The sequence below is a fragment of the Cervus elaphus genome, chromosome 16 (genome assembly GCF_910594005.1).
Source record: "Cervus elaphus chromosome 16, mCerEla1.1, whole genome shotgun sequence".
NCBI classification, from domain to species: domain Eukaryota; kingdom Metazoa; phylum Chordata; class Mammalia; order Artiodactyla; family Cervidae; genus Cervus; species Cervus elaphus.
The window spans coordinates 25,804,891-25,856,317 of record NC_057830.1 but is presented as its reverse complement, the minus strand read 5'-3'; the positions used below and the strand labels follow the sequence as shown (position 1 = coordinate 25,856,317).

The 51,427-nt window shown below is 40.9% G+C and overlaps 1 protein-coding gene across 1 annotated transcript; it reads left to right on the top strand.

Annotated features, from left to right (window-relative positions):
- The first annotated feature begins 24,089 nt into the window (after window positions 1–24,089).
- On the top strand, window positions 24,090–50,939 carry LOC122710033 (tripartite motif-containing protein 54-like). The gene is made up of 6 exons (XM_043927484.1): window positions 24,090–24,484; window positions 27,825–27,832; window positions 28,627–28,850; window positions 32,093–32,251; window positions 34,190–34,360; window positions 50,292–50,939. Exons 1-6 carry the CDS (start codon window positions 24,090–24,092, stop codon window positions 50,937–50,939), a joined length of 1,605 nt encoding a protein of 534 aa, XP_043783419.1.
- The last annotated feature ends 488 nt before the right edge of the window (window positions 50,940–51,427 follow it).

Genomic DNA, 51,427 nt, shown 5'->3' with positions numbered 1-51,427 from the left:
AGCTGGAATGAGGAGCTATCTGAAACTGAGCCGAACCCACACTGACCGCAACAGCTCCTAGAAACTCCTAGATATAATTTTACTTTTTTCTCTTTTTTTTTTTCCTTTTTTTATTTTTTCTCTTTTATTTTCCTTTAAAATCCCCTATTACTCCCCCATTACTCCTTAACTTTCATTTCCATAGATTTTTATGATTTTTTTTAATTAGGGGAAAAAAAAGAATTTTTTTTTCTTTCTTTCTTTTTTTTTTTTCTCTTTTTCTTTTTTTTTCTTTTTTCTTCTTTTTTTTTCTTTTTCTTTCCTTTTTCTCTTCTATTTTCTATTTTTCTTTTCCTCTTATTTCTTTTAAAGTCCTCTAGTACTCCTCTACTACTCCTTAATTTTCATTTTCAACACACTATAACCTTACAAAAAAAAAAAGAAGAGAAGCCCTATTTTTAAACCGAAGATTATTCTCTCCCAATCTTGACTCTCTGTTTTCTACCCCCAGAACACCTCTATTTCCTCCCTTCCCCTTCCCTTGCCAATCCAATTCTGTGAATCTTTGTAGGTGACTGGGCTACAGAGAACACTCTGGGAACAGACAGCTGCGTAGATCTGTCTCTCTCCTCTTGAGTCCCCCTTTTTCTCCTCCTGCTCATCTCTATCTCCCTCCTCCCTCTCCTCTTCTTCATGTAACTCTGTGAACCTCTCTGGGTATGCCTAACGGGGGAGAATCTTTTCGCCATTAACCTAGAAGTTTTCTTATCAGTGCTGTATAGTTGGAGAAGTCCTGAGACTACAGGAAGAATAAAACTGAAATCCAGAGGCAGGAGACTTAAGCCCCAAACCTGAGAACACCAGAAAACTCCTGACTACATGGAACTTTAAGTAATAAGTGACCGTCCAAAAGCCTCCATACCTACACTGAAACCAACCACCACCCAAGAGCCAATAAGTTATAGAGCAAGACATACCACGCAAATTCTCCAGCAACGCAGGAACATAGCCCTGCACATCAACATACAGGCTGCCCAAGGTCACACCTAACACATAGACCCATCTCAAAACTCATTACTGGACACTCCATTGCTCTCCAAAGAGAAGAAATCAAGTTCCACGCACCAGAACACTAACGCAAGCTTCCCTAACCAGGAAACCTTGACAAGCCAATCGTCTAACCCCACCCACTGGGTAAATCTTCCACAATAAAAAGGAACCACAGACCTCCAGAATACAGAAAGCCCACTCCAGACACAGCAATCTAAACAAGATGAAAAGGCAAAGAAATACCCAACAGGTAAAGGAACATGAAAAATGCCCACCAAGTCAAACAAAAGAGGAGGAGATAGGGAATCTACCTGAAAAAGAATTTAGAATAATGATAATAAAAATGATCCAAAATCTTGAAAACAAAATGGAGTAACAGATAAATAGCCTGGAAACAAAAATTGAAAAGATACAAGAAATGTTTAATAAAGACCTAGAAGAAATAAAAAATAATCAATTAAAAATGAACAATGCAATGAATGAGATCAAAAACACTTTGGAGGGAACCAAGAGTAGAATAATGGAGGCAGAAGATAGGATAAGTGAGGTAGAAGATAAAATGGTGGAAATAAATGAAGCAGAGAGGAAAAAAGAAAAAAGGATCAAAAGAAATGAGGACAACCTCAGGGACCTCTGGGACAATGTGAAATGCCCCAACATTCGAATCATAGGAGTTCCAGAAGAAGAAGACAAAAAGAAAGGCCATGAGAAAATACTCGAGGAGATAATAGCTGAAAACTTCCCTAAAATGGGGAAGGAAATAGCCACCCAAGTCCAAGAAACCCAGAGAGTCCCAAACAGGATAAACCCAAGGCGAAACACCCCAAGACACATATTAATCAAATTAACAAAGATCAAACACAAAGAACAAATATTAAAAGCAGCAAGGGAGAAACAACAAATAACACACAAAGGGATTCCCATAAGGATGACAGCTGATCTATCAATAGAAACCCTCCAGGCCAGAAGGGAATGGCAGGACATACTGAAAGTAATGAAAGAGAATAACCTACAACCTAGATTACTGTATCCAGCAAGGATCTCATTCAGATATGAAGGAGAATTTAAAAGCTTTACAGATAAGCAAAAGCTGAGAGAATTCAGCACCACCAAACCAGCTCTTCAACAAATGCTAAAGGATCTTCTCTAGACAGGAAATGCAGAAAGGTTGTATAAACGTGAACCCAAAACAACAAAGTAAATGGCAACGGGACCACACCTATCAATAATTACCCTAAATGTAAATGGGTTGAATGCCCCAACCAAAAGACAAAGATTGGCTGAATGGATACAAAAACAAGACCCCTATATATGCTGTCTACAAGAGACCCACCTCAAAACAAGAGACACATACAGACTAAAAGTGAAGGGCTGGAAAAAAATGTTTCACACAAACGGAGACCAAAAGAAAGCAGGAGTCGCAATACTCATATCAGATAAAATAGACTTTCAAATAAAGGATGTGAAAAGAGACAAAGAAGGACACTACATAATGATCAAAGGATCAATCCAAGAAGAAGATATAACAATTATAAATATATATGCACCCAACATAGGAGCACTGCAATATGTATGGCAAACACTAACGAGTATGAAAGAGGAAATTAATAGTAACACAATAATAGTGGGAGACTTTAATACCCCACTCACAACTATGGATAGATCAACTAAACAGAAGATTAACAAGGAAACACAAACCTTAAATGACACAATGGACCAACTAGACCTAATTGATATCTATAGGACATTTCACCCCAAAACAATCAACTTCACCTTTTTCTCAAGTGCACACGGAACCTTCTCCAGAATAGATCACATCCTGGGCCATAAATCTGGTCTTGGAAAATTCAAAAAAATTGAAATCATTCCAGTCATCTTTTCTGACCACAGTGCAGTAAGATTATATCTCAATTACAGGAAAAAAAATTGTTAAAAATTCAAACATATGGAGGCTAAATAACACGCTTCTGAATAACCAACAAATCATAGAAGAAATCAAAAAAGAAATCAAAATATGTATAGAAATGAATGAAAATGAAAACACAACAACCCCAAACCTATGGGACACTGTAAAAGCAGTGCTAAGGGGAAGGTTCATAGCATTACAGGCTTACATCAAGAAACAAGAAAAAACCCAAATAAATAACCTAACTCTACACCAAAAGCAATTAGAGAAGGAAGAAATGAAGAACCCCAGGGTTAGCAGAAGGAAAGAAATCTTAAAAATCAGAGCAGAAATAAATGCAAAAGAAACTAAAGAGACCATAGCAAAAATCAACAAAGCTAAAAGCTGGTTTTTTGAAAAAATAAACAAAATTGACAAACCATTAGCAAGACTCATTAAGAAACAAAGAGAGAAGAACCAAATTAACAAAATTAGAAATGAAAATGGAGAGATCACAACAGACAACACTGAAATACAAAGGATCATAAGAGACTACTACCAGCAGCTCTATGCCAATAAAATGGACAACTTGGATGAAATGGACAAATTCTTAGAAAAGTATAACTTACCAAAACTGAACCAGGAAGAAATAGAAGATCTTAACAGACCCATCACAAGCAAGGAAATCGAAACTGTAATAAAAAATCTTCCAGCAAACAAAAGCCCAGGACCAGATGGCTTCACAGCTGAATTCTACCAAAAATTTAGAGAAGAGCTAACACCTATCTTACTCAAACTCTTCCAGAAAATTGCAGATGAAGGTAAGCTTCCAAACTCATTCTATGAGGCCACCATCACCCTAATTCCAAAACCAGACAAAGATGCCACAAAAAAAGAAAACTACAGGCCAATATCACTGATGAACATAGATGCAAAAATCCTTAACAAAATTCTAGCAAACAGAATCCAACAACATATTAAAAAAATCATACACCACGACCAAGTGGGCTTTATCCCAGGAATGCAAGGATTCTTTAATATCCGCAAATCAATCAACGTAATACACCACATTAACAAATTGAAAGATAAAAACCATATGATTATCTCAATAGATGCAGAGAAAGCCTTTGACAAAATTCAACACCCATTCATGATTAAAACTCTCCAGAAAGCAGGAATAGAAGGAACATACCTCAACATAATAAAAGCCATATATGACAAACCCACAGCAAGCATCACCCTCAATGGTGAAAAATTGAAAGCATTTCCCCTGAAATCAGGAACAAGACAAGGGTGCCCACTCTCACCACTACTATTCAACATAGTGTTGGAAGTTTTGGCCACAGCAATCAGAGCAGAAAATGAAATAAAAAGAATCCAGATAGGAAAATAAGAAGTGAAACTCTCACTGTTTGCAGATGACATGATCCTCTACATAGAAAACCCTAAAGACGCTACCAGAAAATTACTAGAGCTAATCAATGAATATAGTAAAGTTGCAGGATATAAAATTAACACACAGAAATCCCTTGCATTCCTATACACTAACAATGAGAAAACAGAAAGAGAAATTAAGGAAACAATACCATTCACCATTACAACAAAAAGAATAAAATACTTAGGAGTATATCTACCTAAAGAAACAAAAGACCTATACATAGAAAACTATAAAACACTGATGAAAGAAATCAAAGAGGACACAAACAGATGGAGAAACATACCGTGTTCATGGATTGGAAGAATCAATATTGTCAAAATGGCTATTCTACCCAAAGCAATCTATAGATTCAATGCCATCCCTATCAAGCTACCAATGGTATTTTTCACAGAACTAGACCAAAGAATTTCACAATTTGTATGGAAATACAAAAAACCTTGAATAGCCAAAGTAATCTTGAGAAAGAAGAATGGAACTGGAAGAATCAACCTGCCTGAATTCAGACTCTACTACAAAGCCACAGTCATCAAGACAGTATGGTACTGGCACAAAGACAGAAATATAGATCAATGGAACAAAATAGAAAGCCCAGAGATAAATCCACGAACCTATGGACACCTTATCTTTGACAAAGGAGGCAAGGATATACAATGGAAAAAAGACAACCTCTTCAACAAGTGGTGCTGGGAAAACTGGTTAACCACTTGTAAAAGAATGAAACTAGAACACTTTCTAACACCATACACAAAAATAAACTCAAAATAGATTAAAGATCTAAATGTAAGACCAGAAACTATAAAACTCCTAGAGGAGAACATAGGCAAAACACTCTCCGACATAAATCACAGCAAGATCCTCTATGACCCACCTCCCAGAATATTGGAAATAAAAGCAAAAATAAGCAAATGGGACCTAATTAAACTTAAAGCTTTTGTACTACAAAGGAAACTATAAGCAAGGTGAAAAGACAGCCCTCAGATTGGGAGAAAATAATAGCAAATGAAGAAACAGACAAAGGATTAATCTCAAAAATATACAAGCAACTCCTGCAGCTCAATTCCAGAAAAATAAATAACCCAATCAAAAAATGGGCCAAAGAACTAAGCAGACATTTCTCCAAAGAAGACATACAGATGGCTAACAAACACATGAAAAGATGCTCAACATCACTCATTATTAGAGAAATGCAAATCAAAACCACAATGAGGTACCATTACACACCAGTCAGGATGGCTGCTATCCAAAAGTCTACAAGCAATAAATGCTGGAGAGGGTGTGGAGAAAAGGGAACCCTCTTACATTGTTGGTGGGAATGCAAACTAGTACAGCCGCTATGGAAAACAGTGTGGAGATTTCTTAAAAAACTGGAAATAGAACTGCCATATGACCCAGCAATCCCACTTCTGGGCATACACACTGAGGAAACCAGATCTGAAAGAGACACGTGGACCCCAATGTTCATCGCAGCACTGTTTATAATAGCCAGGACATGGAAGCAACCTAGATGCCCATCATCAGACGAATGGATAAGGAAGCTGTGGTATATATACACCATGGAATATTACTCAGCCATTAAAAAGAATTCATTTGAACCAGTCCTAATGAGATGGATGAAACTGGAGCCCCTTATACAGAGTGAAGTAAGCCAGAAAGATAAAGAACATTACAGCATACTAACACATATATGTGGAATTTAGAAAGATGGTAACGATAACCCTATATGCAAAACAGAAAAAGAGACACAGAAATACAGAACAGACTTTTGAACTCTGTGGGAGAATGTGAGGGTGGGATATTTCAAAAGAACAGCATGTATACTATCTATGGTGAAACAGATCACCAGCCCAGGTGGGATGCATGAGTCAAGTGCTCGGGCCTGGTGCACTGGGAAGACCCAGAGGAATCGGGTGAAGAGGGAGGTGGGAGGGGGGATCGGGATGGGGAATACGTGTAAATATATGGCTGATTCATATCAATGTATGACAAAACCCACTGAAATGTTGTGAAGTAATTAGCCTCCAACTAATAAAAAAAAAAAAAGACTCAAGATTCATTTTTTTTTAATAACCATCACATTTTATTTGTATCTTTCATGTGACATGCCTTTTCCTCCAATATATTTTTTTCCCAATTATTTTTATTAGTTGGAGGCTAATTACTTTACAGTATTGTAGTGGTTTTTGCCATACATTGACATGAATCAGCCATGGATTTACATGTGTTCCCCATCCTGAGCCCCCACCCACCTCCCTCCCCATCCCATCCCCCTGGGTCATCCCAGTGCACCAGCCCCAAGCACTTGTCTCATGCATCGAACCTGGACTGGTGATCTGTTTCACACTTGATAATATACATGTTTTGATACTGTTCTCTCAGATCATCCCACCCTCGCCTTCTCCTATAGAGTCCAAAAGTCTCTTCTATAAAACTGTGTCTCTTTTTCTGTCTTGCATATAAGGTTATCGTTACCATCTTTCTAAATTCCATATATATGTGTTAGTATACTGTATTGGTGTTTATCTTTCTGGCTTACTTCACTCTGTATAATGGGCTCCAGTTTCATCCACCACATTAGAACTGATTCAAATGTATTCTTTTTAATGGCTGAGTAGTATTCCATTGTGTATATGTACCACAGATTTCTTATCCATTCGTCTGATGATGGGCATCTATGTTGCTTCCATGTCCTGGCTATTATAAACAGTGCTGCGATGAACATTGGGGTACACGTGTCTCTTTCAGATCTGGTTTCCTCGGTGTGTATGCCCAGGAGTGAGATTGCTGGGTCATATGGCAGTTCTATTTCCAGTTTTTTAAGGAATCTCCACACTGTTCTCCATAGTGGCTGTACTAGTTTGCATTCCCACCAACAGTGTAAGAGGATTCCCTTTTCTCCACAGCCTCTCCAGCATTTATTGCTTGTAGACTTTTGGATAGCAGCCATTCTGACTGGTGTGTAATGGTACCTCACTGTGGTTTTGATTTGCATTTCTCTAAAAATGAGTGATGTTGAGCATCTTTTCATGTGTTTGTTAGCCATCTGTATGTCTTCTTTGGAGAAATGTCTGTTTAGATCTTTGGCCCATTTTTTGATTGGGTCATTTATTTTTCTGGAATTGAGCTGCAGGAGTTGCTTGTATATTTTTGAGATTAATCCTTTGTCTGTTTCTTCATTTGCTATTATTTTCTCCCAATCTGAGGGCTGTCTTTTCACCTTGCTTATAGTTTCCTTTGTAGTGCAAAAGCTTTAAGTTTAATTAGGTCCCATTTGTTTATTTTTGCTTTTATTTCCAATAATCTGGGAGGTGGGTCATAGAGGATCTTGCTGTGATTTATGTCGGAGAGTGTTTTGCCTGTGTTCTCCTCTAGGAGTTTTATAGTTTCTGGTCTTACATTTAGATCTTTAATCTATTTTGAGTTTATTTTTGTGTATGGTGTTAGAAAGTGTTCTAGTTTCATGCTTTTACAAATGGTTGACCAGTTTTCCCAGCACCACTTGTTAAAGAGGTTGTCTTTTTTTTGTCTTTTTTCCACTGTATATTCTTGCCTCCTTTGTCAAAGATAAGGTGTCCATAGGTTCGTGGATTTATCTCTGGGCTTTCTATTTTGTTCCATTGATCTATATTTCTGTCTTTGTGCCAGTACCATACTGTCTTGATGACTGTGGCTTTGTAGTAGTGTCTGAAGTCAGGCAGGTTGATTCTTCCAGTTCCATTCTTCTTTCTCAAGATTGCTTTGGCTATTCGAGGTTTTTTGTATTTCCATACAAATTGTGAAATTCTTTGGTCTAGTTCTGTGAAGAATACCGTTGGCAGCTTGATAGGGATGGCATTGAATCTATAGATTGCTTTGGGTAGTATACTTATTTCCACAATATTGATTCTTCCAACCCATGAACATGGTGTATTTCTCCATCTATTTGTGTCCTCTGTGATTTCTTTCATCAGTGTTTTATAGTTTTCTATGTATAGGTCTTTTGTTTCTTTAGGTAGATATACTCCTAAGTATTTTATTCTTTTTGTTGTAATGGTGAATGGTATTGTTTCCTTAATTTCTCTTTCTGTTTTCTCATTGTTAGTGTATAGGAATGCAAGAGATTTCTGTCTGTTAATTTTATATCCTGTAACTTTACTATATTCATTGATTAGCTCTAGTAATTTTCTGGTCTTTAGGGTTTTCTGTGTACAGGATCATGTCATCTGCAAACAGTGAGAGTTTCACTTCTTTTCCTATCTGGATTCCTTTTATTTCCTTTTCTGCTCTGATTGCTGTGGCCAAAACTTCCAACACTATGTTGAATAGTAGTGGGGAAAGTGGGCACCCTTGTCCTGTTCCTGATTTTAGGGGAAATGCTTTCAATGTTTCACCATTGAGGATAATGTTTGCTGTGGGTTTGTCCATATATAGCTTTTATTATGTTGAGGTATGTTCCTTCTATTCCTGCTTTCTGGAGAGTTTTTTTAATCATAAATGAGTGTTGAATTTTGTCAAAGGCTTTCTCTGCATCTATTGAGATAATCATATGGTTTTTATCTTTCAATTTGTTAATGTGGTGTATTACATTGATTGATTTGCAGATATTAAAGAATCCTTGCATTCCTGGGATAAAGCCCACTTGGTCATGATGCATGATCTTTTTAATATGTTGTTGGATTCTGTTTGCTAGAATTTTGTTAAGGAAGGACTCAACATTCAAAAAAAAAAAAAAAAAACCTCAACATTCAGAAAACTAAGATCATGGCACCTGGTCCCATCACTTCATGGCAAATAGATGTGGAAACAGTGACAGACTATTTTCTTGGGCTCCAAAATCACTGCAGATGGTGACTGCAGCCATGAAATTAAAAGACAGTTGCTCCTTGGAAGAAAAGTTATGACCAACCTAGACAGCTTATTTAAAAGCAGAGACATTACTCTGCCAACAAAGGTCCATCTAGTCAAAGCTATGGTTTTTCCAGTAGTCATGTATGGATGTGAGAGTTGGACTATAAAGAAAGCTGAGCATCAAAGAATTGATGCTTTTGAACTGTGGTGTTGGAGAAGACTCTTGAGAGTGCCTTGGACTGCAAGGAGATCCAAGCAGTCCATCCTAAAGGAAATCAGTCCTGAATATTCATTGGAAGGACTGATGCTAAAGCTGAAACTCCAATATTTTGGTGACTTGATGTGTGAAGATTGACTCATTTGAAAAGACCCTAATGCTGTGAAAGATTGAAGACAGGAGGAGAAGAGAATGACAGTGGATGAGATGGTTTGATGGCATCACCAACTCTATGGACATGAGTTTGAGGAAGCTCAGGGTGCTGGTGATAGACAGGGAAGCCTGGCATGCTGCAGTCTATGGGTTCGCAAAGAGTTGGACACGACTGAGCAGCTGAACTGAACTGAACTGATTGTGAAAACTGATAAACCACTTTTACTATTGTTATTATGTAACTATTACTCACTTAACACCATTGTATCATGATCAGCCAACAGAAAGATAACAGAATTCTATATCACTAAAACTACCATTTCATAGAAAAACCTGTAATCACTTTTTAAAATCCAGATGCATATCAGAATTATCTTGGAATTTTTTGAAAAATACAAATGCCTAGATAATTCTTTTTTCCTCTAGAACTCCAGATATGTTTCTAATGAGCAGCAGTGTTTAAAAACTACTGGACTATATGATGATCTTTTACTTTTATCTAGTTTGTTTTACTTTTCCTATTTCATATTCAGTGCTCCCATTTCATGTAGTTTATGTTTTCAATTTCTCTACCTCTTTTCTTGATGTTCTTTCTCAAACCTTTATCATGTGTAGTAGATAAGCTCTTGTACACATATATATAAATAGTATATATAATATATATATATCTTAGAAAATGTATGAATTTTTGCCTAACTAAAATTTTATGACATTTTTAAATGGCATTTTATGACATTCTAAAATTTATGACTCCACTTGTTTGACTTAGTATGAATAAACTGCTAGATTTCTACTTTAAAAAAAATAGATATGCAACAAGCAACAAAGATTTACTGTATATCACAGGGAACCATAGCCAATATTTTGTAATAACCTATAATGGAAAATAATCTGAAAAATAATATGTATGTATATGTATAACTGAGTCACCTTGCTTTGCACCTGAAACATTGTGAATCAACTATATTTCAATAAAATATAGATATTATGAGATGAAAAAATTTTTTAAAAGACCAAGCCATACAAAGACAGAAATATAGATCAATGGAACAGAATAGAAAGCCCAGAGATAAATCCACGAACCTATGGACACCTTATCTTTGACAAAGGAGGCAAGGATATACAATGGAAAAAAGACAACCTCTTCAACAAGTGGTGCTGGGAAAACTGGTCAACCATTTGTAAAAGCATGAAACTAGAACACTTTCTAACACCATACACAAAAATAAACTCAAAATGGATTAAAGATCTAAATGTAAGACCAGAAACTATAAAACTCCTAGAGGAGAACACAGGCAAAACACTCTCCGACATGAATCACAGCAGGATCCTCTATGACCCACCTCCCAGATTATTGGAAATAAAAGCAAAAATAAGCAAATGGGACCTAATGAAACTTAAAAGCTTTTGCGCAACAAAGGAAACTATATGTAAGGTGAACAGACAGCCCTCAGAATGGGAGAAAATAATAGCAAATGAAGAAACAGACAAAGGATTAATCTCAAAAATATACAAGCAACTCCTGCAGCTCAATTCCAGAAAAATAAATGACCCAATCAAAAAATGGGCCAAAGATCTAAACAGACATTTCTCCAAAGAAGACATACAGATGGCTAACAAACACATGAAAAGATGCTCAACATCACTCATTATCAGAGAAATGCAAATAAAAACCACAATGAGGTACCATTACACGCCAGTCAGGATGGCTGCTATCCAAAAGTCTACAAGCAATAAATGCTGGAGAGGGTGTGGAGAAAAGGGAACCCTCTTACACTGTTTGTGGGAATGCAAACTAGTACAGCCACTATGGAGAACAGTGTGGAGATTTCTTAAAAAACTGGAAATAGAACTGCCATATGACCCAGCAATCCCACTCCTGGGCATACACACCGAGGAAACCAGATCTGAAAGAGACACGTGCACCCCAATGTTCATCGCAGCACTGTTTATAATAGCCAGGACATGGAAGCAACCTAGATGCCCATCATCAGACGAATGGATAAGGAAGCTGTGGTACGTATACACCATGGAATATTACTCAGCCGTTAAAAAGAATTCATTTGAATCAGTCCTAATGAGGTGGATGAAACTGGAGCCCATTATACAGAGTGAAGTAAGCCAGAAAGATAAAGAACATTACAGCATACTAACACATATATGTGGAATTTAGAAAGATGGTGATGATAACCCTATATGCAAAACAGAAAAAGAGACACAGATGTACAGAACAGACTTTTGGACTCTGTGGGAGAAGGTGAGGGTGGGATGTTTCGAGAGAAGAGCATATATATTATCTATAGTGAAACAGATCACCAGCCCAGGTGGGATGCATGAGACAAGTGCTCGGGCCTGGTGCACCGGGAAGACCCAGAGGAATCAGGTGGAGAGGGAGGTGGGAGGGGGGATCGGGATGGGGAATACGTGTAACTCCATGGCTGATTCATGTCAATGTATGACAAAACCCACTGCAATGATTGTGAAGTAATTAGCCTCCAACTAATAAAAATAATTGAAAAAAAAAAAAGCCATTTAAAAGGGAAGTAAAATTAGACTGACTTCTGACCTTTCAGAAGCAACACCATGGCAGAAGCTAATGATACTCACAAAAGTATCTTGCTAAGACATCAATATTATCTAAGCTATTTACAGATTCGATACAATTCCAACAGCCTTTTTTTAAAGAGATGGAGAAAATGATTTTATTTCCAAATGATGCAGCTTTTAAATATAAAGGTCACACATGTGTATCAACATAAAATAACTCAGAGAATGTTATTCACATGAGTCCTTCCCGAGGAGTCTTCTATGACTCAAGGTCATTCTAAATCTAGCCCAGTGCTTGTTTGTGTACAATGCATGAGCCATAGAAAAAGGATAAAATATCCATGAGCCCAAATTTATATAAATAAGTGAGCAATAAGTAACCGGGAAGATGAGACAAACCTCCTATGAAGAATTTCAGACTAATTTAGGTAGATACTCTTCTTTTCTCTTCTCCCACTAAAATGCACTTAGTAATTTGCTTCCAGAAAGTATAAGGTGGGAGGGGATGGGGAAGGGAATCAGTTTACAGTGGCAAAAGCTGCAAACAGCTCCCGGCCAGAGAATCAGAGTCAGCATCTTCAGTGTTAAGTCATGTTGATAGCATTTTCCCCTGATGTGATGTGAGGAAAAAGGCACTTTACCTCTGTGGTGGTAGTCGTTTGTTTCAGTCACTAAGCCGTGTCTGACTTTTTGTGACCCCATGGATTGCAGCATGCCATGCTTCCCTGTCCTTCACTGTCTCCTGGAGTGCCCTCAAATTCATGTCCATTGAGACGGTGATGCCATCCAACCATCTCATCCTCTGTTGCCCCCTTCTCTTCCTGCCCTCAATCTTTCCCAGCATCAGAGTCTTTTCTAAAGTGTCAGCTCTTCGAATCAGGTGGCTAAAGTATTGGAGTTTCAGCTTCAGCGTCAGCCCTTCCAATGAATATTCAGGGTTAAATTCCTTTAGGATTGACTAGTTTGATATCCCTCTGTGGTCATCCTCCCCAAAACCCATAATTCTACTCTAACCATGAGGAAAACATCAGGCAACCCCAAACTGCTGGACATTCATCAAAAAACCTGGGAAGTCCTTCTTAAAACTATCAAGTTAATCAAGGACCAGAAAATCTAAGAAACTGTCACAACCCAGGGGAGGCTAAGGAGACATAATAACTAACTGTGATATCCAGGTTTGAATACTGGAACAGAAAAAGGACATTGGGGTTAAATTGGTGAAATCCAAGTAAAGTGTCAAGTTTAGTTAAGAGCAATGTACCAATGTTGATTTCTTAGTTGTGACAAATGTATCGTGGTGATATAAAATGTTAACAATAGGGAAATTGAGAACAATTTCAACAACAATAGGAAAATGAGAACAAGAACATACAAGAATTCTACTATTTTTGAAACATTTGTGTTAAGCTAAAACTATTCTTTATTTATTTTTTTGGTAGTATGGCAATTAAAATTTTTTTAATTAAAATTTAAAAATTAAAAAAATTTTATTGGAATATACTTGATTTACAAGTTTCTATTAGTTTCAGGTGTATAGCAAAATGAATCACTTATACATATATTTGCTCTTTTTTAAGATTCTTTTCCCAGATAGGCCATTGCAGAGTATTGAATAGAGTTTCCTATGATATACAGTATGTCCTTATTAGTTATCTATTTTACATGGTAGTGCATATATATCAACCCCAGTCTCCCAATTTATCCCTCCCCCCACCTTACCCTTTGTTAACCATTAAATTTGTGTCTACATCTGCAAATCTCTTTCTGTGCTAAAATTATTCTTTAAAAGCTTATTGTTTTAAAAAGACAATTTTAAGGTGTATCGTGGACTAAATCTTGGTATTTCTCCAAAAAAGTCATGTACAGAAATCGTAACCCCCAATGTGTCTATTTGGACATCAGGCCTGTGAGGAGATGATAAAGGTTAACAGGCCATAAGGGAGGGGCCCTAATCTGAGGGGGTTGGTGCCCTTATAAGAAGAAGAAGAGACACCAGAGCTCGCTCTCTCCCTTGTCGGGACACAGAGAGAAGGTGGCTGTCCGCAAGTCAGGAAGAGTCCACACCAGGAACCAAACCTGCCAGACCTTAACCTCAGACTTACAACCTCTAGAACCGTGAGAAAATAAATTTCTGTTGTTTAACTCACCCGGTCTATGGTGCTTTGTTATAGCAGCCTCAGCAGACTAATACAAGGTGCATGATTATAAGTGGTAGTTGTATGCACAGGAGGCAGTAGAACACGCCAGAGACAGACAATATGATTATAAATTCTTGATGCTACTATACAGGGTAACCTGTGAAATATTTACCAAAAACTAGAAACTGAATCACATCTAAGTTTATCAGAGAATCATGTGAAAGACAACATGAGGATGCAATCAGAATCTCCATTCTCTGAGAAACTATACAGGACAAATGACCTGGTTTCTTGAATAAAGAAATCACAAAGGAAAAATTAGGGAAAGAATCCATAGATTTTAAAATACCTATCTGCCAAATGCAACATATAGACCTAGGCAGGATCCTGATATTAACAAACTGTTATAAAACAGTGATGACAACATATAGATATTTTATGATATAAAGCAGTTGTCATTTATATTTTTTAAAAGTCATATTTTAGAAATATAAACCAAAGTACTTATAAATAAAATGATGCAATGTTTGCAATTCATTTCAAAATTATCTAATGGGGGAGAGAGTCTCCTAGGATCTGGGCAGAGTTATAGATGAAGCAAGATTGGTCATAAGTTAATAATTGTTAAAGTTAGTTGTTGAGTATATGGGGATTCATTTTGTCTATTTTTGTATACTTTTGAAATTTTCCACAAAACAAAGTTTAAAAGAGAAAAGCAATATGTACAACACATTTTTTTAACTTATATAAGTTTCTGTATATGACTCCCCTTCTAGCCAAGATGGAAAAAACAGGGGCCATATATATCTCACTCCTGAAACAAATATACACACATATACATGCCCCATCACCACTACCAACAGCAGCAACAATGACAATATTAGGAAACTGGACCTCAGGAAACAAAAGACAATGATCTTTGAGATATGGGAAACAAATGCTTTGAGCCTCACTATTGACACAGCTTACTGTTCTGAGAAAGTTTCTGTGGCAGAGAAGAGGAGACTGAGAACAGCCTTGCAGCTTCTTACTGGAGGAAATGGAGCTGTGAGTCAAGAGAGATCGGGCGGCTAGAGCTTTTGGACAGAGTGCCACCCAGGAGGGAGCTTCACAGGCCCAGAGATCTGCAGAGGGACCCCTTGGGTGCTCAGCTGAGTACTGATCATCTCTAGGATGAGGTCATTACCATATAAACAAACAGAAGAGAAGAAGAAAAAAAAAGTGAAACATCATTGCCAAGGGTCAAGAAAAAGCATTTGACAAAATCCAACATCTATTTCTGATAAAAGTTCTCAGCAAATAATAGAAAAGCACTTCCTGAACTTGCCAAAGGGCATCTACAAAAAGTCTATAGCTGATGCCATATATAAGGATGCCGTGCGTAAGGATGCTGTCCCCGTAAGATTAGGAGCAAATCAAGGAGGGCTGCTCTCACCAGTCCCATTCAACATTGTACTGAAAGTTCTGGCAAGTACAGTCAGGCAAGAAAAAGAAGTCAAAGGCATCAGGAGTAAAAAGTAAATGGTTTCTATTATTAGACACAACCATCTATGTAAAAAATCTGATGGAATTTGCAGAAAAACTATGAGAATAAGTGATTTCATAAAAGTGAAAGGATACAATATCAATATATAAAAATCAATCCCACTTCTATGTACTAGCGATGAACAACCCGAAATTGAAAAATAAGGGCAGGGCATCAAAAAGGTGAAATTGTAAGGGATAAATCTGACAGAAGATGTAAACGACCTGTTGTATTAGTTTTTTAGGGCTGCTAAAGCAAATTATAACAAATTTGGTGGCTTAACAATAACAGTAATTTGTTCTCTCCCAGTTCTGGAGGCCAGAAGTCTGAAATCAAAGTGTCAGCAGGGCCGTGCTCCTTCCAAAGGCTCTAGGGGAGGATCCTTCCTCCCTCTTTCAGCTTCTGCTGACTTCAGGCGCCCTTTGGTGTGTCTTGGCTTGTAGCATTATCACTCATGTCATTATCATCACTCTTCTTCATGTCACCTTCTCCTCCTCTCTCTCTGTCCTCTACGTGAGGACACTTGCCATTAAACTTAAGGCCCATCTGGATAATCCAGGATGACCTCCCTCATCTCAAGACCTTTAACTACATCTGCAAAGACCTTTTTACTAAATAAAGTCACACTCTCAGGCTCTGGAGATTAGGATGTGGACATATCTTGAGAGCTGGAGGGAGGGGTGGGGGCAATGATTTAATTCACTACACTTGTTCACCGAAAACTACAAAATATTGGCAAGAGAAACTTATACCTAATTAAGACAAGTTACACCTCTCCATGAATCAGAGGACTCAAGATTGCTAAAATGTCATTTCCCTCTAGGTTCTACGCAATCCTACCCAAAATCCAACCAGGCTTTTCTTGTAGAAATGAACAAATAGATTCTAAAATTTAGGAGAACTTCCTGGCAGGCCAATGGTTGGGACTCAGCTTCCATTGCAGGGAGCATGGGTTAAATTCCAGGGAACTAAGATCTTGCAGGCTGTGCAGTGCAGCAAAAAAAAAAAAACAAAACAAAACCATAAAATTTATATGGAAAGACAAAAGACCTCAAACAACCAAAACAACTTTGAAAAAGAACTAAATTGGCAGGCTAACACTACCTGATTTCAAGATTATTATAAAGCTACGTGAATCACCCAGACATGGACCAACAGACTGGTTCCAAATTGGGAAAGGAGTATGTCAAGGCTGTATATTTTCACACTGCTTATTTAACTTCTATGCAAAGTATATCATGTGAAATGCTTGGTTGGATGAAGCACAAGCTGGAATCAAGTTTGCCAGGAGAAATATCAATAACCTCAGATACGCAGATGACACCACCTTTATGGCAGAAAGTGAAGAAGAGCTAAAGAGCCTCTTGATGAAAGTGAAAGAGGAGAGTGAAAAAGCTGGCTTAAAACTCAACATTCAGAAAACTAAGATCATGGCATCCGGTCCCATCACTTCATGGTAAACAGATGGAGAAACAATGGAAACAGTGACAGACTTGATTTTCTTGGGTTCCAAAATCAGTACAGATGGTGACTGCAACCGTGAAATTAAAAGACAGTTGCTCCTTGGAAGAAAAGTTATGATCAACCTAGACAGCATATTAAAAAGCAGAGACATTACTGCCAACAAAGGTCCATCTAGTCAAAGCTTTGGTTTTTCCAGTAGTCATGTGTGGATGTGAGAGTTGGGCCATAAAGAAGCTGAGCACTGAAGAATTGATGCTTTTGAACTGTGATGTTGGAGAAGACTCTTGAGAGTCCCTTGGACTGCAAGGAGACCAAACCAGTCAATCCTAAAGGAAATCAGTCCTGAATATTCATTGGAAGGACTGATGCTGAAGCTGAAGCTCCAATATTTTGGCCACCTGATGCAAAGAACTGACTCATTGGAAAAGACCCTGATGCCAGGAAAGATTGAAGGCAGGAGGAGAAGAGGACAACGGGATGAGATGGTTGGATGGCATAACCAATTCGATGGACATGAGTTTGAGCAAGCTCCAGGAGTTGGTGATGGACAGGGAAGTCTGGCGTGCTACAGTCCATGGGGTCACAAAGAGTTGGACATGACTGAGCAACTGAACTGAATTGACACTAATCAAAACTGTGATGTTTTGTACAAATAGATCAGTGAAACAGAAAAAGTCCAGAAACAGACGCACATATACATGAACACCTGATTTTTTACAAAAGTGAAAAGGCAATATAATGGAGTAAGGATAGTCTGCCCACAGATGGTGCTGGGACAATTTAGATATTTGGATATTTACATGAAATATCCAATTTGGATATTTACATGAAGAAAAGTACTTGGATCCATATCTTGCACCAGCTACAAAAATCAACTTTTAAATGTAAAATCTAAAACTATAAACTTTCTAGGAGACGGTATATGTTACATTAGGTAAGCCAGAGATTTAGATATGACACCAAGAGTGTTACTGTGAAAGGGCTGGCTGCCTGACCTGCATGGAAGCCAGTATTATGGTACAGACTTTTGAGAAAAGAAAGAATTTTATTGAAAGATCACCAGGTAAGGAGATAGGAGTCAGGGCTAAAATCTGTCTCCCTATCCAGGGTTTCAGGTGAAATTTAAGGGATGAGCTGATTGACAAGTCATGGTTCAGTCCGTATATTGTGATCAGCTGCTGGAAACTGGAATTTCCTTACTGAAGGACTGCTCACTTCATAAAGGGCTCCAGTGGCAGCATTTCTATTCTTTGAGTTTTCTAGACTGAAGATTCTTGGTTCTGGGGTCATTTGGGAGACACGTGTCTTGCAAATGCACAGTGCTGTCTCTGTAAAGTAGCTCCAGGTTTGATTAATTAACTTTTTAAGGAAGAAAAATCTGTTTAAACTGGTCAGTGTTTAAAACTTCTGCTCTTCAAAAACACTGCTAAGAAAATGAAAAGACAAGACATAGATGAGGAGAGAATTTTGCAAGACATATAACTGATAAAGGGCTTGAATCCAGACTATATAAAACCTCTCAGAATTCAACAAGACAAAAGAAAAAAACAGCCTAAAATTTTTAAAGTGCAAAAGATTTGTATACAACAGCAAAGATACAAAGTTGGCAGAGAAGCACAGAAGGAGATGCTAAGCATTATTAGTCAGAGGAGTGCAAATTAAAGCCACAACGAGATATCACTTCACATCTTTCAAAATGGTTAAAATGAAAAAGACTGATCACACCAAGTGTTGGTGAGGATGTCAAGAAACAGGAGCCCACCTGCACTGTTAGTGGGGATATAAAATGGTACACACTTTCGAAAACCATTTAGCAATACCTTAAACAGTTAAACATGCACCTACTATGTGATCCAACCATTACGTTCCTAGGCATTTTCCCAAGAGGAAAAAAATGTGTATGTCCCTCTTAAGACTCGTACATCAGTACTCATATCAGCTGTATTTGGAATATCCCCAAACTGGAAACAACACAAATGTCCATGAGTGGGTATGTGGATAACTAAATTTTGGTTTATCTGCACATGGAATGCCATGCAGCAATAAAAAGGAATGAACCATTGAAACAGCAACAGGAATGAAAAAAAAGAAAGAAACAGGAATGAATCTCAGCCTAATTGTGCTTAGTGGACATCAACCTTCCCCCCACAAAAGTACATACTGATGATTTCACTTGTATATAACTCTAGAAAATGGAAAAGTAATCTGTAGAGCCTGGAAACAAATGTGTGTGTGGTTGTCTGGGGTAGGGGATGGCAAGAAGGGAGGAGTCACAAAGGAGCACAAGGCAACTTTGGAGGAGACGCATATGGTCAACACATTGGTTGTCATATTGGTTTCTTGTCAGAACCTATCAAACTATACACTTTAAACACTGTATGTCGATTGTACCTCAATGAAGTTGTTAAGATAAAATAAAAATGTATAGATGACGAAAGAAAACATTTTGGAAAGGAGAACATTAAATGTTCACACTGGTTTTCTCCGGGAGGGGATTGGAATGGGTCATTACTGTCAAAGGGGACTGGGGCTTTAAGTGCATTATTTGAAATTTTTTTAGCACAAATAGGCCCACATATTAAATATGTTATTTTTTTAAAGTTAACAAAAAATGGCTGACATACAAGTGGGCTCTGATGTTTGTTGACTCAATCTTCAGAGAACCTTTATGACCTTCAATATTTTTACAGTGGGAATTTTGTTTTTACAATCTAAAATACCTTTAAATGAATGCATTTTAATGTATTTAATTGAATAATTAATTATGTATTTAAATTATGTGTTTAATGTTTAATTTAAATTATGTATTTAAATGAAGTGTATTTCTTATTTTAAATGTTATTTTTCCTGAGAATTTCTGAAGGACTGAGTTTGGAAAAATCTGCTTTTTAACAGATGTCTTACGTTCTCTCCTCAGTATTTTTCTAGACTCTGACTAATGCATGAAATTTTTTGGCCACCACCCTCAGAACACAACCTCTGTTACCAGATGTTTGTCTTCCTGCTCTCCATATTTAAAGGATTCCAAGAAGACTTAGCCATTACAGCCGCATAATGATTTTTTTCAACAATTAAAAATTTTGACAACCACAGTATCCACAGACTAATTAAATTGAGGCACAGAAACCTCAGTTTAATTAAAGAGCTCCAGAAAAGGTTCAGCCTGTTGCCTCCTGCCATGGCACTCATGGTGGGTCCAGGAGTCATCACCCCAGGAATTCTGATAGGCAGAGACTCCTGGCTGCTGCCCAGGGACTGTGAGTCATGAAGAAACTCTGTATAAAATAAACCTTCAGACAAATGAGAAATGGTCCTTTAGAAAGTGCTGTGTCTGAGCCACAGAGCAGAAAGTTGAATTAAAAATGGGACCATCTAAATTCTTTCTCTCTGGCATCATCCATTCAATCCTCACTTAAGTACCTTTAGGTCTCCCATCCCCTTCTTAGGAACTGGAGATGCACAGCTGGCTCCCCTCTAGGGAGCCAGGGGGCCCTGGGAGCACATGGAGCCCTGGACCCAAATTCCCTTGGCAAGAAGGAGAGGCTCCCAGGCCGGGGAGGATACTTGAATGTGGCCCACAGAAAGTAGGGGGAGGAGAATTCTGGACAAAGACACAATCATGGAAGGGCTTCTGGCCTTTTGTTCTGAGACCAAATCACTCTGTGCCTGGATTATAGGAGAGGCTGGAGGAGAGAGAAAGCTAGAGATGGTTTTGGTGCCAATTTTCAAGGGGCTCCCTCCTTTTCCACTCTTTTAAATCCGTATTCCTTTGCTTTCTTTAGATCAACTTGGTGTTGACTCCAAGTCCCCATTTCCCCCCAGAGCTGATGAAATATCCCATTGAGGTTGTTCTGGGCCCCAAGATTTTGCCAAGGTTCACGGATCATTTGGAGCTGAGATGTTGAATATCCCCCAGGCCTGGGACCTCTTCTCTCCCTGGCCCACTGGGCTTGTGGCCTAGGTGCTTTCAGCAAGGCTGGAACACATACATATTTTCTCCTTTAAATACAGAATTGTGTCCTGGAGGCTGGCACCTCCCAAGCAGCCAGAGATTGAGCCACCTTCCAAGATGAGGGTGTAGGTGGCTGTGCATGCTGTCTGCTCCCCTAGAAATCCTGACAAACAGGCCTCCAGGAGTTCAGAGACCCGTCTTCTGATTTGAGATCCACTCTTGACCCTGAGGACATCACTTTTCTGTGACCCTTTGTCTGACACTGGCTAAGGAGACGGCTTGTGCAGGAGCTCTTGTAACACTCAGGAGAAGGTGAAAAAAGAGCTGTGACCCTCTCCAGGGCAGCCAGGGGGGGAGGTCTGATGGGGAAGGGGATCGATCATCTCCTGAAGCTGACTCTGGCACAGAACACTGATGGGATGACCAGGAAGAAACGGGGACCTCCAGGATCTGTTCCTCCTCCAGCTCCAAAAACCAGGCTCGTCTGGAGAAGCCCCTTCCACCTCCCTCAAGAAGGCTGTCACTCCAGTAGTTGCTTATTTTAAATTCAGGTTTATTATTAATATATATGGAACTTCCCTAGTGGCTCAGTGGTAAAGAATGCACCTGCATTTCAGGAGACGTGGGTTCAATCCCTGGGTCGGGAAGATCCCCTGGAGAAGGAAATGGCAACGTACTCCAGTATTCTTGCCTGGAGAATCCCATGGACAGAGGAGCCTGACAGGCTATACAGTCCATCGGGTCGCAAAAGAATTGGACAGAGTTTAGTGACTGAACAACAACAACAAATATTAGATATAATTAATATACAGTCAAAGTCTCTGCTTTTCATGTTCTTGCTACTGTTCGATCACTAAATTGTGTTCAACTCTTTGCGACCCCATGGACTGCAGCATGCCAGGCTTCCCTGTCCTTCAACATCTCCCAGAGCTTGTTCAAACTCATGTCTGTTGAGTTGGTGATGCCACTGAACCATCTCATTCTCTGTCACCCTCTTCTCCTGTCCTCAATCTTCCCCAGCATCAGGGTCTTTTCCAATGAGTGGGCTCTTTGCATAGATGGCCAATGTATTGGAGCTTCAGCTTCAGCATCAGTCCTTCCAATGAATATTCAGTGTAGATTTCCTTTAGGATTGACTGGTTTCATCTCCTTGCAGTCCAAGGGACTTTCAAGTGTCTTCTCTAACAATACAGTTCAAAAGCATCAATTCTTCAGCACTCTGCCTTCCTTATGGTCCAACTCTCAGCTGCACACTAGACCACTGGAAAAACCATAGTTTTGACCATACGGACCTTTGTCAGCAAAGTGATGTCTCTGCTTTTTAATACATTGTCTAGGTTTTTCACAGCTTTTCTTCCAGGGAGAAAGTGTCTTTTAATTTCATGGCTGCAGTCACTATCCGCAGTGATTTTGGAGCTCAAGAAAATGAAGTCTGTCACCGTTTCCATTGTTTCTCCATCTACTTGCCATGAAGTGATGAGACTGGATGCCATGATCTTCATTTTTTGAATATTGAGTTTTAAGCCAGCTTTTTCACTCTCCTCTTTCACCTTCAAGAGGCTCTTTAGTTCCTCTTTGCTTTCTGCCATAAAGATGGTGTCATCTGCATAACTGAGGTTATTGATATTTCTCCTGGCAATCTTGATTCCAGCTTGTGCTTCATCCAGTCCAGCATTTTGCCTGATGTACTTGGCATATAAGTTAAATAATAAGCAAGGTGACAATATACAGCCTTGACATACTCCTTTCCCAATTTTGAACCAGTCTGTTGTTTCATGTCCAGTTCTAATTGATGCTTCTTGCCCTGCACACAGGTTTCTCAGGAGGCAGGTAAGGTGGTCTGGTATTCCCATCTCTTGAAGAACTTTCTATGGTTTGTTATGATCCACACAAAGGCTTTGGCATAGTCAATAAAGCAGAAATAGATGTTTTTCTGAAATTCTATTGCTTCTCCATGTTCTCCTGCTGTTGCTTCTGCTAAGTCGCTTCAGTTGTGTTCGACTCTGTGCGACCCTATAGATGGCAGCCCAGAAGGCTCCCCTGTCCCTGGGATTCTCCAGGCAAGAACACTGGAGTGGGTTGCCATTTCCTTCTCCAATGCATGAAAGTGAAAAGTGAAGGTAAAGTCGCTCGGTCATGTCCGACTCCCAGAGACCCAATGGACTGCAGCCCCCCAGGCTCCTCCATTGATGGGACTCTCCAGGCAAGAATCCTGGAGTGGGTTGCCATTGCCTTCTCCGTCTTCATGTTCTAAGTTTTGACAAAAACACAGTCTCGTAATCACCACCACGGTCATGATACAGGACTGCTCATGCATACAGAAAGCCCCTTCATATCCCTTGGCAACCCTCTCCCCCGGCCCTGCACCCAGTCATCTGCTTTCTGTCCCTGTGGTTTTGCATTTCCAGAATGTCAGACAATATGCAGCCTTTGCAGGACTGGCTTTTCTCAGTTTCACAAAATCCATTTGCCGTTCACCAATGCTGCTTCCATCTGTCGTTTGCTCATTTTTGAGCTGAAGGAGTTTCTGTTTTGTGGACAACCGTGGAGTGTTTATCCATTCCCCCGAGGACACTTGGGCTGGCTCTAGTTCTTGCCAATTGTGAATAAAGGACATGATGATATACGAGCTTGGGTAGGTTCTCTCTTCAAAACTTGGTTTTGGTTTCTCTTGGTAAAAAGACTAGGAGAGGGATGGCTGGGCCAGGTGGTAAGCAACTTTATAAGACGCTGCTCATTTTAATTGTTTCCTCCAGAGGCTTCGTTCTTTCACCTCTGCCTAAACTTCCTCCCTTCTCCTGCCCAGCCTTCACTTTTTCCACAGATTCATGGTTAACTCTCTTTCAGCTCCATCCCTTGGTCTCCAACCCCGCTTCAGTCACTGGGTTTCCCTCTATACTTTCCTTGCTTTCTAAAGATGTGTCTCATCACACCCGTCCCCCTCAGCCTCACTGGGACCTTGCCTTTTGGACATCAAACTGCCACCTGCACCACTCAGGATTCAGGGGTCCCAGGACCCCCATACCCTGAGCCCTCCGGCAATGTTGTCACCCTTCCCTTGGTGACATCCATTCTCCTGGGTCTACCCAAGGGGAATCTTTCTCTGTGTGGCTTCCTGGGGCCCAGGCCAAGTGACAGCGAGAGTCTGGATGCAGACTGCTGCCTCCCTGACCCACCTGCTGTTGACTGCCAGATCCTGGGAGGCAGGGGTGGCTTCTCATTAAAGTCTGATCCCCCATCCCAGCAGGAGCCTGGCACAGAGGTGGTGTCCAAGGTGGACACAGGCAGGGAAGACTCTGCCACAGGAAGAGGGTAAGTGGAAAAAATGGAAACTCAGAAAAACCCCACTCTCAAGTGGAAACACGATAGGGACAGGGAGGGAGGACAAGGTGGGAGGAAGGTGTCCAACTTTGTTCAGTCCAGCATTTGCGGGAAGAGCTCAGGGTGCCTGGGAGATGCACAGTGTGGGTGGATTTGCTGTGCACACCCCTCCCTCCTGCATTCCTGGTTCCTGAAGCCAACCATCTGGCTTCCACTCCCTGCTCTCCTGAAGCCACAGGTGATGACTGAGGTTTTGGGTCTCCCTCACCAACTTGAGAGGCAGCTTGGACACCGTCTTTCCTTGGTCTCCCCTGGACCTTCTGGCCTCTCCAGTCCCTTTCTGGATTCTTCCCACCCCACTCCTGCCTGGGAGGGAGGAGGACCACCGTACTGTGCCTACCCTCTCCAGCTCCTGTGGCCACCAGAGCTTGACCCTGGAGGCTGTCCTGCCTGCGTCCGGCCAACCACTTGTGGCCTTCACCTCCTCTCTGTCATTTTCCATCTGTAAGAGGTGGTTCCAGGAGTAGGGGAAGGGGTGCCAAGAGCTTGGGGAGGGGAGGAGGGGGAACTGTTTAATGGGTCAGGTTTAGTTTTGCAAGATGAAGAATTCTGGAAATGGAGGGCAGTGATGGTCACTCAACAGCTTGAATGCACTTAAGGCTGCTTAATTGTGCACTTAAGCATGGCTAAGGAGATTCCCTAGTTGTCCAGTGGTTAGGGCTCTGAGCTTTCACTGTAAGGAGCATGGGTTCCATCTCTGATCAGGGAACTAAGATCACATATGCTGTGCAGTGTGAAAAACAAAAAGGCGGGGAGTGTTTAAAAAAGGTAAATTTTATGTTTTGTATATTTTAGCACAATAAAAAATGAACAAAAAAGCAATGGCTTAATGAACAAAAGCTTGCTTCCTGCTGGCAGTTCCCAAGATAGCCAAGGGCTGGGGGAGTAGACCGAGGCCAGTGCTTACCTGCCCAGCCTGCTGCTCCCAGTCCTGACTGACCATGCAGCCTTTGAGAGGCTTGGACATGAAAAGCCAAACATCTAGTGCTCCAGGAAGTCTGTGCACAAGCCAAGAATGAGCTTGTGAGCCTGCCCAGCCGATAGGATTTAAGCATTGAGGATGTCTACACTTTACCTACAAGAAGTCTAGAGCCAGCTCACTGATGTCAGTATCAATAGTCTGGGTCAGTGTCTCTGCTGATCATCAGGGATTTACCTCTCTATCATAGATGGCTGCTGTAGCTCCAAGATCATGTCTTCACACAACTGTACTCAAGGCCAGAAAAAAAAAAGAGTGGGATATTTCCCCTTTCATTATGGTGGAAAAATTTCCCAGTAACTTTCCGGCAAAATCCCCCTAATGTCTCATTGGAGAGAAGTGGGCCATGTAATGAAGTGGGCCATGTAATGAAGCTAGCCTAAAGATCTGAGTGACTGGGAAGGGAGATGACATTGCTTTTGGGGTCTTGTCTCAGTCAGGGAAACCTCAGGATGGAGCACCATATTGTTCTTCATCCTGTTCGTGATGCTAATTGTCTCGCTATTCACAGTGTTCGCTGAACTCATGGTAGATAAGGTGCAAGTGGGAAAGCTGGAAGAAAACTCGAGAAGCTGTAGGAACTGCAGACACGTTTATTCTCAACTGACTGATGCAGCAGCCGTAGCAGTAGGCACTCTATATTTTCTCCTCTGGTGGCTAACCCAACGGACACAGCCATGAGGCAGCAATAAGTGCTTTCTAGGTGGAGCTCACATATCTGAGTGCCACACACAAACTGTGACCAAGTGAGTCCTTCATGAAGGGCATGCGTAGTGCTATAAGTGATCTCAGCAGTTACACAGTCATTATTTACAAAATATGGGGTGGGAGAGCCTGAATATGCCATCTTGGCTAATTTGCTCTTTCCCTACAAACACTCTGGAGTCTTGAGTGTAGCTGGGAACCTGTTAGCAAGACAGAAGACAACGCCTCTGCAGAGTAAGCAACGAGCTCTGCTGCACTGTCCACAGTCCTTTCTGTTGTAAGATGGTATTCTCAAAATGCTTCCAGCTTATCACCATGGCTTGTAATACCTGCTGCTTTGCTTTATCAGTTAGGATTGCAAACCAACTTCATAGTGGCTTTGCTTACTCGTGTACAGTGAGCTGGAGGGAGGTGAGTACCAGCATCAGTGCTGCTAATCACTGATGCTGGGCTTCATATCTGTGATCCTCACGGTTGCAAAGTGGCTGCTGCAACTCCAAGTTCTACATTTTCATACAAGGCAGACAGATGAAAGAAACTGTGCTGAAATTTGCATCAATCTCTTTCATCAGGAAAGCAAGAAAGTTTCCCCCAAATCCTTTCAGCAGACTTCAATGCAAGTCTCATTGGCCAAAAGCTTCTGACATGACCTTCCCCCACTGTCAGATAGTTTGATGGGACAGAGTTGATATTTCTGGCCACTGTCCTGGAAGACAGAGAAGAAATGGCCAGTGGGCCGCCTGGGACATCCACACCTCTCCTCCTGTACCTGTCATCTCCTTTGGACTGCGAGCTCTCCACGAGCAAGGATTTGCCTTGTCTGTGTTCATGAATTAGACTCAGTTACACAGGAGCCATGTGGGAAGTAAACAGGGTGGGATGTGCAGAGCACAGTCCTAATGAGCCTGGAGAGTGGCTGTCACCATCATGAATAATGAGCATGTTAAGCCCCTACACGACCCATCATGTGTCTCAAACTTGTTCAGTCCTCAATCTGCATTTGTCAAATGGATGCTGAGAGCACACGTGGTGGGTCTTCACTCCTTTCTCCCTGCTCTCCCTGGTCTCATGAACACATCTAGGAGTGTAGGGAAACTGTATATCTCACTGGGAACATCTGTAGGAGGACCTTATCTCTGCAACAACAGCCCATCAGAAGCAAAAGAAGTGTATATCACCAGCTCTGCCACCTTCATGAACTGAAGCCCCGGGCAGGTTATTCGACCTCTCCAGGCTTCAGTTTCAATGATGCAGATGAAAGCTAAGGACTTGAGCCTTTTCCAGTTGTGAAGATTAAATGACAGATAACAGTTCAATCCCTGGGTCAGGAAGATTCCCCTGGAGGAGGGCATGGCAACCCACTCCAGTATTATTGCCTGGAGAATCCCATGAACATAGCAGCCCGGTGGGCTACAGTTCATGGGGTCGCCCAGAGTCAGACACAACTGAGCTACTGAGCACTCATGCAATGTGACAACTGCCTGGTCCAGCCTGGGAGCCCAATCAATGCTTCTTTTTAAGACTAGTGTATCTTCTAAAGAACCCACAGGCCAGGTAAGACCTCTAAAATTGCCCCCTTTGTGACAGGAGTGGAGGTTAGGAAAGCCAGAGACTAGATGCACGGATTTACAGGGCTGGTAGGGATTAGCGAGGACCCAGTTCCACATATTGTGGGTGAAGAAACAGGAGACAGGCTAGTAGTCACTGCTCATAATCACCCAGCTCATAGACTGTGAGCTAGATAGAGGCAGGCTTCCTGTTCCTCACTCAATCCCACCAAATCCTAAAGCTGAAAGTATGCATATGAGGTGGACTGGATTCCAGTTATGCTTATCTTCCAAATTAGGCAGAGTCAGAAAACTCTTTCAGTAAAGAGCTGGAAAGTAAATATTTAAGACTTTGTAGGTCAAGCATGGCTTCTATGACATATTCTTGGGCTTCTCTCTTGACTCAGAAGGTAAAAAATCTGCCTGCAATGCGGTAGACCTGGGTTTGATCCCTGGGTTTGATCTGGGTTAGGAGAATCCCCTGGAGGAAGGGCCAGTATTCTTACCTGGAGAATCCCCATGGACAGAGGAGCCTGGCAGGCTACAGTACATGGGGTCGCACAGAGTTGGACACAACTGAGTGACTAAGCACATTACATATTCTTGCTTTTTTGATTTGTTTTTTGTTTTTTACAATGCCTTAAAATGTAAAAAATATTTGTGGCTCGTGAGTTGTTCCAAAAATAAGCTGTGGGCTGGATTTCCCTGGCAGGGCATGGTCTACCACCTCCCTGCTAATACGTCTGGGGCCCCGAGTGTCTGGAGGAGCTTCCCTTGCTCCTTCCATCCTCTGAGGAAAGCCCGGCTGTGTCTATTGTGACCACATTCCACGCCTGTTCTAGAAGCCTGGCAGAGGCTGGCCGCCGGGGAGAGGCAGACAGCTGAGGACGCCATGGAGGCCCTGGGTGCGGTCCTGTCCTGCCCCGTGTGCATGGAGCTGTTTACGCCCCCGGTGCTGCTCCTCTCCTGCTCCCACAACTTCTGCAAAAGGTGCCTGGAGCTGATCCTGGTGAGCCAGAACTGTGCCCACGTCAACGGACAGATCTGCTGCCCAGTGTGCAGAAAAGTAAGAGAGGCTTGGGGCCCTTCTGCTGCTGACATAGCAGACTTCTTTTTGGTCGACACATCTTTGAATCTTTGCGATAAAAGAGCTAAGGTTATTTGGCCTGCAAATTGAAGACTGTCTGGCCAGAACTCACATCTGTGAAGGGTTATCAGCAGATTTCTGGAGAAGAAAATGGCAATCCACTCCAGCATTCTTGCCTGGAGAACCCCATGAACAGAGGAGCCTGGTGGGCTATGGTTCATGGGGTCACAAAAAGTTGGACATGACTGAGTGACTAAGCACATCAGTGGATTTTGGGGGGAGCAGGCTTAGAAGACATGGTGGGACCCAGGATAGGAGCTACAGGAAGATATGCACTGTGGTTTAATGTTAGAAGGTTCTAACAGAACCACCAAGAGATACAATATACCAGCTTTCACTTATTCAGTATGTGTTGGGGTAGGGGGACATTTTCAAGCACCTGCCAGGGGCCTTGTCACTGTGCCAGGATCCCAGGGATACAGAGATGACAAGATACGCCCTTGGAGGAGCCAGTGGCTCTCTGTACAGTGAGAGGCCCTGCAGTGGAGACACAGAAGATCGCAGAGGAGCTGACAGCTGGGGAGAGACTACAGGGCAGATGAAGAGAGGATGGCAGATACTGAGGGCCCAAAGGGGGTCCTGCAGCCAGGTTGCTTAGAGTTGGTTAGTAAATAAGAAGGCTTCAGTGTGGGGTCGTGGGAGCTGCCAGGGCACTTAGGGCATCCATTAGGAGGGCAGGTCAGGGCATGTTGAAGGAGGTTTTACATGTCACGCAAACGGCTTTCTTTGTATGCTGTCCTCTAAGCAGTGGGGCCAGGAGAAATGTTTAACCTGGAAAAGGTCATACAGCACTGGTGTTGAAACTGTACTGTTATCTGCAGTATGTATTCTCATGGAAACTTGTTGGACAATGACTTGTGGGGTGTTTCTCTCCCCAGGTGGCATGTAAGTACTGTGATTGGTGTTTCTCCAGGTCCCTTGGGTATGTGTGGAAGGAAGTAAGAAAATATAAAATGAACGGATTGCAGGAAGAGGGAAGTTATGTAGGGTTCTATGTCAGTAGGAACAGAGGGTGGGCCGACTGGAGAGACAGGTGCTGGCTCTCTAATGGTAATCAACTGAATACGGGGGCTAGGGTGCCAGTGAGGAGGTTGTGTGTGAGAGAGTGTGTGTATAGAGCTGTGGGGGCAGCAGTTCAAAAACACCAGATGCTTAGATTTACTCATGCTTTTCGTTTTGCAGTGATGGCTAGCCTGGGGTTTAAACCCAGGACTGGCCCCTTTAAAGATTAATTTTTTTTCTCTTCCCAGAGGGACCAGGGAAATTCTGAGCAGGGTGTAATCCCTTTGGAAATGGTATGCTGGTTGAGGAGGGCTGAGCAGCCCAGCTCCTCGGTCTAGAGAGAGGGACAATCTGGAAAAAAAATATGTTAACATTTACCATATCAGGATTATGGGCAAGATAATCTCTAAATTTAAGACTGTTCACTTTATGGAACCCCCACCCCAAGCTTAAGTAGGCACTTCTTTTCAAAGAAGTTACTGAAAATTCACTGTAACAATAATGATAGCAATTCCTTTAATGCATATTCCCAAATGGGAATCTAAGCATTTATAAAGAGAATGGGCTGGGATTTCTGTTTGCAGATAATGAAACCGAGGCTGAAAATTCAAGTCATGATGTTTGAGTTCACCCACCTCTTTTTTCCCTTGAGGTATAAAATACACACAGTAAAGTGTGTGATGTTCACATCTGAGGTATTTGTTGTTGTTGTTTAGTTGTTAAATTGAGGACATCTGAGCTACACTTTATCCCAATAAAGCACATATGTATATTTCCACATAAGCCCCACCTAGACCAACATCTAGAACATTTCCTTCACCCCATGTGCTTCCCCCCCCAACACACACGCACAAGAGACTGTTAAGACTTCTTTTACCGTGGGTTGGTTTTGCAGAAGAGACAACTGGGTCCAAGAAGGGTTTAGATTGTCTGGTTGGAAATCAGTGGATATAGCTAGCACATTGGTCGTTTGGCATTTATCCCCCTCTCTAGTATATAAACCCCTGAGGGTAGGGCCAAGTGCATTTTCCTGTTCACTATCACATTCCCAGCATGGTAGGTGCTTAATGAAAGTTTATTAAACAGTGGAATTTAAGGTTATTGACAGATGAGTGGACTGTGATGGTACCTCAGGGTGGCAGGTAGTCTTGGCTCTTTTTTCCTTGTTCTTATTTGGGTATGACAAGACGAACAGATCAGGAGATGATTGCCATTGAAAAATAGCTTGTAACTCATAGACCCCAAGAGGAGGGGCCACACCACATCACAGTGGGCAGCATGCGGAAATCAGAGTGGGTCAGGAAACAGGGGGATGGGGCAAATGTGGACAAGAAAGCCCTTTGTTTGGGTTTCTGCAGGAAGAAAACAGGTAAGGTATAGTGAGAAGGCTTAGGATTGGCCAGCTTGAACAATTTCAGTGGCCTCTGGGACATGGGGTTGCCTCTAGATGTCTGGTATCTGGCCCCGGATGGCTAGGGGAGCGGGTAGGGGAACAGCAAATATAAAGGAGGTGGTTGGGGTGTGGACCGCAGATTTGTTGGTTTACATGTAAAATGCATGCCCCCAGGTGAATCCTTTACTGTCTCTAGGAACTGGCTAGCCAATGGGAAAGGTCATCCCAAGTCCCAGATGCCAGAACATCAGGACACAGTAAATACAAGATGTGGCTAATCTGCTTTGGTCTTCAATGTTTAATTTAGGCATCTTCTTGAGACTCCAGTCACGCTCTCCTCTGTCACCCCAAGGAGATTTAGTCCTTCCTTCTCTGTGCTCCCCTATACATCCAACCACACAGTCCTTCATGAAGGTCTGTCTTCCCACTGGCCTGAGTGTCCCCAGAAGACAGAGCAGGTGCTAACCAAGATTCACAGATTCAAAGAAGGCAGGTTCCTGCTCCACCTGATGGAGTCTGTGATTGTCTCTGTAGACAGTGCACGTACTTGCTCCGGTGAGAGTGCATTGGAGCAGAAGAAGATATTCTACAGGGATGAGGAGTCTTCACAGTCATTTCCTTTTGAAAGCCTGGAGGGGTGGCCTGGGCTGACTTCCCGCTCACTGGTGTTTATGTGCAGTAAGGGCGGTGTCTCATCCTTCCCCATGACAATGTCACAGTTGATGATGGGAATTTGCCACAAGCTCATGCCGGCTCTGTGTTTTAGGTCATTTATTTGAGGGGAAGGGGAACAGACGGCTTGCAGAGGAACATCCTGGCTGAAAACATACTGGAGAAGTTTAAGGAAGAACTTGAGACGCTTCGCACCAAGGAGCAAAATCAACTTGCTCAGACATGTGAAAAGCATGGAGAAAGTGTGAATCTGGTATTCAACCACACTTTTAATTTTATCTTATTCTTGCTTAGCTACCCAATCTGTCAAATTACTCAGCAACCTATTGTTGAAATCAGATATTTGCTCAGGAGTGTAGTAGAGGATTACTTTCCAGACAAATGCACATACCAAGGCTACCTTCATCCTTAGTGATGGAGCCCAGGGTTTGGTGTGTGTGTGTGGTATTCAGTCAGGTAAACTGCAGCAAGATTTAAGGGACCACAGATAGACAGGCTCACATAGTTACAAAGAAGTTGCATGACAGTCAGATCTATAAGAATTTAGCTACCCATGATCACGCAGAGAGAGAGGATAGGGTAAGATGGGACCAGGAATCTGCCGTTCCTCCTTTTGGCCATATGCCATTTGGAGAGCTGTGTATGACTCTGATGTTTAATCTTAAGCATGAGTTTTTGATACAAAATGCCATATGAACTCTTTACTGTACTCTCTATGATGCTGTACATGTTATATGTTTATACACACATGTCTACAGTGTGATTTAAATAAAACCATGTGTCCCACTCTAATTCCATGTTTCTCAGCTAAGAGATCTTCACAGGTAATTTGACACAGGTAATCTACCCTTTTGTTAATAACTTTAGGATGATCTCCATGTCGATATAACTCAGATATGAATCAGACATAACACCACTTTAGCTTTCATTCTTCATAGTTGACAAAGCCCATACACAACCTTGAGCCTGTTTGATTTCCCCACCAACCCTGGAGGGACAGAATGAGGCTGTTTCCATGTTTCACAGACTATGCAGCACAAACCACCAGGTTTAGATTGCTTTGATGATGGTCAGGGATGAACTAAGTTACTGATTTCCTTGGAGAAGGTCAAAAGTTTTCCTGAGACTTTATAAATTGGCTCTAGTTTGAAGCTCTGCAGACAACTCCTAAAGCATAGATGTAGCTCTGAGAGAAGGCTTCATAGCTCCAGGGCCCCCAGAACTTTAGGGCAGAATATCAAGGGTCTGTCCTCAGAGGGCAGGGTTTCTTTGGGAGTTGCCACCCTCAGCCAGTTTCCTGGGCTGTTCTGAGCTCCACCAGCTTCTGCTCTGCTTCTTCCAGCCACCCCTCCTCGTGCAAGGACATAAATGGCAGGTTTGGGGCAGGCTAGCTCAGGCCACTAAGAGGACTCAAGAGAATACAATGTGATTTGGCATTCTTGTTGAATTCTGCCTTTAAAAATCAGTTTCATTTATCACAAATTCTCAGTGGTTCTGTCTCACCCTCAGCAGTAACCTCCCTTTCTGAGATTCCAATTTTTCACTAGTAAGTTTTCATTTCATTTGTAAGGTTTCATTCCAAGGCTCCCATTAGCCAAGTGAAGGGGCCAGTAGGACAGTGAGGGTCCTACTCAATCCATTTCATCTAAAATAGGCCAGTTTATCTTGAGCCTGTAGCAGGGTCACCTTTATTGAGGTCCTTATGATATTATCAGTAGCTACTATGTGTATAATGTCTGCTGAGTGCCAGATTGCATACCAAACATGTTCCATGCATCATATTTAATCTTTATAAAAGCCTTTGGCTTGGCCAAGTGGAAATGACTTTGCTTCTAAGCTCAGTTCTATCCCTTCATGGCAGTGTGTCCTTGGGCAAATCATTTAGCAGCTTGGAGACTTACCAGCTTTCTCGCCTGTAAAATGGACACAATACTATCCAAATCAAAGGGTCATTATGAGGAGTCCAAGAAATACCAAGTGTGGTATGTGCTGACTAAGTTACCATTCAAGCATCCTAGTACTACCCCTACCTCTGTCTTCCATACATCAAGCCTCCTGTGCAATTGATTTTTGATATCTGCTTAAGAACACATTCAGAATGTCAGTAGCCTGAGGTTACTAAAGGTTCTGAGTGTGTAGGACTGGAACAAGAAGGGCAATAAGGGTCACTGACTTTTCTTTTGTCAATCAGATGTGCCTAAGTGATGAAGAACCAATATGTGGAATATGCAAGCTCTTTGGGGACCACAAGTCTCACCCAGTAGCCAAGATTTCTGATGCCTATGCAGAGAGGAAAGTGAACTTTGCTACGGATATTCAGCTGGTGCTGAAGAAATCTGAGAGCACGGCACAGGCAGTGCAGGTATGACTCATATGGCTCATGTCTTTTCTCCAACAGCAGGGCAATGTTTGGCTTCCATTCAAACGATTGCTGTTCTCTTGAGGACACTACATTGATAAAAGCAGTATTTAAATAAGAGGGAGAAATTCTCTAGAGAGTGAGTCTCCTTAAGTGTGTTCTGAAATACGTCAAGTTTTGAAATGTGCATGTTGAGAAATGGTTGAATTCTGTTTGCTTAAAGGGATTCCAAAATGATCATTTAATGGCCATTTGACTCTTTTGGGCTTCCCTGGTGGCTCAGCTGGTAAAGAATCCGCCTACAGTGTGAGAGACCTGGGTTCCATCTCTGGGTTGGGAAGATCCCCTGGAGAAGGGAATGGCTATCCATACAGTATTTGGGCCTGGAGAAGTCCATGAACAGTACAGTCCATGGGGTCGCAAAGAGTCAGACATGACTGAGTGACTTTCCACTTCACTTTACTCTTTTAAGATGACTAAGTAAGATGCATCCTAGCTTCTATGGTTTATTTTCCTTATTTTATGACTCCCCCCGCCCCACCGAAACTTAGATATTAGGAATTAATCTCTGGATACATTTGTCAAGAGAACAAACTTTTCTAAGTCACACACACACACATACACACACAGACTGAAGACTAGATAGTCTTTGAGAAACAAATTCTAAACTTTAGCTTTTGTAGAGAAGGGACATCTGTAGAATGGCCAAGGCAGAGGCTGCTGGGGACTGGGCCACACTAGCCACCTAACATTTGGTATCACAGGTTGTGTCTCTGGAAGCAGAAGCTGAGACAGAGTTTGGGGTACAAAATATCCAAGACTGCCCTCTGTAAGAGTAGGAGGAGGTAGATGAAACAGAGGAGAAGGCAAACTACACCACAGGACTGACAAGCAATGCCTGATCCAGCTTTGCCCATCAGAGTACCCTATGTTGAGCTGCAATGGGCAGGTGACTGTAGGTCCTTTTGCTCAGCCTCCAAATGTAGGCTGATGTGGGAAGGGCACAGCAATCCCAAAGGATCTGACACCTGGAGGCTGGTCATACCTCGACAGGCAGCAAGTCCTCTCTGGAAAGGGGGATTGGGCCAGAATATCTCTGTCTATCATGGCTGACTTTTATAGATCTTCTTCTAAATACTAAATATTGGTTAAAATTGGATTTCATTATTTCCTCATCTGACCCACATAGAGTAACAAAGTCTGAATTTATTCTCCCTTCTGGAAAAATAAAACAAAATAAACAAAAATATATGGAACAACAGTTTTCAAGACACTGGACCTCAGGCAATAAAAGATACTAATCTCTGAGAGACAGGATATACACAAGATTAGCTCTACGGTTGCCACAATTTACCTCCTTGAGAGAGCTTGAAAGGGCAGAAAGAGGGAACCCAAGCAAAGCCTGGCAGATTCTTTGAGTTTAGGAAATGGAACTGAGCCTCTGGGGGGGTCAAGATATTTCAAGTGCATAGGACAGAGTCCAGAGAGACAAACCAGAGATCTGCAGAGTCTCCTGGGAGTGTTCAACAGAGCTCAGCTCTTGTCTGTGAGGAAATTCCCTCGTGCTGTGGAAGGCTCCACAGGAAAAGATTGAGGGCAGTGCTTGGAGCTCAAACAGAATCAGAACAAAGCCTGTTCCCACTAACAAGACTGGAAAAACTTGTAAATCATGAGACACTGAAGTGAGTCCTCAGGAAGTCTTAGTCCCAGAATGAGCATGGCTCCAGACTCACCTACAATTAATGAAGTGAAAGTGAAAGTGTTAGTCACTCAGTCGTGTCCGATTCTTCACAACCCCGGGGACTGTAGGCTCCTCTGCCCATGGGATTATCCAGGCAAGACCACTGGAGTGGGTAGTTATTCCCTTCTCCAGGTGATCTTCCCAACTCAGGGATCAAACCCAGGTCTCCTGCACTGGCAGGCAGATTCTTTACCATCTGAGCCACCAGGGAAGCAAGCACTGAAAGATCATTTTTTCCAAGTAACTTAACTGCATCCTCTTAAAATATTAAGATTCATAGGAATGTAAAAATATACAACATCAAACAAGGTAAAAAAATCACAATGTATGACATCAAAGATTACCAGGCAAGCAAAGAAGCAGGAAAATATGACCCATAATGAAAATAATAATTTGTTGGTTTTTTTCAGTTGCTAAATTATATTTATAATTATAATTATTGTAATTGTAGTCCATATTTCAAAAAGTTAGAGACAAAGAAGATATAAAAAAGATTCAAATAAAATTTCTGGAGATGAGAACCACAATGTCATGAAAAATACACTAAGTGGGATTAATAGCAGATTAGTCACTGAGAAGAAAAGCCTTATGAAATTGAAGACATAGCAATAGAAATTACTCAAAATGAAACCCAGAGAGGGGTGAGAATTTTTTTAAAAACAGAATTACTTAGAGGGGGAACAGCTTCGTGTCCCAATATTTGAGTAATTGAAGTCCCTGAAGGAAATGACAGGGTAGGGGAAGGACAGGAAAAATATTTTAAAAAATAATGTTCAAATATTTACCAAACTTGATGAAAACTATTAAAAAAAAAACCCACATCCAAGAAATTTGACAAACACCTAAAAAAATAAATATGGCTAAAACTATACCAAAGTACATCATAGTCAAACTGCTGAAGCCAGTGATAAAGAGAAAATATTAACAGCAGCCAAAGGGGAAAACACACACACACATTTCACACAGAAGAATAAAAATAAGGATGACATCCACTTTCTTGTTGGAAACAATCCAAGTATGAAGAAAGTGGAGAAAAATCTTTAAAATATGAGTTTTAAAATGTCAACCTAGAATTCTATATCTAGCTAAAATATCTTTCAAATATGAAAACAAAATAAAAACACTTTCTGACATGCAAAAGCTGAAAGAATTCATAACCAGCAGATTCACACTATAAGAAATGTTATAGAAAGTCCTTCAGGCAGAAGGAAAATCTGAATCTAAAAGGAATAAAGGACACCAGAAATGGCAACGAAAACCATAACTATTTAAGATTGTTTTCATATTATTTAAGTCTTTCAAAACATACCTCACTGTTTTTAAATAACAACATAATGTGACGTTCATTACATGTAAAAGAAAAGTGCATGACAATAATAGCATGAGATTAGGAGAGACATCGTGGAAGTACAGCACGATAAGGGTTTTATACTATATGTGAAGTGAGATGAAGGTAGACTGTGATAAGTTAAAGATGTGCTCTATAAGCCCTCAAGAAAGCGAAAGTCCCTCAGTTGTGTTTGATTCTTTGCAATCCCGTGGACTAAGTGTGCCAGGCTCCTCTATGGGATTTCCCAGGCAAGAGGACTGGAGTGGATAGCCATTCCCTTCTCCAGGGGATCTTTCCGACCCAGGAATCAAACCTAGGTCTCCTGCACTGGCAGGCAGATTCTTTACCATTTGAGCCACCAGGGAACTCCATAAACCCTCAAGCAACCACTAAAATTAATAAAGAGTTATTGCTAATAAGCCAGCAATGGAGATAAAATAGGATTGTAAAAGATACACAATTAATCCTAAAGAAGGTAGAAAGAGAGGAGGAAGGGAACAAAAACCAGATTGGGCAAATAGAAGCAAATAGCAAGATGATAAAACTCAAATCTAGCCATATCAATAATCACATCAACTGAAAATGGTCTAAACACTCCAATTAAAAAGGCTTTCATCAGAGTGAAAAAAAAATCAAGACCCAACTCAGATATGCTTTATATGAAGACACAAATAGGTTCAAAGTGAAAGAGTGGAAAGAGACATGTCATGCTAACAAGAGTCAAAAGAAGCCAGAGTGGCTCTATTAACATCAGGCAAGAAGATTTCAGGCCAAATAATATTATTAATACCAAGGAGAAAGAAGGTAATTTCATTTTGGTAACTGGATCAGTTAATCAAGAGAATAAAAACAGTCTGAAATGTTTATGCATCTAATAAGGAATCTTCAAAATATATAAAGGAAAAACTGATAAAACTACCAGGAGAAATAGACTAATCCATAATTTTCAATATCATTTTCTTGATAACTGATAGAACAGGTATGCAGGAATTCTGCAAATATATAGCTTGAATAATGTTGTTAATCAGGCCTAACATTTATGGAACATTCCCCCCAACAACAGCAGAACACATTCTCAAGTTCACACAACTCACCAAGATAGACCATAAAACAAGTATCAACAAATGTAAAAGGATTTAGGGCTTTCCTGTTGGCTCAATGGTAAAGGATCCTCCTGCCAGTACAGGAGACATGGGTTCAATCTCTGGTCCGGGAGGGTCCCACACGCCATGGAGCAACTATGCCTGTGTGCCACAGCTATTGAACCTGTGTTCTAGAGTCTGGAAACCGCAACCCCTGAGCCCTCAAGCTGAAACTACTGAAGCCCGCATGCCCTAGAGCCTGTACTCTGCAACAAGAGAAGCCACTGCAATAAGAAACCCGGGCACTGCAACCAATATTAGCCACCACTCACTGCAACTAGAGAAAAGTCTGTACAGCCAATAAATAAATCAATAAAATTATTTTTTTAACGTTTTTAAAAACTCAAATTATACAAAGTATGTTCTCTGTTCAGTTGCTAAGTCACGCCCACCTCTTTGCAACCTCACAGACTGCAGTGCACCAGACTTCCCAGTTAGTTCTTCACCATCTCCTAGAGTCTGCTCAAACTCATGTCTTTTGAGTCAGTGATGCTGTCCAACCATCTCATTCTCTGTCACCCTCTTCTCCTTCTGCCTTCTATCTTTACCATAATCAGGGTCTTTTTTAACAAATCGGCTCTTCTCATCAGGTGGCTAAAGTACTGGAGCTTCAGCTTCAGCATTAGTCCTTCCAATTAATATTCAGGGTGGATTTCCTTTAGGATTGATTGGTTTGATCTCCTTGCTATCAAAGAGACTCTCAAGAGTCTTCTCCAGCACCACTGGAGAATTCAAAAGCATCAGTTCTTTGGCATTTAGCCTTTTTTATGGTTCAATTCTCACATCTGTACATGACTACTGGAAAAACCATAGCTTTGACTACATGGACCTTCAATGGCAAAGTTGTCTCTGTTTTTTAATACGCTGTCTAGTTTTGTCATAGCTTTCCTTCCAAGAAGCAAGTGTTTTAATTTCATGGCTGCAGTCACTGTCTGCAGTGATTTTGGAGCCCAAGAAAATAAAATCTGTTACTGTTTCCACTTTCCCCCCTTCTGTTTGCTGTGAAATGATGGGACTGGATGTCATGATCTTAGCTTTTCAAATGTTGGGTTTCTCTGACCACAACAGAATTAAATTAGAAAGGAATAACATAAAGATCTTTGGAAAATCTATTATTTGGAAATTAAATAACATGTATTGATTAACTCATAGGTCAAAGAAAAACCAAAATGGAGATTAAGGTATTTTGCACTGGATAATAATGAAAGCAAAACATATCAGTATTATGGGATGCCACTAAAGCACCCCATAGTGGGAAGTTTAAATTAGAAAATAATAAGACTTGGTATTACTGATCTCAGCTCCCACCTTAGGAAAGTGCAAAAAGAAAGAGTGAAGTAATCCAAGTAAGTAGCATAAAAGAAATAATAAAGACAGAGCAGAAAAAAATGAGCTAGAAAACCAAAAACTATGAGAAAATAAATAAAACCAAAAACTAGTTCTTCGAGAAGACCAACAGAATTAAACTTCTAGCCAGACTACTCAAGGAAATAGAGACGGTGAGAGGAGAGAACACTGTATGCCAAAACCAGGAATGAGAGAGGTAACATCACTACAAATTCTATAGGTATTTAAAATAACAATAGTCAAACTCTGTGTTTAATGTTAAACTGCCCACAGCTTTTAAAGCCTTCCTTTTCCCTCTTCCCCTTCTGATTGACATCTGGAAACGCTGATAAGCAAACCTAAGGGCTTCCTTCTTTGGCACCTGCAGGATTTCAAACCACATAAGCCCAGCTTAGCTGTGGGAACCTTCCACAGCTCATAACCACCATAAAAATTCCAAACCAATCTGCTTTCTCTGCTCTCTAAGGCTATTTTCAGACCTGGCTGGAAGCTGTCCTGCTCTCCTCCAGAAAGCTTCATTATGTAATAGCCCTTTTCATCACATCTTTGTGTGGTGACATCATCACTCTTCAGGTTTCTGAGGAGTGGCTCCAACAGATAATAAGGGACAACTGCAAACAATTTTATGGCAATAAATTTGACAATTTAGATTAAATTCCGTGAAAGACACAAATGATCAAAATTCTCCCAGAAGAAATGTTATAAGAATAGCCATTTGTCTATAAGAAGTTAAATTTGTAGTTAAAAACTTTCTTGCAGTAAAAACTCCAGGCCCATATAGGTTTGTTGATGATTCCAACCAAACATTTAAGGAAGAAGCAATAACAAATACACACAAATTTCCAGAAAATTAAAGAAATGGGAATTTGTCCCAACTCTTTCTATAGGACCAGGGTTATCCTAAAGTCAGAACCAGGCAAAGAAAATTACAACCAATATCTTTTATGAACACTGATGTAATAATTCATTTAAAAATTTTGTAGATCATATCCAAAAATATATGAGAGGTCTAACACATTACAAGCAGAAGGGGCTTTATCTCCAGAATACAGTACTAACATTCAAAACACAATCAACGTAATTCACTATAATAACAAAAGAAAAATCATATGATTTCAGTAGACAGAAAACTTCTTTGAAAGAATTCAATAATTTGATAAAACTAAGCAATCTAGTAACATCTCAGATTCTCTGGTTCTCAGAGGCCAAACTGATTGTCCAAAAACTTAATTCAGTTCTGACACTAACCATCTGTAGTTAATACAGACCTCACAAGCTAAGGGCTATCCTATAAGACTGCCCTCACTTCAGACTCCAGTCACAAGTCTGAAGTTGCCACCTGTACTTCTGACTAACTGGCTATAAACTTGGGTTTCCTACAACAGCCTCTTCAGGTTGATGATTCATGAAATGATTCACAGACCTCAGGAAAGCACTTTACTGCTTCTACCTCTTTATTATAAGGATATAACTCAGCAACAGCTAAACAGAAAAGATACACAGGGCAAGGTAAGCGCTGTGGGGTAGTTAGAGGGGTAGCTTGCATGATTTCGTGTGTCCTGTTCTCCCAGCATATCAATGTGTTCACTGGAAGCTCCCTGAACCCCATCTAAAGCAGTTTTTGTGGAGACTCCATTATGTAAGGCTGCAGCTGCTGCTAAGTCGCTTCAGTCGTGTCTGACTCTGTGCGACCCCATAGACAGCAGCCCACCAGGCTCCTCTGTCCACAGAATTCTCCAGGCAAGAATACTGGAGTGGGTTGCCATTTCCTTCTCCAATGCATGCATTGCATGCTAAGTCGCTTCAGTTGTGTCCGACTCTGTGCGACCCCATGGACAGCAGCCCACCAGGCTCCTCTGTCCATGGAGTTCTCCAGGCAAGGATACTGGAGTGGGTTGCCATTTCCTTCTCCAATTATGTAGGGCATGACTGATCAAATCATTGGCCATTGGTGATTGAACTCAATCTCTAATTCCTCTACTCTCCTCAGAGTTTTATACCCCGAGTTGAGAGCAGGGCTGAAACCCGGAGTTTGAGGGTAGGGCTAAAACCCAGAGACTGAAGGTAGGGCTGAAAGTTCCAACTCTCTAGTCATGTTTGGTCTTTCTGGCAACCAGGATCCATCCTGAAGCTATCTAGGGACCCACCAAGAGTCACCTGATTAGTAATCTCATATATTTTTGAAAAGGGCTTATTATGAATAACAAAATCTATACCTATCACTCAGGAAATTCCAAGAATTTTAGGAGCTCTGTATCAGGAACCAGGGACAAAGGCCACATATTTCCCATTATACCACAACATAGGAAATAATAAAAGGCATCTGTAAAAACCTGCAACTAACATCATGCTTAATCTTGAAACACTGAATATTCACCCCCCAACAAGATCAGAAATAAGACAATGATGTTAGTCTCATCACTGCAATTTAACATTGTACTGGAGTTCTAACCAGTACAACTAGGCAAGAAAAATAAAAGTATTCAGATAGGAAAGGAAGAAGCAACATGATGTAACTATTGCTGAGAGAAATTAAGAGGATCTATTGTAAACAAATGGAGGAATATATACTCTTCATGCATAGCAAAACTCAATGTTATTGAGATGTCAGTTCTACCCAAATACTTCACCAGATTTCATGCAATCACAATTAACATCCCAGCATACTTTTTTTTTTAAATGACTGGGTGATTCTAAAGTTCATGTGGAAAAGCAAAGGTTATAGAGTAACCAAAACAATTTGAAATAAAGTTGCAGGGTTAACTCTACCTGAATTCAACAATTAATCTAAAACTCTGGTAATCAAAAGAGTATGGTATTGGCATAAAGACAGACAAATAAAACAGTGGAACAAAATAAAGTATCCAGAAACAAATCTGTACATATATAGAACCTGAGTTTTGACAAAATTGCAAAATCAATGCAGTGGAGAAGGACTAGCCTCTTCAACAAATGGTACTGGAATAATTGAAAATTTGTATACAGCAATAACAACAAAGAAAGAAAGAAAAGGAAGGAAAAGAAAAACAAAACTTCATCCATCCTTCACACTATATGCAAAAATTAATCCTACATAGACAGTAGACCTATATATAACAACTACAACCACACAATGTGTAGAAGAAAACATAGGAGAAAAATATCTTTGTAAAAATTTATCTGATAAAAGATAAAGAATATATAAAAAGCTCTCAAAACTCAGCAATAAGAAAACAAACAGCTTGGGGACTTCCCTGGCAGTCCAGGGGTTAAGACTCCACGTTCCCAATACAGGGAGCACAGGTTCGATCCCTAGTCAGGGAATTAAGATCCTGCATGCCTCAGAGTGTGGCCAAAAAAAGAAAAGAAAAGAAAACAAGCAAATCAATTAAAATAGGCAAAATATTTGCATAGACTTTTCACCAAATGACCTATGCAGATGGCAAACAGTATATGAAAAGATTCTCGGTTATTAGGGAAATGCAAATGAAAACCACAATGAGATACAGTTACACACCTATGAGAAATGATAGACCAAACGAAGTGTTTGTGTGGATGTAGGGGAACTCTTGGTAAGGAACTCTCATACACTGCTGCTAGGAATGCAAAATACCACAAACATTTTGGAAATCAATTTGGTAAGTTTTTTTAAAAATTAAATAACTGGTTCAGCTCTTCCACTTCTAAGTTTCAAAACCCAAGAGAAAAGAAAATATATTAAAGTAATTTCAGCTTTGCATTGTTGAAATTTGCTATTTGATATTGGAATACTTTCTTAAGTAAATGTGGTTATTTCATACATCATTTTAATGCAGACCTAAATCAAATCCCTTACGATTATACAGTGGAAGTGACAAATAGATTCAAGGGATTAGATCTGATAGACACAGTGCTTGAAGAACTATGGATGGAGGTTCGTGATATTGTACAGGAGGCAGTGATCAAGACCATCCCCAAGAAAAAGAAATGCAAAAAGGCAAAATGGTTGTTTGAGGAGGCCTTACAAATAGCTGAGAAAACAAGAGAAGGTAAAGGCAAAGGAGAAAATGAAAGATATACCCATTTGATTCTTCAGTAATCAATGGAAAGAAATAGAAGAAAACAATAGAATGGGAAAGACTAGGGATCGCTTCAAGAAAATTAGAGATATCAAGGGAACATTTCATGCAAAGATGGGCACAATAAAACACAGAAATGGTATGGACCTAACAGAAGCAGAAGATATTAAGAAGAGGTGACAAGAATACACAGAAGAACTATGCAAAAAAGATCTTCGTGACCCAGATAACCACAGTGGTGTGATCACTCACCTAGAGCCAGACACCTTGGAGTGTGAAGTCAAGTGGGCTTTAGGAAGCATCACTACACACAAAGCTAGTGGAGGTGATGGAATTCGAGTTGAGCTATTTCAAATCCTAAAAGATGATGCTGTGAAAGTGCTGCACTCAATATGCCAGCACATTCGAAAAACTCAGCAGTGGCCACAGGACTAGAAAAGGTCAGTTTTCATTCCAATCCCAAAGAAAGGCAATGCCAAAGAATGCTCAAACTACTGCACAATTGCACTCATCTCACATGCTAGCAAAGTAATGCTCAAAATTCTCCAAGCCAGGCTTCAGCAATATGTGAACCATGAACTTCCAGATGTTCAAGCTGGATTTAGAAAAGGCAGAGGAACCAGAGATCAAATTGCCAACATCCACTGGATCACTGAAAAAACAAGAGAATACCAGAAAAACATCTATTTCTGCTTTATTGACTATGCCAAAGCCTTTGACTGTGTGGACCACAACAAACTGGAAAAGTCTTAAAGCAATGGGAATACCAGACGACCACCTGACCTGCCTCCTGAGAAATCTATATGCAGGTCAAGAAGCAACAGTTAGAACTGGACATGGACCAACAGCCTAGTTCCAAATCAGGAAAAGAGTACATCAAGGCTGTATATTGTTATTGTGCTTATTTAACTTATATGCAGAACACATCATGAGAAATGCTGGGGTGAATGAAGCACAAGCTGGAATCAAGATTTTTGGGAGAAATATCAATAACCTCAGATACGCAGATGACACCACCCTTATGGCAGAAAGTGAAGAAGAACTAAAGAGCCTCTTGATGAACGTGAAAGAGGAGAGTGAAAAAGTTGGCTTAAAGCTCAACATTCAGAAAACTAAGATCATGGCATCTGGTCTCATCAGTTAGTGGCAAATAGATGGGGAAACAATGGGAACAGTGACTGACTTTATTTTGGGGGGCTCCAAAATCACTGCAGATGGTGACTGCAGCCATGAAATTAAATGACGCTTGTTCCTTGGAAGAAAAGCTATGACCAACCTAGATAGCATATTAAAAAGCAGAGACATTACTTTGCCAACAAAGGTCCATCTTGTCAAAGCTATAGTTTTTCCAGTGGTCATGTATGGATGTGAGAGTTGGAGTATAAAGAAAGCTGAGCACCGAAGAATTGATGCTTTTGAACTGTGGTGTTGGAGAAGACTCTTGAGAGTCCCTTGGACTGCAAGGAGATCAAACCAACCAGTCCTGAAGGACATCAGTCCTGAATGTTCATTGGAAGGACTGATGCTGAAGCTGAAGCTCCAATACTTTGGCCACCTGATGCGAAGAGCCAACTCATTGGAAAAGACCTGATGCTGGGAAAGATTGAAGGCAGGAGGAGAAGGGGATGACAGAGGATGAGATGGTTGGATGGCATCCCCAACTCAATGGATATGAGTTTGAGTAAGCACCAGGTGTTGGTGATGGACAGGGAAGCTTAGCATCTGCAGTCCATGGGTTGCAAAGAGTCAGACACAACTGAGCAACTGAAATGAACTGAACTGAAAGCAGATCTCTCACTTTATGTTTTTTTGCTAATGACATTACTTATTGTTTATTTTATCAGCCTTAAAGAGCCTTCATCCAGAGGCTCTTTAATTCCTTTTCTCTTTCTGCCATTAGGGTGGTATCATCTGCGTATCTGAGGTTATTGATATTTCTCCCAACAATCTTGATTCCAGCTTGTGCTTCATCCAGCCCAGCGTTTCTCATGAAACTGTAATTAGTTTTTCATCAACCTAATATATGCATACAAAGACTTGTACTCAAGTGTTCACAGCACCTGTAGTTGTAATAGACAAAAACTGAAAATGATCCAAACAGGTGAAAGGATGAAAAATTGGTACCTACAATAACCCATGAATGAATCTGAAAATTCATGTCTGAAAGAAACCAGACCCAAAAAGGTATGATTCCATTTATATAAAATTCTAGAAAATGCAAACTAACATACATTTACAGAAAAAAATCAATAATTGTTTGAGTAGAGGAGGTTGAGGAGGGGTGGGAAAGAGAAAATTATAAAGGGACAAAAGGAAGCTTTTGGGGGTGATGGACAAATTCACTATCTTGATTGTAGTGATGACTTCAAAACATTAAATACATTTCAAAAGTTATCAAATTGTATAATTTTGCCATGTCAATTATACCCAATAAAGCTATTTTAAGAACTTAAAGGATATTTTGAAAATTTGGGTTTATTGGATGCTAATAAGCATATAACATTATTGGTAGAGAAAGTATACAGTATCCTCATTCATTCATTGTGGCTTCATATCTCTTGGGTGCCATTTGGGTGCTAGACACCAGGTGTCCAATGGTGAACAGGTCAAAGTCTCTTCAAAATGAATTTATGCTCCTGTTGCTCACAAATGCTTTGGTTTGACTAACAGATACGTCAGTCACTAGTATCCAGATTCTGTTAAAGGAATAGGATCATGTTTTGCTGAAGTTCAATGGTGAAGAACAAACTCAAATAGTTTTGAGAGATGACCCCATCATAAAAGCTGATGGGGGAAGGCTCTGCTGCCTTCCTGATCTCACTTCTGTGCTCACTTGAGAAAACCACCTCTCCATGGATTGGAGAAGCTAAGTGTATTTTAAATGAGATTCCGGGTTGGGAGAAATAAGCTAGCTTGTTCTTTTGTGAACTTTGTGGGACTTGCTGTCCCTTTAAAAAATAATTTTACTCAGAACTTCTCTGATGGTCCAGTAGCTAAGACTCCAAACTCCCAATGCAGGTGGCCCAGGGTTTTATCCTTGATCAAGGAACTAGATCCTGCATGCTACAACTGAAGATACTGCATGCAGCAACTAAAACACAGAGCAGCCAAATAAACAAATAAATATTAAAAAATTTTTTCTTTACTCATCACCTTTTCCTTTTTATAAAGACAAATTCAAATGATTCATTCAAGCTAATGAATAAGGTATAGAAATCTGTTATTTATTTATTTGGTATTTGTGACTCTGTTCTCTAAAGAAAGGGTAAAATAGTTATCAGAAAGCACATCATTTTACATTTATCTATCAGAAAATAGATCTCTTGACAGGAGTAAATCAATCCACAATTTGTAGCATTTTAATATTCCCTCTATGTTACAGAAATATAAGATTTTTTGGGAGCTAAAGAACAACCAAATTAATAATAAAAACTCAAAGAAAATACAAAGAAATATTTAAAATTTTAAAAGACCCAAGTGGGTGAAGGATACAAATGAAATCACTGACCTGCTCTTTATTCACTTCTTCCTCTCTTGCCTGAGCCAGCATCTCAGAAAGCACTCATTCCCATGGCCAGTAACACTTTTTGGAGTGGAGTAAATTGACCTCTGGGACCCCAGCCTTTCCTGGTTTCCCCAATTTGTGACACTAATCCAGCCACTCTTGCTCAATGTTCCTCCACTCTGTCAGATCTATAAATCTGGGGGTGCCCTACAGCTCAGCTCAGCCCTCTGTAAACAATCTCTCCCCATCACTGGTCACTCAGCTTTCAAAATCCCTATTGCTGATGACCACACAGCTTTATCTCCAACCCAGATATCTGTCCCAAGGTCTACTCCCATACCCACAATCCATGCCACTTCCCCAAATCGCCTACCTCTCCCATCTCTCATGCCCTCTCTCATCACTACTGGTCTGGACACTCCAGTGGTTCCCACATGGTCTCCTCATGCTCACTCTGTTTCCACTAGTAGCTAAAATGATCCTTCAGTGTTTTAGATTATGCCATTCTTTTGTTCAAAATTCCCAACTAGCGATGGGTCCATCAAACTATGAATAAATCCATTGCCTGTCCCCACTTGCCTCTCCACCTCCACTCAGAGTAGGGCTCCATTTCTCAGCCTAGCTAGTCTTCCAGCTGCTCCTCACACATCCGTGGAGCCATCTCCAGCCTTTCTGCCTGGAAAATCTTTCCCTCGGAAGTGCCCGTTGCTTGACCATCATTCAGTCCTCTCCTCAGAAGTCAGTTTCTCCAAGATGTATTTGCAAACCACCCCGAATCGAGAGCCACCTTCTCCCTCAACCCTCTGCCACTGCCCCTGCTCCTGCCCTATCTTCCTTGTCTTCTTTCCTCAGAGCACTTGCCAGTACCATGAGATTATATTGTATACTTCTTATGCCTGTTTTTGCTGCCCTCAAGACTAGTCTAATGGGCCAAACAACACATCTAAACACACACTAGGCAAGCAATTCATGATGAAAAAGGATTGTAGGCAAATCTACTTACCAGTTAAATTAAGCTAAGCTAAGCTAACCTAAACTAAGTGAGCTAAGTGAAGTTGCTCAGTTGTGTGCAACTCTTTGTGACCCCATGGTCTGTAGTCTTCCAGGCTCCTCTGTCCATGGGATTTACCAGCTAAATTGGTAATTTAAAAATATGATTTTGGTCAAGTAACATTTTCTTACTTGCAAAGGACAGCTCCCAGGAAAATGTAAACTTTTGCTTTATGATATTTCTTTTGTATAATGTTAGACATGGAATAATTTTAGATCAAAGAATATCTTTGAGTTGAGTAAAATGAAGGAAACCCTGTTACATGTTTTTAAGGAAAACATGCACACAGATACATGTGTGGGTGTGTTCCTCCTCTTCCACTGTGTTTTCTAAATCTTGGCTTACTTATATAACCTGTTCATATTTGTGTGTGGTATGGTGGGAGTTGTGTGTTGATTTTCAATTAGCCTGGTTGCAGGCTCCTCAAAGGTATATAGTATTTTGAGTTTTCTGTCATTGTGCTGTTTCTCTTCAACGCCAGTTTGTTGTAGTGTTTTGGTAGGATTCTCATAAATGGTGATCTATAAAATATGGCATTTTTTCTAATAAAAAATTCAATTCACACAAAAAAATATGATTTTGGAAATGGTGATTCTTGATGAATCTTCAGCTGGTGGAGAGTCACATTATTTCAAACCTTGTGTGTAATGTTAGCACGTTGTTTTATATTGTACTATTGTGAGCCACGGTGACATATATGAGACCTATGGAAGCATATATCAATAGAATGGAAGAATCTCTTCATCCTATGGAAGATGAATTGGTTAAGTGCCTACTACATGCTGGTCTGGTGTTAGGCACTATATATCCATCATCTCATTTAGTTCTCTTCTGCACCCATGATCTCCTTTTCTCAAGGCAGGAATCCAAGATGCAGGACTATTCAGATGTAAGAGCCACAGGTACACCTAGGGTCTGCCTGACCTCACCATCCGAGTGCCTCTGTGTGTTTCCCCTACACGCTTTCTCCCCTGAGGGAAGACCTGATCGCAGAGGTGATGCAGAGCTGAGGTTGACAGCATGAGCTGCAGGACAGGCCGACCAGACAGGGAAAGGGCCCTGTAGGTCATGGAGAGTCCAGAGTAAGAGACCTTGACTTTTTCTAGCAAAATCACAATGGATGCTTTGTGATTTCATTCCCTTCCAAATATTCAGGTAACTACTTCCATTTGGGTATTCTTTTAGTAAGGGTGTACATTTGACTGTAGTAGAAATTCAAAAGCTGTAGCTTTTTTTAAAAATTAGAGGTACTATTTTTTTTTAATTTAATGAAATGCCCATAGGTAGGAAGTCAAGAATGCCAACTTAGTGGCCCCATGATGCTCCACCCTCTTCTCTCAGCTTTGCTGTGTGTGCTCCTGTCAGCACGAGGTTACCAGGAGCCTGCTCCATGGGGGCACTGACCCCAGGTCCTGGCAGGAGAAAGGGGAAGGATCAAGACTTGTCCCAGAAGCATCTGTCTACTTTTAGGCAGCTTTCCCAGAAGCCGCACCCAATAACTCAGACTTCTGCTTCTGTTGCACGCCTGGTCACCCCGAACTACAAGGAAAGCAGGAAATGAATGTAAGTATTTTTAGCTGCCCACACATCACTGGCTGGAAGAATCAGGGTTCTTTGGTAGGAAAGAGTTGAAAAAAGGGTAGTAGGCTAGCAGCTAGCAGTGGGCACCACCCCTAAGGAGTTCTTGGTTCAGTGGAGGAGAAGAGGCAATGCCATCAACCAGGTGCCCACGCCTGAATGCTAAAGGTCTTTCCTAAGAAATGTTCCTGCTGCCTCCACAGGACATGAAGAAGCTCATCAGAGAACTCTCTACCAGCGCCGCTGACACACTCGCCATGATTGATGCCATTGGAGACAGCCTGCTCAGTGGCATCAGACGTCGGATTGCCACCTTGAAAAAGCAACTGGAGAGTGAGCACTGCTCCAAGCTGGAGAAGTTACAGCTGGTTGCCCGGGAACTTGAAGCCCCCCTAAAGCTTTACCAGCAGATGAAGATGCTCCTGCAGCATCATGCTAACGCAGTGCAATTTCTCCGCGAGTATAAAAGGCTCAAGGGGGAGATGGAGAGACTCTTGGAGGGCAGCGTGTCCCCCCCAGTCCCCACCAAGGACACTATTTCCATCAGGCGCTATTTTGAAGAGCTCATTAGAGGAATAGACATCACTGCCTTTACCCCGCCTGAAACTGACCAAGTGCCGGCCAGCATGGCTGGGCTCCAAGAGGCCTGGCAGGCAGGCTGTGCCATGCAGGGCCGTCTGTCGCAACAAATGCTTGAGGATACTTTGTGCAAGGCAGTGTCGGGCTCAGTGCCAAAACCAAATCAAGAGGCAGAGCTTCCTAGGAACCCATCTCATGCTTACTCTCCTTTCTCCACTAGCATGTCCTCAGTACAAGGAAGTGAGATTGGGTCTAGAGAATCAACCGTGTAAGGTATTATTTTGGTCTCAAAATGTCAACAACTTTTATCATTTTGTCTGTAACTTGAAAGTTGCTAGACTTTGCTTCTTAAAAAGAAAATTAAAAAATTCTACATTGTGGTTTCTCTTTTGATTTTGGTCTTGTGTTGATCATCCAAAGCCTTTTTTTCTTTTTTCTTTTTTTAATGGAAATCTGCTTTAAAAATGACTTGCTTGAAGCTTACATAGGAGGGTTTGAATCACGGGGGCTGCTGGCTTGGCAGTCGGAGTGGGTGGTGCAGGAGGTGAGTTCTTGGCACAACTGAACAGAACAGCTTTGTGTTCCGATGACTTAGTGCGCACTTTTAGCTCAATTGAGCCTCAGATAGTAGAAAGCACAATAGCAATGACTCCCCCAGAAATGAAACCTTTGGCTAGCTCTGGACTGTGGCTTTTGTTCTTTTTCCATCACAATAAATACAATTTGTTGAATGCTTAGGACACAAACACTACTAGCCATT

Coding starts and splice junctions, on each gene's coding strand:
- LOC122710033 (XM_043927484.1), top strand. CDS start 24,090: ATGTGTCTCATCACACCCGTCCCCCTCAGCCTCACTGGGACCTTGCCT. Junction 28,851..32,092: donor GCTGCCCAGTGTGCAGAAAA/GTAAGAGAGGCT, acceptor TCTGTGTTTTAG/GTCATTTATTTGAGGGGAAG. Junction 32,252..34,189: donor ATGGAGAAAGTGTGAATCTG/GTATTCAACCAC, acceptor TTTGTCAATCAG/ATGTGCCTAAGTGATGAAGA.